Source organism: Mya arenaria, chromosome 16 (genome assembly GCF_026914265.1).
Source record: "Mya arenaria isolate MELC-2E11 chromosome 16, ASM2691426v1".
In the NCBI taxonomy this organism is placed as follows: Eukaryota; Metazoa; Mollusca; class Bivalvia; order Myida; family Myidae; genus Mya; species Mya arenaria.
In genome coordinates, this window is record NC_069137.1 from 33464236 (window position 1) to 33536324 (window position 72089).

At 35.0% G+C, this 72089-nt stretch overlaps 4 protein-coding genes and 1 long non-coding RNA gene across 6 annotated transcripts in view; 1 reads left to right on the forward strand and 4 right to left on the reverse strand.

The window, feature by feature from the left end:
• Positions 1-20718: 20718 nt before the first annotated feature.
• On the reverse strand, positions 20719-23461 carry LOC128222501 (uncharacterized). The gene is made up of 2 exons (XM_052931537.1): positions 23310-23461; positions 20719-22729 (listed from the first exon to the last, which is right to left on the reverse strand). The coding sequence occupies exons 1-2, from the start codon at positions 23441-23443 to the stop codon at positions 21811-21813; spliced, it is 1053 nt and encodes a 350-aa protein (XP_052787497.1). The 5' UTR covers positions 23444-23461; the 3' UTR covers positions 20719-21810.
• Positions 23462-32514: 9053 nt separating this feature from the next.
• Positions 32515-34451, reverse strand: LOC128221020 (uncharacterized). Its single transcript, XM_052929418.1, has 2 exons — positions 34141-34451; positions 32515-33818 (listed from the first exon to the last, which is right to left on the reverse strand). The coding sequence occupies exons 1-2, from the start codon at positions 34260-34262 to the stop codon at positions 33143-33145; spliced, it is 798 nt and encodes a 265-aa protein (XP_052785378.1). The 5' UTR covers positions 34263-34451; the 3' UTR covers positions 32515-33142.
• A 3813-nt stretch (positions 34452-38264) lies between these two features.
• Positions 38265-44965, reverse strand: LOC128221021 (uncharacterized). The gene is made up of 2 exons (XM_052929419.1): positions 44609-44965; positions 38265-39322 (listed from the first exon to the last, which is right to left on the reverse strand). Exons 1-2 carry the CDS (start codon positions 44716-44718, stop codon positions 38800-38802), a joined length of 633 nt encoding a protein of 210 aa, XP_052785379.1. The 5' UTR covers positions 44719-44965; the 3' UTR covers positions 38265-38799.
• Positions 44966-51548: 6583 nt separating this feature from the next.
• LOC128221570 (interferon-inducible GTPase 1-like) lies at positions 51549-52631 on the reverse strand. The gene has a single exon (XM_052930175.1). The coding sequence runs from the start codon at positions 52629-52631 to the stop codon at positions 51549-51551; it is 1083 nt and encodes a 360-aa protein (XP_052786135.1).
• A 9835-nt stretch (positions 52632-62466) lies between these two features.
• LOC128222632 (uncharacterized) overlaps positions 62467-72089 on the forward strand; it is a 27809-nt gene continuing 18186 nt past the window's right edge. Inside the window, exons 1-5 of one of the 2 annotated variants that reach the window (XR_008259186.1) lie at positions 62467-62529; positions 63702-63769; positions 70074-70135; positions 70412-70519; positions 70975-71059. This is a non-coding gene — a long non-coding RNA (uncharacterized LOC128222632). Of the gene's footprint in view, positions 62530-63701; positions 63770-69926; positions 70136-70411; positions 70520-70974; positions 71060-72089 lie in introns of those variants that run through there. The other variant, XR_008259185.1, reaches the window with a different exon arrangement.

The following is a 72089-nucleotide window of genomic DNA, read 5'->3' on the forward strand; positions in this document are numbered from 1 at the left end:
TGATGATAATGTGAGTTTAACCTTGACCTTTGAAGAAAGTATATCGGGATTGTTCATGGTTAGTGACCATTGTGGGCCAAACAGATTATTAAAAGATCCCTTGATTATACATTTATATATTTAGCATTTCATTTTAAAAAACAGTTTAAAATAGTAAGTAAAACCTGACCATTATGGGATTGCATGCAACATGTCAACATTAATTGCTGAACAAATATAACAAATTATTTGAACACCCTTTCAATTAATATAACAAAGTGACGGAGCAGACAAAACGACCTTAATGTAATGTATGTGCATGCATGTAAACAGCATTTCCTTACAAGCACAGTCTACATGGGACATTGGCCTCTAAGATTTGGATGTGGGAATTGCATAGGACACATATGCAATGATAGCCTTGACGGGCTCAATCAGCATTTAAGTGACATGGTTTTAAGCCATTTGAAAAGGCACAATTAAATAACTGATAAGAATAGCAAATTATCTGGTTTGATCTACACCAGTTCATTGAATCATCAGTATTGTGCAAAGCGATTGTGATCAATTAATATCACAACTTATTTCATGGCAAACCCCAAACCATTATTATATGTTTAAGTTCAAACAAATGGCAAACCTAAATTAAAATTACCTTCAAGATGCCACCATGTACACGTTGATGTTGATGAAGTGTAACATTTGCCCACATATCAACTTCTAACGTTTTGGCTACTTCCTCCCCTCAGACTTTGATGGTGCATATAGTCTGAAACCAACATTTCAAACCTCATTGCCTAAAACATCATCTTCCCCTAGGAAGCAACATAAAAGCTGGCCAAAAAGAGAATGATGTGCTTCTAGTATTTCAACATAAACTGAATTCATATCCGGACACTTTGATAACTTTTTTGTCAACAAAACATTAAAGGCTGATATTTAATAAAAAGTCAGTCATGTTATATTTCATTTGAATAATGATAAGATTGGAACTGCTAGTTTGGTTTTAAACAGTCATGAAATTTTGATCATTATTTAAACAAAATAGCACAATTTTATTCCCGATTCTTTCCCAATAGTTGGTCTAATAGCTGAGATGTAGCATGTACAAATCCCTAGCCATGCCAGACGAATTTCTAAACGTGATAAAACATAAGAATAAAAGATCACACATATGATCTATATATATCATAAATTTTCAATATATATATATTTTTTTAGATTAACCATACTGATATAAACCATAAATGAACTTATTTCACAAAAGATGATAATGTTATCTATATGAAACTGGCACGTTAAAGTCGGTAAAAAAGCCTATGTCTAACTTTGAGACCATACCTGAACATAATGGATGCACACGATACTTTACAAGGGAGGACAGTGCTACCTGAAGAGGCACCACTTCTGCAGAGAATGGGTTGACCAGGGACTGTCCCTGGGCCATATATTTTGGTTCCTTTAGTCACCACTATGTGACATCCATTGTAACCTCTCCTGGTCACATCCATTAACGCAACGCCATGTTAGTGACTGTACACTGTTGCCTGGCTCCGACAGCATGAGTCTACGACATCTGAGCCTCATCCATGGCCCCCATCGTTCAGGCTTATTGCAGTGTTGTATAACTGTGATATAACAAGACAGGTATGAATGACATCTGAAAAAGTCATTGTGCAGAGTGGAAAATTTAAATGTTGATAAAAAAAATAATGATGGCAGACATTATTAATGACAGAAACTACTAAGTTCATACGACATTTTTATAGCAGCAAAAGATAAGTTAAAGCTTAATATCAAGGAAGCAATTTTTAATTGTCTCGTATTCATGAAGTACAATTTAAGTTGCTAAAACTCGGTCTATGCCGCATCAAATGAAAATCTAATTGAATTTTGTGTAACCTATTAAAAGTTATCTTTACATCATTGTAATCAAAGTTATTGTAATCAAAATCAAAATTAAATATCAGTAAAAGTTGCATCAAAAATAATACCAGTAATGCAACAGTCAATTGTAGCTCCCCCACCCCCACAAAAAAAGAACAAAAAAAAACACACACTCACGGTCTGGGGGTATACCAGGGATAGCGGAGGAAATCGGCCTTGTTTTTACCTTCCCGAGTTCCAGGTGGAAGTGCAGTGCCGAGTTAGGCGGTGGATTTGTTATCAGCCCGAACATTGCCTCGGACTGTTGCATAAACAATATTAAAGATGCACTCTTACATCCAAATACAATCAATTAGTAACAGTGTTTAAATATTCCAAAAGGGATGGATAAATGTCGAACAAAATGTTTCTGATGAAGGGTACCGATGTTTACTGGAAAGAAATTAGCATAAAACACGTCTTTATTTCTACCTTATGAGACTTTAGTAGACCACAGTAAATATTTTAGCATTCACCAATCATTTAACATATTTGTGCTTTCTGCTTTGAAATACACGGTTACATTCTTGTTATCAGTAATTAACATTTTCCATAAATGCATTATTTAGTGAGTAGTTAAAGGTTTATCAGTCAAGATTCATGTTTGTTATACATGTGTATGTATTGATTTTAAACAAGAGCGACACTTTAAATATTAGCACCATCACAGATTGACCTTAAAGACAACTTTCTTTTATGCCTTGGAATTTCGTAGATCCGAAAACTGCGATCTAATTCTTTGTCCACAGTCTTATACCATGGTCTCTCAATCATTTACGCAAAAATTGGCTCATTCAAAGATCAAGAATAAAAAAAAGCTGTCAAAACAGTCCATTTGTGAGAGTGCAGCTGTAATGTTGCATTGGTGAGAAAGCAGCTGTAATGTTGCATTTGTGAGAGTGCAGCTGTAATGTTGCATTTGTGAGAGTGCAGCTGTAATGTTGCATTTGTGAGAGTGCAGCTGTAATGTTGCATTTGTGAGAGTGCAGCTGTAATGTTGCATTTGTGAGAGTGCAGCTGTAATGTTGCATTTGTGAGAGTGCAGCTGTAATGTAACACATGTAACATATAACATGTTTGCACAAGGAAGCATATATACGTTGTGAATAACCATTACAATTCAATTATAAATCATGCCACTAAAGAGTTAAACATTTCGTGAGTTACAATCAAATACTTACAATCACTCGAGCTGATGTTTAAGGAGTTGCCAATGCCGCACACGCTTTCAGTAAGGCGCTAAAAAGTGACGACGATCGGAAGTGAAATGCCCGAAGCAATAATCTATTCAATATGCCTAATCGATATACGTTTTTAAAAAAAAACATTTACATTGTACATTTGTTTCTCATTTAAATATTTTTAACATATCCATTTATTATTAAGGAATTATTAGAATTGTTTAACACTGATTTATCCATTATAGATGTAGGTACTTATTGACCGATTTACAACTGTAACAGTACTCATATAGTTTTTCGCCGTTTCTGAGCGATTGCGTACATGATTTTTAGCTGCACTTTCAAGAATGTGCAAAATTAGCGTGATCGTTTTTATAATTATTATTAATATTATTAATATTATCATTATTATAATTATCATTATTATTATTGTTGTTGCTTTTTCTATCATGATTATAACTATCAATATAACTATTGTGTGTATGTATTTCTTTAGAGCTTGCGGTCAAGGACAACTCGTGAAAGTGCAAGCACTTTTTTCCAACGGGGTCCTTTGTTTTTTGCTGAAAGACACGCGGAAGAGACAGTGGTGGAATACAAAGAAGTCCGGTTGCGATACCCTAGATCTTTTTTTGAAGATGTTCCTTGGTTCATTTACGTGCTCGGTGTAAAGCACCGATACACGGGGTACAACTTTCCTTGGTTTAACAAGTACTGATTACACCGTTTTTCCAAGCACTTCCATTCAAATGCCGAGTGCCAATTAAAGGACCTACTAGGGAACCCACGACCTCCCGATCCGTATGCGGACACTTTAACCACTAGGCCACATAGACGGTTATTATGAATTAATGTATTATTATTATATTTTTTTGTTATTATTATTATAATAATTGTTATTATCATCAACCACTAGGCCACGGAGACGGTTATTATGAATTAATTTATTATTATTATTAGTAGTATTATTATTATTATTATTATTATTTTATAATTATTTTTTTATTATTATTGTTAGTATTATCATTATTTTTGTTACTATTATTATTATTATTATTATTATTATTATTATTATTATTATTATTATTATGATCTATATGAACATTATCTTTATTATTATTTTTATTATCTTCATCGTCACCGTCAACATCGTCGCTGTCGTCGTCGTCGTGAAAGTTTTGGAAGTGGTAGTGGTAGTGGTAGAAGTCATAGAAGTCGTAGTAGAAGTAGTAGTAGAAGTAGTAGAAGTAGCAGTAGCAGTAGCAGTAGCAGTAGTAGTAGTAGTAGAAGTAGTAAAAGTATTAAGAAGTAGTACTTGTAACAGGTACAGCAGCAACATCAGCAGCAGTAGCAAAGGTAGTAGTAGGAGGAGGATGCGGAGCAGTAGTAGTTTAGTCGTACATAGTGGCAGCAGTAGAAGAAGCAGTAGCAGTAGTAGCATTAGTAGAAGCATGTTAGTTGTTAAACGTATAACATATTTTCAATTAAATTATTGCTTTGTTCATCGAACTTATCGACATTTATTATTTACTTGTATTGTCATTGTCGAAAAATCGAACGAATACCCAAATTAAATAACGTGTTTTATAGAAACCATGAATTTAAATGGTTAAAATACCTGTCTTCACAAATCGCATCCAAGGTTTCTCCAATGAGTGTGTCACTATGCCGACATCTTTTGTCAAAAACATTGTTAATGGAATCCTGGGAATAATATATTTGTGAAGGTTTTAACTCCATGTTGCAGCTATGCTTCTACTATATAAAGTATCATGGATACACTTGAGTGACTAGTAGCTGATAATATTAGTTTTTAAGTAGAGCAAATAAGTCCACAGAAGATTATATTCAACATGTTCAAATTCATGTTATAAACATCGTTTCCATCAAAATGACCTCATCCGTTTTTTGAAATTCTCTTACTGCAATAACACTGTGGGTATAAACAAAGTGATAAGTTACGTCATAAATGTACGTCAGAAGGGGCGATACTATTTCCCGGTCCTCACCGTATTATCCGGTCTCATCCGGTCGCCCAATTCACGGTCCTAGATATTGAAATAACTTATGGGCCTAGACAACGGATTGTGTTGCCGATGTTTGGTAAACAAGTTGACAATTTTACTTGCTTTTGATAGGAATAAAAAATGAATATGTATATAACATTTTCGAATTTAGTCGATATTAAGATGATATTTTTAAAAGACTGGCTAATTTTAAGACTATTTTTGGCGAAAATAAAAGTATTGTGAGAGAAAATAGGTAAAATCATGTTTATTTATTATTTGTTGTTTTTATTCAATATCTTAAATATAAATACAACATACGTAATGAGTCTGAAGCTATTATGGAATTAGTAAGATAAGTGGCGAAAATAAAATAGTTTGCATACAAAGGATAATATATAAAAATGGTAAAGCGCTTAATGGCTCGAAATTAACTTCCTTATTATGTAAATTTACCTGTGTTTACTTTTGTTTCTAAATCTTACTATTTTTTGATCTGCAGAATATTAAAGTCACGGATGTACGTTTCATGTGTTCCTATTTTAATGTTGTTTTAAGTTTATTTAGAAAAAAATAGCGAAATATTTTTTATAAATTCTGTCATCCGAGACTATGAGTTACGAATATCACTTCAAAAGTGTTTCGCCGCTGTCCATTGGTTACTGTTGTCAGGCGTGTCTGTCATCGCCTTTACAAGAGGCCGCTACTGTTTAAATGTAGACAGAGGTCGCAGGTTCGACTCCCCGTCGCACCACTAATCGTCTTCCGGGAGGGACGTTAAATGGGGGTCCCGTGTGACAGTGCTAAACACTGGTGCACGATAAATAACCAGGGTAGCTCTAACCAGGGTTACATTCTGTCTGTGTATCTATGCTCCAAAAACCTTAAATGACTAACAATCTTATCGGAGCACTCACCGAATAAATAAGTGTACACATACCTGTAAACATATGCTATTGAAGGCACACAATATTGGTTGATTTTATATATACTACCAAGGCTTGAGTATTTGTCTTTTGGTTTTTCACGTCGAATTCCTTACAAAAAAATATATAGTTTAATCAAGCGTAGTTACAAAACAAGCCTTCAGTTATTTGATTTAAAGAGATATTTGCATATTTGTGTTATCTTTATACCCGTTTTTTCAGCTGTCTGGTTAATCAAACTGTTTCAGCGTCTAACGCCACGTTTTTCCAAAACAATACTAAGGTATATAATTTGGAAGAATATTTTAGGAAATATATATTGTAGTGTTTTTTTTTATTAATGTTTCCTTTGCTTATTCCCCATGTTAGGTGAAGGGAGCTTGCATTATGAAACTCTATGGTCACATATCTTTAAACCTTTTACAATTTATTTATAACACTGCCTGATGTAAAATGCCTACAGAATGAAAAAAATGGTTGTGTTTTGGAAGGGAATTCCATATACATAGACATTGACAACACAAACGAGTATACTTTAATACCACCTTCACGGCTGAATGAGTTACATTTTATTTATTTCCAAATGCAGTTGTTCATATATTGAACGAAAAAAGTCAAAAACGTTTTAATTATCCCGTAAGCAACATCTTGTAATAGTTATTAATATTTTTAAGAAGTTCAGAATTACAAATGCACGGTTATATATACGTTTCATTACTGCACCAACTGTCTTAAAAACTTCAGGATGGACATGCATTATGGACCTTGAAACGCAACAGAACAGCAAATGAGCCAATGAGATTGTAAGATAAACATATATAACTAGTTTAACCATTTAAACATCACTACCATACAAACATACACTCAGAACAGGACATTTACTTGGACAAACATGTGAATATACAACAAAGGACAGTTGGGTGGAGTTAAACTTGTCAACATATATCTTCTTATAATATAAAACAATATGACAAATATAATAACACTTCAATATGTTTTGCTTACTTTTGCTCTAACATAGTCATATTTTCGCAACAGACTTTTAAAAAGCTGAATAACTATTATCTTATAATCAAATAAATATACATATTCTATATTTTATTGACAATATAATCTATTTTATAACAAACTTTTCTTAAGTTATTTTCGCGAAAATAAACCTTATTTTCGTAATTTAGTCCAAAATCTTATTTCTTATACTAAAGTGGTACTTGTCTTCTTATTTATTAAAATCACATATGTTACAATGCGGCAAGATGCTTTTCTATCATATATACTTGTATGCATACTTAAATTATAAGAAATTTTACGTTATTTTGTTCAAGAAATTTTAAGATTTCTTGACGCGATATTGCCTCAATAATACTCAACTTAAAATGTGGGTTTTAAAAGGGACTGTACACCAGATTGGCACAAAAAAATCTCAGGACAATTATTTATTAAAATGTTTTACTCTTTGATACCAAAATGTAAAGCAAAAAACGAGTCGGAGACCGCGTTCGAACAGGGGTCGCCAAAATTGCAGCCCAACGTTGTATCCACTGTGCTACGAAGGCTTAACCTACACGGTTGTTATATTTAAGCTCTATACCTAACTTGTTAATATCACGTGATAACATCGACTATCCAATCACGCATAAGGAATGAATTCTACTAGGTAAACATACCTAGTAATCTTTTTAAATGGAAAAATACGAAAAAAACTGCGAAAAATAAATTATTTGTAAACTATGTGGTACTTCAGTTAGTAAGTTTCAATGCATTGTACACATTAATACCAAGTTTATGTCAGTTTTCGACAATTTGCTTCTTTTTTTCGCTATTTCATCATACGGAGTACAGCCCCTTTAAGCTCTCTTTACACAGTTAAATTACCATTTTGATTGACTTTTCTTTAAGTCAATATGACCAATGATCGAACATTAAATATAGATACTACCATCAAAAACATACAAAATCAAACGAATATAACATTGTAATAAACTGTTTATAATATAAGATATGGACAGACATATAATAAACGGGTTAACATGCAATAATTAAAAATAATAATAATTTATAAAACAGAAGTGTTTAAGTATGCAATCTTATTAGTATTAATTTAACCCATTGTCACAACGAAGCCGGACTAACATGGACCACCCGAATTAACACGTACACCCCCGGATCAAGAGTTATCTTGATCAGGGTTTGTCCGTATGGGTCTTTGGTGAAATTAATTCGATGGACGCAAAACATCAGATAAGCCCGCACCAAACGCGGCAACACAACGGAACAACACGGATTACTCCAATACCACCACGTCAGCTACGAGGTACGTCCCGAGTTGACGCGAACAATTCCGGACCAACACCGTGAAAACCCGGATGACACCCCGGACCGTCATGGACCATCCAAGTCAAGTCAAGTCAAGTCAATATTTGTTTATTGTCGGATTCTATATATACTATTTGAAACATAAGCTATGTATAGCTTTTTACCGACATCCCGGATCAGCTACGGACTGTCACACATCCAACACGAATCGCCCGGAGTGATCTGTGTTAAACACGACAAGCCTGATTCCCCATGACCAAAATCGGACCGCCCAATATGACCACTTCAATCTTAAACAGTTTAAAATTACCAGGATAGTATCCCGGTCCATCTAGGACCAACCCGGATCACCAAAGATTTTCCCAAAATGTTCCGGATAAGCCCGGACCCAAAACAAGTCAAACAAGGATCTTATCCCGTATCGGCCATTTTTCAGTCCGGGAGGTCGATGGGACTTGGGTTTTGATTAAAAAAAAAATAATAACGAAATGAAAGGTGCAAAAAAAAACATATTTTATATCAGTTACCGTATGAGACGATAGTTGAATACTGCAAATCTTTCAGGACCCACATTTATTTAATACTTTTGCAGCTGTTAAACTACACGGTTACAATCTTGTTATCAGTAATTAATAATTTCCATAAATGCATTTTTTAGTAAATAGTTTAATGTTAATTGCTTAAACATCATGTTTGTTATACATGTGTATGAATTGATTTTGAAAACGAGTGTCAATTTAAAGATTTGAAATCCATTCTATGAATTAAAACTAAAATCGGATGGGTTTCAATTTATAGCTGCTGAAATGTAATTTAGTTTATTATGTTAATATCTATAATGATCAGGGTCTTTTTTATTAATATCATTGTGTATATTTTATGAAAGTTCTGTTTCAAACGAAATAAACTTTGTTTTTCTGTATTGATCAATTTTAATATCTAAAATTTATATGCGATACAATGATTGCTTTGATGCTTATTCAGGGGAAATACACAATTACAGTTATAGCAGTACAATAGGTTAACAAGTAATAACAGATAAATATGATAAGATAAATGATTATGATCTAAAACTGATATATCGTAATGAGTTCAAAATAAAGAGACTAAGTAGTTATTGCAAAACCTTATAAAACGGCAACAGACCAGACAATGTTTTCTTATGATATAGCATTACCTCGTCAAATTGAAGTGGGAATATCTTCTTTGAAAATACATAGCTAAAACAGTATTAGGGAACATATGATCAACAATATTTAAGGCTTAGTTCCAACGGGGGTCCTGGGTAAGCAACGCATCGCGACGTGTTTACATTCCAGGGTCATATGCAGGCTAATCCTACTAGGTGGTAACGGGCTTACCAGACATTTGTTTCCCATATGAAAACGTATTTAATACAGCGTACCGTCCAATTGACTTTAAAACAACATACTGTCCAATTGACGTTAACATAACGTACCGTTCAACTGACGTTAACATAACGTACCGTCGAAATGACGTGTAGGAGTTGTTCTTATGCATTTTAAAACAATGCGAGCTTATTTATAGTAGCAAGGAGTAAGATGCGTATTAACGACACTCCTTCACTTCTTCAACCAGAAACATTTGTTAAGAATGAACAACAAAATACAGATCAGTACCCGATCATTACGACCTCTACTCGAGTATTATCCCATCAGTACCCGATCATTACGATCTCTACTCGAGTATTATCCGATCAGTACCCGATCATAACGATCTCTACTCGAGTATTATTCGATCAGTTCTCGATCATAACGACCTCTTCTCGAATATTATCCGATCAGTTCTCGATAATAACGACCTCTACTCGAGTATTATCCAATCAGTTCTCGATCATAACGACCTCTACTCGAGTAATATCCGATCAGTTCTCGATAATAACGACCTCTACTCGAGTATTATCCAATCAGTTCTCGATCATAACGACCTCTACTCGAGTATTATCCAATCAGTTCTCGATCATAACGATCTCTACTCGAGTATTATCCGATCAGTTCTCGATCATAACGACCTCAACTCGAGTATTATCCGATCAGTTCTCGATCATAACGATCTCTACTCGAGTATTATCCAATCAGTTCTCGATCATAACGATCTCTACTCGAGTATTATCCGATCAGTTCTCGATCATAACGATCTCTACTCGAGTATTATCCGATCAGTACCCGATCATTACGACCTCTACTCGAGTATTATCCGATCAGTTCTCGATAATAACGACCTCTACTCGAGTATTATCCAATCAGTTCTCGATCATAACGACCTCTACTCGAGTATTATCCGATCAGTTCTCGATAAAAACTACCTCTACTCGAGTATTATCCAATCAGTTCTCGATCATAACGACCTCTACTCGAGTATTATCCAATCAGTTCTCGATCATAACGATCTCTACTCGAGTATTATCCGATCAGTTCTCGATCATAACGACCTCAACTCGAGTATTATCCGATCAGTTCTCGATCATTACGATCTCTACTCGAGTATTATCCGATCAGTTCTCGATCATAACGATCTCTACTCGAGTATTATCCGATCAGTTCTCGATCATAACGACCTCTACTCGAGTATTATCCGTTCGGTTCTCGATCATTACGACTTCTACTCGAGTATTATTCGATCAGTACCCGATCAGTACGACATCTACTCCTCGAGTATTATCCAATCAGTTCTCGATCAGTACGACCTCTACACCTCGAGTATTATCCAATCAGTTCTCGATCATAGCAACCTCAACTCGAGTATAATTCAATCAGTTCTCGATCATAACGACCTCTACTCGAGTATTATCCGATCAGTTCTTGATCATAACGACCTCTACTCGAGTATTATACGATCAGTTCTCGATCATTACGACCTCTACTCGAGTATTATCCGATCAGTTCTCGATCATAACGACCTCAATTCGAGTATTATCCAATCAATTCTCGATCATAACGACCTCTACTCGAGTATTATCCGATCAGTTCTCGATCAAAACGACCTCAACTCGAGTATTATTCGATCAGTTCTCAATCATAACGACCCCAACTCGAGTATTATCCAATCAGTTCTCGATCATAACGACCTCAACTCGAGTATTTTCCGATCAGTTCTCGATCATAACGACCTCTTCTCGAATATTATCCGATCAGTTCTCGATAATAACGACCTCTACTCGAGTATTATCCAATCAGTTCTCGATCATAACGACCTCTACTCGAGTAATATCCGATCAGTTCTCGATAATAACGACCTCTACTCGAGTATTATCCAATCAGTTCTCGATCATAACGACCTCTACTCGAGTATTATCCAATCAGTTCTCGATCATAACGATCTCTACTCGAGTATTATCCGATCAGTTCTCGATCATAACGACCTCAACTCGAGTATTATCCGATCAGTTCTCGATCATAACGATCTCTACTCGAGTATTATCCAATCAGTTCTCGATCATAACGATCTCTACTCGAGTATTATCCGATCAGTTCTCGATCATAACGATCTCTACTCGAGTATTATCCGATCAGTACCCGATCATTACGACCTCTACTCGAGTATTATCCGATCAGTTCTCGATAATAACGACCTCTACTCGAGTATTATCCAATCAGTTCTCGATCATAACGACCTCTACTCGAGTATTATCCGATCAGTTCTCGATAATAACGACCTCTACTCGAGTATTATCCAATCAGTTCTCGATCATAACGACCTCTACTCGAGTATTATCCAATCAGTTCTCGATCATAACGATCTCTACTCGAGTATTATCCGATCAGTTCTCGATCATAACGACCTCAACTCGAGTATTATCCGATCAGTTCTCGATCATTACGATCTCTACTCGAGTATTATCCGATCAGTTCTCGATCATAACGATCTCTACTCGAGTATTATCCGATCAGTTCTCGATCATAACGACCTCTACTCGAGTATTATCCGTTCGGTTCTCGATCATTACGACTTCTACTCGAGTATTATTCGATCAGTACCCGATCAGTACGACATCTACTCCTCGAGTATTATCCAATCAGTTCTCGATCAGTACGACCTCTACACCTCGAGTATTATCCAATCAGTTCTCGATCATAGCAACCTCAACTCGAGTATAATCCAATCAGTTCTCGATCATAACGACCTCTACTCGAGTATTATCCGATCAGTTCTCGATCATAACGACCTCTACTCGAGTATTATACGATCAGTTCTCGATCATTACGACCTCTACTCGAGTATTATCCGATCAGTTCTCGATCATAACGACCTCAACTCGAGTATTATCCAATCAATTCTCGATCATAACGACCTCTACTCGAGTATTATCCGATCAGTTCTCGATCATAACGACCTCAACTCGAGTATTATTCGATCAGTTCTCGATCATAACGACCCCAACTCGAGTATTATCCAATCAGTTCTCGATCATAACGACCTCAACTCGAGTATTTTCCGATCAGTTCTCGATCATAACGACCTCAACTCGAGTATTATCCGATCAGTTCTCGATCATAACGACCTCAACTCGAGTATTATCCGATCAGTACCCGATCATAACGATCTCTACTCGAGTATTATTCGATCAGTTCTCGATCATAACGACCTCTTCTCGAATATTATCCGATCAGTTCTCGATAATAACGACCTCTACTCGAGTATTATCTGATCAGTTCTCTATAATAACGACCTCAACTCGAGTATTATCCAATCAGTTCTCGATCATAACGACCTCTACTCGAGTATTATCCAATCAGTTCTCGATCATAACGATCTCTACTCGAGTATTATCCGATCAGTTCTCGATCATAACGACCTCAACTCGAGTATTATCCGATCAGTTCTCGATCATAACGATCTCTACTCGAGTATTATCCAATCAGTTCTCGATCATAACGATCTCTACTCGAGTATTATCCGATCAGTTCTCGATCGTAACGACCTCAACTCGAGTATTATCCAATCAATTCTCGATCATAACGATCTCTACTCGAGTATTATCCGATCAGTTCTCGATAATAACGATCTCTACTCGAGTATTATCCAATCAGTTCTCGATCATAACGATCTCTACTCGAGTATTATCCAATCAGTTCTCGATCATTACGATCTCTACTCGAGTATTATCCAATCAGTACCCGATCATTACGACCTCTACTCGAGTATTATCCGATCAGTTCTCGATAATAACGACCTCTACTCGAGTATTATCCAATCAGTTCTCGATCATAACGACCTCTACTCGAGTATTATCCGATCAGTTCTCGATAATAACGACCTCTACTCGAGTATTTTCCAATCAGTTCTCGATCATAACGACCTCTACTCGAGTATTATCCAATCAGTTCTCGATCATAACGATCTCTACTCGAGTATTATCCGATCAGTTCTCGATCATAACGACCTCATCTCGAGTATTATCCGATCAGTTCTCGATCATTACGATCTCTACTCGAGTATTATCCGATCAGTTCTCGATCATAACGATCTCTACTCGAGTATTATCCGATCAGTTCTCGATCATAACGACCTCTACTCGAGTATTATCCGTTCGGTTCTCGATCATTACGACCTCTACTCGAGTATTATTCGATCAGTACCCGATCAGTACGACATCTACTCCTCGAGTATTATCCAATCAGTCCTCGATCAGTACGACCTCTACACCTCGAGTATTATCCAATCAGTTCTCGATCATAGCAACCTCAACTCGAGTATAATCCAATCAGTTCTCGATCATAACGACCTCTACTCGAGTATTATCCGATCAGTTCTCGATAATAACGACCTCTACTCGAGTATTATCCGATCATTTCTCGATCATTACGACCTCTACTCGAGTATTATCCGATCAGTTCTCGATCATAACGACCTCAACTCGAGTATTATCCAATCAGTTCTCGATAATAACGACCTCTACTCGAGTATTATCCAATCAGTTCTCGATCATAACGACCTCTACTCGAGTATTATCCGATCAGTTCTCGATAATAACGACCTCTACTCGAGTATTATCCAATCAGTTCTCGATCATAACGACCTCAACTCGAGTATTATCCAATCAGTTCTCGATCATAACGACCTCAACTCGAGTATTATCCGATCAGTTCTCGATCATAACGACCTCAACTCGAGTTTTATCCGATCAGTTCTCGATCATTACGATCTCTACTCGAGTATTATCCGATCAGTTCTCGATCATAACGATCTCTACTCGAGTATTATCCGATCAGTTCTCGATCATAACGACCTCTACTCGAGTATTATCCGTTCGGTTCTCGATCATTACGACCTCTACTCGAGTATTATTCGATCAGTACCCGATCAGTACGACATCTACTCCTCGAGTATTATCCAATCAGTCCTCGATCAGTACGACCTCTACACCTCGAGTATTATCCAATCAGTTCTCGATCATAGCAACCTCAACTCGAGTATAATCCAATCATTTCTCGATCATAACGACCTCTACTCGAGTATTATCCGATCAGTTCTCGATCATAACGACCTCTACTCGAGTATTATCCGATCAGTTCTCGATCATAACGACCTCTACTCGAGTATTATCCGATCAGTTCTCGATCATAACGACCTCAACTCGAGTATTATCCAATCAATTCTCGATCATAACGACCTCTACTCGAGTATTATCCAATCAGTTCTCGATCATAACGACCTCAACTCGAGTATTATTCGATCAGTTCTCGATCATAACGACCCCAACTCGAGTATTATCCAATCAGTTCTCGATCATAACGACCCCAACTCGAGTATTTTCCAATCAGTTATCGATCATAACGACCTCAACTCGAGTATTATCCGATCAGTTCTCGATCATAACGACCTCAACTCGAGTATTATCCGATCAGTTCTCGATCATAACGACCTCAACTCGAGTATTATCCGATCAGTTCTCGATCATAACGACCTCTACTCGAGTATTATCCAATCAGTTCTCGATCATAACGACCTCAACTCGAGTATTATCCGATCAGTTCTAGATCAACATAAGGTTACAGTTACCTCACAGCTTACAATGGCTTCAACCTCAACTCAAAATATCTGCCCAGTCTCCATATCAACTTATTCTTCAAAGTCAATCTGAAAACGTTTGCAGACAACGTTGACGTTAACAGTAACTTGGACATAGGAATTGGAGTGGTAAGATGTAACCCGATCACTGAAAACTAGACATACGTCCATGAAACGTAGTAGCAGCAGTAGCAGCAGCAGCAGCAGCAGCAGCTGCAGCAGCAGCAGCAGCAGCAGCAGCAGTAGCAGCAGCAGCAGCAGCAGCAGCAGCAGCAGTAGCAGCAGCAGCAGCAGCAGTAGCAGTAGCAGCAGCAGCAGCAGCAGTAGCAGTAGCAGTAGCAGTAGCAGTAGTAGTAGTAGTAGTGGTAGTGGTAGTAGTAGTAGAAGTAGTAGTAGTAGTAGTAGTAGTAGTAGTAGTAGTAGTAGCAGCAGTAGCAGCAGTAGCAGTAGCAGCAGCAGCAGCAGCAGTAGCAGTAGCAGTAGCAGTAGCAGTAGCAGTAGTAGTAGTAGTAGTAGTAGTAGTAGTAGTAGTAGTAGTAGCAGTAGCAGTAGCAGTAGCAGCAGCAGCAGTAGCAGTAGCAGTAGCAGCAGCAGCAGTAGTAGTAGCAGCAGCAGCAGCAGCAGTAGCAGTAGCAGCAGTAGCAGCAGCAGCAGCAGCAATAGCAGTAGTAGCTGCAGCTGCAGCAGCAGCAGCAGCAGCAGCAGTAGCAGTAGCAGTAGCAGTAGCAGTAGTAGTAGTAGTAGTAGTAGTAGTAGTAGTAGTAGTAGTAGTAGTAGTAGCAACAGTAGCAGTAGCAGTAGTAGTAGAAGCAGTAGCAGTAGAAGCAGTAGCAGTAGTAGTAGCAGTAGCAGTAGTAGTAGTAGTAGTAGTAGTAGTAGTAGTAGTAGTAGTAGTAGTAGTAGTAGTAGTAGTAGTAGTAGTAGTAGCAGCAGCAGTAGCACTAGCAGTATTAGTAGTACATAAATCAATCACGTATTAAACAATAATGTTGTTTTCGTTAATTTCAATTGTTCAAAATACTGTCAACGTCCCCATTCTAGAATGAACTGGGTTACTAGTATCAGTTGATCAAATTTTATTTTCTAAAAATGGAAATCCTTTTTCTTTAAAAAATAACACAAGTTCAAAGTGTACTAGATACCTGTTTTATTCTTTTATCATTCATTGATTACAGAATATATTCGAAGAAAGCATACTGAGGAGGTGAATGACTTTTATTCGTATTTATTGACTTTGCATTCAAGGATAAAAGAAGCTTTAATAATGTTATTAATGATTACACTGAAAATGCTTCAATACGTCCTAAAACAGTTAATCTTAAAATTGTTTTGCAGCAAAAGGCATTTGAAGAATGGAGAACGCTTTAAAGTGACACTCTTTTACAAAATCAATACAAACACATGTATAACAAACATCAATTTTGAGTGATAAACCTTTAACTATTTACTAAATAATGTATTTTATAAAAAACATTTTTTCGACATTTTAATATTTATCCTTAAAGGAATATAAAAACAATAGTATTAATTGTGGCTAATCTTATTTGGGAGTAAGAGTGCATCTTTAATAACAATTTATACCATTACAGCTTAACAGATAATGATAGACGGTTTGAAATGCATGTATGTGCGGTACGTGATTCAATGCAATGGATGTGCAATTAAAACAGATGCTGTATATGGTATTTGCATGACAACTGACATACATTTATTACCATTGCTTGTGTCGTGCATCAGAACCCCGTGACACAATTTGTCCAAACTCGTAAACAAAGTGATAGCTAACGTGTTGGTGATAAAATACTAAACATTCGAAAAGTTCGAAAAAACATGATATGAAAAACAAAATATCACAGATATGTTCGAGTCTCTTACTCATACAGTGTTTTATAAAATCGTGCACATATTTTTCCATGTATTTTCCTGTTGAACAGGCCTATAATGTGTATTCATAGTATGTCGTTCTTCATAATCATGACTTATCTCCCTTCGTGAGTAGTCAGATTTGGGAGCAGGGTAGTTATACGCGACAGGAGGGGGTTCTGGTCGAACTGTATACGATGTCGAACTCGATGGACGCGAGTATGGTGTATACTGTTGGTTTATAAGTGGTTTAGGTTTCAGATGCCACCTTCCACCTGGACTTCCGCGCACGCGTACTGAGTCGCCGCCATTAAATGCCGTCATCTTCCCAGCGGGAATGTGGTAAGTGGTGTAAACGGGTACAGTTGTGCATTTTCCAAGGCGTTCGAGTTGTCGAAAGACCCACAATCGGCGGTTGTCGGCAGTGATCCACCTTCCGTTTATTTGCATGACAGAAATCGTCGGGACAGAATGAATACTGCATCTACAAAAACATATATTATTATTATTATTGTCTTCGATGTCTACGAATGAGTTCCACTTCCACAAACATCATGAAACTAGTGTTTACAGTATTAACCAAATCACTCTTACTTTTATTATGATTATTATTATAATTATTTTTATTATTATTATTATTATTTACTTATTATATCTATAAACTAATTACTGATAGTTTCACGAACATTATCAATATTCATTCTTTCTTGTATATTACCCAAATGATATAACGTGTTTTATATAAAGCATGAATTAAAATGTTTATAATACCTGTCTTCACAAATCGCATCCAAGGTTTCTCCAATGGGTTGGTAACTATGCCGACATCTTTGGTCAAAAACATTGTTAATGGAATCCTGCGAGTAATATATTTGTGAAGGTTTTAACTCCATGCTGTACATTTGCTTTTATAATATATATATACTAGCTGATAGTATTAGATTTTTAGTAGTTTAGATAGTCCAAAGAAGATTATATTTAACTTTGAAATCTAATTTTTGTTTTAAAAAATGCTTCAATCAAAACGACCTTACTGAAAATTGAATAAAAACAGTATTAATGCATAATATATTTTATCTGATGATGAGTGAATAGAACACATTCAATTTCGGAAATTCCCTATCATTACCGTATTCGTATTTTCAGAAAACAGATATCTGCTTCTTTGTTTGTTGTAATACATTAACGCTGTAAATAGGTGGAAGGAATATTAGCTACAATTTACTTTATTAAAAGGTCATGTCAGTAATATGAGAAATCAATATCGATTATGAATCAAACGAATCAAATATTATCTATATTATTTATTTGAACACTTAAATGTACGACAATGTCACTGAACGAACTAGAAGGCAATTGAGACCGTCGTCCCATCTTGTGTAGCTTTAATAGGTTGCATTGAAAAAACACGCATGTAAAGAGACTGCACATAACAAATTGAATCTAAAAGCAGAATATGTAATTAATATTGCATTTTAGGGCTTGCAAAAAGATCAGTGATTTATCAAGGTATTGTGTTCAAATTATTAGTCAATTTAAGGCAATATGACATCAATTTTGACTGATAAACCTTTAACTACTTACTAAATAATGCATTTATTGAAAACACTAATTACTGGTAACAAGGTTATAACCGTGTATTTAATAGCAGAATGTACAAAAACATTAAATGATTGGTGAATGCTAAAAGATTTACTGTGGTCTACTATAGCCTCATAAGGTAGAAATAACGACGTGTTTTATGCTCATTTCTTTCAAATTTAACTTGGTATTCCTTCATAAGAACCATTTTTTTCGACATATATTCATCCTTTTTGGAATATTAAAACAATATTATTAATTGTGGTAAATCTTATCTGGGAGTAAGAGTGCATCTTTAAATATACCATGCAAAACTTGCAAACTCCAACGAATAAAACGTTGCTAGTTTCCGTAGTCAAATTTAAGTAAAAGAACTAGCATATTTTACAAACTATTTTGTATATTGCACGACATTAATGAATTTAAAGTATTTAAGATAGTATTAAGTTATTTAATCATATGACCAGTGAGATACATAACTTAGGAAAATGACTGAAGTTAGGAAACAGCTTAAAATGTTTTATGAATGATGTTGTAATTAGTTAAAGCTGCTGTCAGACCGAAGCCGTACCCAACACGGACCACCCCGGATAAACACGGAAAACCCCGGATCAAGAAATATCCTGATCAGGGTTTGCCCGGGGTGGTCTTCGGTGAAATTTAATCAGCGGTCCCTCGTCTGTTGCAAACCATTGGACCAGCCCTGACCAAACACGGCACCATAACGGATAGCCAGGGATCATTACGGAGTCATCACGGATTACTCACATACAACCACGACAGCGCCACGGACCTTCCCGGATAAACACGGTGTCAACACGGATGAAATCCCGTATCAGTTACTGACTGTTCCAGACCCAACACGGACCGCCCCGGGGTGATCCGTGTCCACCGCTTCATTCCGGATCGCCCAGAATCAACACGTTGCCACCGTGGACCTTCCCGGAGCTAACAAGGTCACTTCAAGGACCGTCGCAGACTACCCCGGATTGAAACCCCTCCCCCGGATGTACCCGAAGGGTCCCGGATGACCACGGCATTTTTAAACAGTTTAAACGCGGAACACGCCGGATCGAGAGCTATCTTAATCCGGGATGGTCCTGGTCAAAATTGAGTCGACGGTCTCAAAACATCAGACCAGCCCAGGCCAAAAAGGCACCACAAGGGATTAACACGGATCGACACGGAGCAACCATGGAACCAACACGGATTAATCCAATACAGCCATGGCAGCGCTACGGTCCGTCCCGGAATGACCAGGACCAACACGGTGTCAACACGGATGACATCCCGGACCGTCCCGGGCCATCTCAGATCCGCTACAGACTGTCCCGGACCCAACACGGAAATCGAATCTCCCGTTCTAACGATTCACTAAACGCTTAAACTATTACCATTGTCTTTTTACTTATATCTTGGGCGTGTCAATATCAAAGCGTTGAGCATAAAATTTGGTACTCTAGAGTCTATCTAAGTAGTAGTAGTAGTAGAAGCTGCAGCTGCAGCAGCAGCAGCAGCAGCAGCAGCAGCAGCAGTAGTAGTAGTAGTAGTAGTAGTAGTAGTAGTAGTAGTAGTAGTAGTAGTAGTAGTAGTAGTAGTAGCAGCAGCAGCAGTAGCAGCAGCAGTAGTTGTAGTAGAAGTAGTAGTAGTAGTAGTTGTAGTAGTAGTAGTTGTAGTTGTAGTAGTAGTAGTAGCAGCAGCAGCAGCAGTATTATAAGTAGTAGTAGCAGTTTAGGATCAGTTTAGGGTCATATATTATTTTCTCTTAATCGAATTCCCTCTTTTGATATGTCTTTTTTTCAAAATATCCAAAGTGTACTAGATACATGTACAATAAACATGTTGTAAATATAAGAAAATGGCACACTGAAAAGGTTTCGACTTTTTCTTGTATTTATTTAAAACGCACTCAAATATAAAGGTTACATTTATAATGTCATTGATGATTGCAATGAGTATGCTTGAATGAGTGTTAAAGTGTTAAATGACATTCAAAATGTGTTTAGTAAAACACTGCAGACAAGATCGCCCACATTGCACTTTAGAATCCAGTTTATTTTAATCAGATCTCTATTAATTGCTTTAAGTCGTATTGAATTGAGGCGAACGTCACGTAATGAGTTTAAATGATTTCGTGAAGAATCCATAGTTCCTTTTTGAAAACAGTATTGATAATGCAGTAAATATAATTTTTATGAAAGAAATGTGTTTTACAACAATGCATGTGATATAGAAAGGAATCTGCAAAAAGGCAGTAGGAAATTAATAAAAAAAATCGTAATATACAACTCTTAACATTATTTATAAATATTATGCAAATATAAAACTCCAACGTATTGATTGATGCTTATAAACGGTTTAAAATTATAGCTTTACATTACGTTTAAGCTATGTACAATTCAGTGCCATTACATAAATAAGAAACTAGTGTAACAATATGTGTAAATTCGTTAATATGGATCTATTTTAATCAGGCGACAGCTTTCTTTTTTAACTCGAAAATTCCGAACCAGAAAATGGTATTTACAAACACATTGAACAAAATAAGAATGATACTAACATCGTATAACAATCATAAATAACGTGTCTAATCTAGATAAGTAACAGGTATGTTATTAATAAGCATGATGATAGTCATTTTTAAAGTATATATTGGCCCCAAAGTAACAAAGCAATGAAATAAAGATCTCAAACAAGTATAAAATCATTCAACTTTAAAAGTAAAGGATTATCACAGAAAGTGTGTGGTCACCAGTGGGTTTCCTCCGGGTACTCCGGTTTCCCCCACAACACATGGCAAGAACATGATCGTGCCAACGAGAGTGATTAATATAATGTTGCAATAACTTGTCTCACAATCGTTTTAAAATAAATAAGTTTTATCTAAACTTAAGTTTCAATCCTCTTACTCAATAAAGTTTTTGTCCGGCTACCATGATCTATGACCCACTGGTATATTGATTGTTGATCATTTCCATAACCACTTGGAATTGATGTTTGTTATTCGGCCGACAGTGCGGGTCCAGTATAAGTGATTGGTTCTGTATGTTCTGGCTTGATTTCAGGCACTGTCAAAATCCCCCCGGTGGCTGCCGTCGGTGGTTCGGGCGATAGAGCGCGTACATATTTGGTCGATAGCCCTGCTTCCCTTTCGTATGGGCTTTTATTGTGATTTCGTGACCGGGTGCGTATTTTTAATGATGCGTCTTTTACGAATTGGCTTTCATCCGGGGGCTGTTCAACAGCTATTCCGTCTTTACCATTGGTGGTTCGGTCAATATCGTCAGTTATGGACGAGGACATATCTTGGAATAATTCTTTCTCAGATAATACATTACCTTCCTCCTGATCGGAATCAGACAAAGCTACTTCCGGACGGCTATATTCGCTTTCAAGACCAGTTGGTGACGGTGTTGACTGATTTCCGACAATCGAATTGGCGTCACTTAAATTGGGTAAGATGACTTTACAACCCGATCCATCTCCGTTTGTGCTGTGTTCGGACGCGTCTGCTTGATTTGAATCGCTTCTCTCGCTGCATTGTATTGTTTGCCCTTCCTCTGCAAGGCTGTCCAAGCTAGGATTCGCAAGAGGTGCGGTGTCCTTTTCAAGTCGTTGATTTTGGTCATTTTCGCTGAAAGAATGCCCCTCCTGTGCCTCTGGTGTTGACGGAATTAACTTATCGGGTTTCAAATGCCACAGCCCACCTGGGGATCTATTTTCTTTGAACCTTATAGAAACACCACCGTTGTTTGTCGTCTTTTTTCTCGACGATATACCCCCTATATACACGTTCGTCGAACTTATTTTCCCCAGCCGCTCTAGCTGCTTCAATACCCACAGTCTACGGTTGTCCGCTGTAGACCATTTGCCGTCAATCGATTCCACGGTAATTTTAGGTAATTTCGAGACGCTGCATCTGCGAAAAAATACAATATATTTTGACGAAGCGATTTCTTAATCATTCATCATTTGAAACCATATTGGTATGATTGTTTAGTAAGTACATGCACATTCAACTACCAGTAAATTAAATTAAATACTTCCGTATTACGTTTTACAAGTGATATATATTCAGTGGTAAAACTATACATACGATTCAGCAGATCTATGCAAATAGATAAAACAAAACATTTTGTTCTGCCATTACACTCCCATGTTTAGATGAATATATATTGACCGGAAGTTGTCTCACGTTTTATATATATGCGAAAAGCTACAGAAACAAGCTCAGTAGCAAAAAGTTTAAATATAAACCCGGTTTAATGGCACTGATAAAACGCCGAAGACATAGAACAAAAAATCACAAACAAGAAACATGGAAGAACAGCACAAAACTCCACAAACAGCACAGTGCATACATACTATAAATAAAAAACTAGGTTTGTTTATCAAGGATATTATGTTAAATATTAACTCATTGGTAATGTATTGCATCTTTCAACAAATGATGATGATGGCTGAATAAATTGAACTACTCAAAAAAGTAAACAACAAACCTATCATCACAAATAGCATCCAGAGTTTCACCAATCTGTATGTTCCTGTGTTGTGACTTTCTATCAAATACATTGTTTATTGAATCCTGTGAGTAAAATATTTCAGATGGCTTTAAACAAAAAGTGTTACTCATTGTTGCAGGTAGTGTTCAAATGATTAAAGCCTGACCATAGTTTGCCTATATCTAATCGATACACGAAATACATACATGCGTGATCATTTCCAAAAATCCTTAACGGAATCCCACGTAATTTCAAATTTAAAAAATATTGTAATTCGATCGATGATCGATCAAGTGGCATGTATAGGTAAAACATGGAGGTTGAAACAAACAATATGTTAATCTCTCGATCAAAATAAAATATGTAATATTCGAGGCAGTAGTGGTGGTGTTGGTGGTATGTGTGTGTGTCATTCGTAGCAGTCATGATAGTAGTAGTAAGAGTTATATCAGAATTAAGGTAGCACACCCCTAATTGGCACCATTTCAAACTATGATCAGCTTGATAATTTCTTAATGTGTATCATTTCCTTGATTCAAAAACAACATTTTCAAAGAAATTTACTGTGAAATAACAATTTTATTTAAATTTGAATTACCCTACCCCCATTTCAGAATTGTCGATTAAAACGACATCACCCGAAAGACAAGAACAATCCTTTATTTCCTTTTTTCAACATTTTGGTAATAATTTGGTATCAGAGTAACAAAAAATATATTTGCTTTCAGAAATAATACATTATTGATCACATCACCAACAAATATAGTCATACTGTACTGAAATAGATTTAAACATACTGTTTTGGCCGCGTTAAATTGGAACATTGACGTTTAAAAGCAAAAATAACAAGTTCTAGAAGTACTCATGACATGTTCTTTATTAACAATTATCTTTAATCTTTTGGGAACATTATGCTAAAAAATGAAAATGTTTTACCGTCTCATTTTTAAAAAAATAAAGTTTGTAATTCCCAACCACCTATTTCAGCCGTGCCTGCAAGTTATAAAACCTTCACAGAAGCTAATATTTATGTGTAAAAATGTATTTTATTACTTTTTAATGAAAATACAATATTAACTTTTGTAAACAAAAAATGTTAGCTAATGAAAGCAAAGAAAAAAATACTTGTGCTTCTGGCTGGATACCTTGGAACCCTCAAAAGATTTGTAGTCCTGTGCTTAACAACACAAGCATTAAAATTGAAGAGTTTTAAGTGGTGGTTTTGATTAGGGGTGTGCTACCTTCAATTAAATATGAATAAACCTTGACTTTGATTCAAATATTTGAAGCCTAATGAGACGCTTTTTCTGAAAATGAAATTCCTTCTTTCGATATCATTTGAGCTGGATTTTCCGAAAATAGATTTAAAAAATACATTGATGTAGTATGTATAGATGTATTTAAGACTTAAAATTTTAAGTGCACTTCATTATCTAACGGCATTCGATGAAATTCCGATAGGTGGACTGACAATGTGGAGGACCTTAAATCCTATTTATTGAAAACGCCTTTAATGATCAAAGCAGTTTCCATAATTGTCTTGAATAATGGTATTGGTAATGACATTGATCATTTTGGAAATGAGTATACTTAAAGAATTGAAACATATTTGTACAAAACATTGACCACAAGATCTCCCACATTGTACTGTCATGATTCAGTTTTAAGACTCTTTCCGGGAATTTTAAATTAAAACATACGTCATTTGAAGAAATAGACACGATTAAATAAAAACTATGTGAAACAGCATAGTAAAATGCAAATGAATACGTGAACCGGATTCCCAAATATGCAGCAGCAGCCCTCCTGTAAGGGTGGCCTGTCAACCAGGGTCTGTCTAACTTCCCTGTTGGCCGGGCCGTCCTGTAAGGGTTGCCTGTCTGACAGGGTCTGTCTAACTTCCCTGTTGCAAGTGTTGCATGTCTACCAGGATCTGCAACCTGTAAGGGTTGTCGGTCAACCAGGGTCTGTCTCACTTCCCTTTTATATGGGCCGTTCTGTACGTGTTGCCTGGCGACCAGGGTCTGTCTATCCTGTCTGTTGTCGGGGCCGTCCTGTTCGGGTTGTCTGTCGACTGGGGTCTTTCGAATCGCCCTCTTGTCGGGACCGTCCTATAAGGGTTATCAGTCGAATAGGGTCTTTCGAATCTCCGTGTTGTCATGGCCGTCTTGTAAGAGTTGCCTGTCGACCAGGGTATATCTAGCCTCTCTGTAGGCTTGGCCATCCTGTAAGGTTTTCGTGACGCCCAGGGTTTTTCGAACCTCCATGTTCTCTGCGTCGTCGTGTGTTACCTGTACGTGTTACCTTTTGACCATAGGCTGTTTAAAATCCCTTTTGCCGGTAAGTTGTTTTCAGGGGTTTCTGGTGCTTCTTGTGTATATGTTATTAACATATTCAGGTTCCAAATACCATCAGCCACCTTGTAATCCTCCAACTGGTCCACTTCATTTTCCTTGGCAGTTATACCCGGCCCGATATGCACTTTTATCTTACATATTTTCCAAAGACCCTCTAATAGTTGAACATACCCATTCGACGGTTGTCCGCTGATACACGATTTCCGCATATTGATTTATTGAAGGTGATGACGAGCCGCTGCATCTGCAAAATGCTCGAATAATTTAGGAACATATGCTCATGAGGCAATATACATCTTTCATCAATATATTCAAAAATGTCGATGCGTAATACATACGGCACCCACAGCCCTAGTTATTGAGATAAATAGCTAGTGCTTTTGAACGAGTGTATAATTTTAAAGACAAGGGCTGGTAGTGAATTAACTGTTCATGTGTACCATGTTGATAAGGAAAAGGATCAACAAACAACGCGTGGTATAAGTGAAAAGCGCTATTATTCATTCGCACGGAAGTTATAGAAAGATTGCGCCCATTATACCTGTTTCCGATATAGGAGTTTATGTATATTGAAATTAAACACCCTCAATCATGAAACACTTAATTGAATTCGTTTACTCGCAAATACTCTCACGTAATTAAAAGTAAATTAAATTATTTGTTTCCATCCAACGTTCAAAATTATATTTTTCATTGGTTCAACTCATGTGTACCATTTCGCTGGCGGATACACCCAAACATAATGTTCTACCATACACTCCCATGTAAAGATATTGTTAAGACGATAGGGATGACTAAATAAATTGAATATTGCTTTATCAAACCAGCTCCTAAAAAAAGAAGACAACAAACATTCGATCACAAATATCAGCCAGTGTCTAACCAATCCGCATGTTACCTTCTTTCAAATACACTTGATTTATGTGATTAAAATTTAAAAAATGTAGTCATTATTACAGGTTCAGTCAAAATGCTTTAAACATGTAAACCTCGACCATAGCTTTACTATATGAACTCGATACACTAGATGTTTGCATGCGTTATCATTTTCTGAAATCATTATTTGGAATCCCACACTATTTAAGCGTTACAAAAATAAATATTAGCCTATGAAAATTTTACACACATGAGTTAAACAGTATTTGCTTAATCATTTAAATCTAAAACAAACATACAATCATGAATAATATATAATAAAATGCAGCAGTATTGCTGGTGGTAGTGGTAGTGGAAGTAGCAGTAGTAGTAGTAGTAGTAGTAGTAGGTAGTAGGTAGTAGTAGTAGTAGTAGTAGTAGTAGTAGTAGTAGTTAGTAGTAGTAGTAGTAGTAGTAGTAGTAGTAGTAGTAGTAGTAGTAGTAGTAGGTAGTAGCAGTAGCAGTAGCAGTAGCAGTAGTAGTAGTAGTAGTAGTAGTAGTAGTAGTAGCAGTAGTAGTAGTAGTAGTAGTAGTAGTAGTAGTAGTAGCTGATGAAGTAGTAGTAGTAGTAGCAGCAGCAGCAGCAGCAGCAGTAGCAGTAGCAGCAGCAGCAGCAGCAGTAGCAGCAGCAGTAGTAGTAGTAGTAGTAGCAGTAGTAGTAGTAGTGTTATCATTAAAAATAGTAGTAGATTTAAATTGTTCAAAATGGTACCATCGGCCATTTGGTAGTAAGCACAGTGTTATCAGTTTAGTATGATACATTATTTTCTGAAAATGAAATTCCTTTTTTACCGAAAAGTATGTTGAACGTATCTAAGCTTCCTGTATATGACACTAAGTCATCTTGGTCGGCAAACGCATGATTGCATATATTGACAAACGGATACTTACGTGTTTTTTTCAATAACTGCATGTGTTGTATGCAGGAAAAACTACTCCCACGAAAGTGATTCGATTATAGGCTAAAGCTCTTCTACATAAGAAACAAGTGTAGTCAATCGGCTTTATTCATGAACATGATTGTGTTAGGCGGAAATATAACATGCTACAATACATGCACTTATACCGCGAGAGATAGATCTTCACTACCGCCTGTAGCCGCCAAAGAAAATTAACTCGAAAATTATTATATTTCATATAAAGGAATAATTGCGTTATTCCATAACTGGTGATTCCGATTGTGTGCGCTTCAAAATCATCTACCAGTCCATTAGCATCTCTAAGATATGGTCATCAGCCGTTACCAAGACAGACATTCGATGTGTTTCCCCAGTGATCAGGCTCGTCAAAGATAACCGTGTGCCTAATGACGTCACATGCAACCAATGGGGTTATATTCATAAAGCTTATTGGTGTTTTTTATTCGATTTTTTGAATAACGAACAATTTAAACTAATGCACTCTATCTTCCAGCAAATGATTCATATGCCTTTATCATTTGGGGGTTTTTGTCTTGCATTTGTTATACATACGTGAAGAACCTATTTTGGTTTTCTGTAAATTCAACTTAACATTCAACGTCTTTTTCTGTTTAATTATTCACTAAGGTTATTAATAAAATCGGTCCTTGCCAGGCGCGTAGTGTCCTATACGCAGAGTACGCAGATGCGTACAGATCATCTAAAAAAAATCGAACAGTTCAATTCTGCAAAAAAAAATTAACCCCTACATGAGAAGGATGAGTAAAAAATAATAATAAGTTGTTTTGTTTAGTTCAGATTTAAATTGTAAAACTATAAACTAAATTGTTGAAATAACGATTGTTTACAAATCAACGCGTCGTCTTATTTTGAATGAGTATACGACGTGTAGAGCTACTCGATAATTCAATTATAAATATATTTGTCTGCCTTTAATACTTTCTATGTCGCAATGTTTTGAAAATGGCTGAAATAAAATCGAACGCTCCACTATATTATTTTTCAAGATGTAGTCAGTGACGAGTCAGGTATTTGTCCCCACAAAGCTGTGGAAAGATGCTGATTTCTTCAAGTTTCCTGCGAGGTAAATAGTTAGAAATAATCTGGCCTGAGTATACCATACGTTCCGAGAAAAATGAACCGAGGTCAAATTAAGCTATCATATTTTGATCGATATGTAAGCCTAATCATTACTTCACACCTTTACTTTTTTAAGATTATAAACATCTTTTATGATGATTTATTAATCTTAATTTGAATTTGATGTATCGGAAAGGTGTCGTTTCACGTAATTTTGTTATCTATACTGCACATCTTTAAATGCGCAGCGCGTTTTATCACAAAAACAAGTGCCATTTGCACACCAAGTGCACTATACTTCACTGACAATATAGCTAATGTTAAGAAAAATGTCTCATACATAGCATTTATAAACAATTGTTTCTTTATGAAGATTCAGTTTTATTACAGTTAGCCTACACTATCCAGCGTTTGAGCTGCAAATTAGGGAAACATTTTCAATCTCTGAATCACATAAGACTTATTTACACACATCGACCAATGTCAACTTGACATTATCTTTTGCTTTTCAGACTCATTGGATCAAGCTCATGGCGGTAACAGCCTCACTGGTTCGTGTCAAACAGTTACTTGAGATATTCCACAAGCAAGGATAGTGAGTAGTGTGGGCCTTGTCGAGGTTTTGGTCCACAAGGTGGGGATTCGAAGGAAAAGGCGTTCGGGGTATCGCCAATCAACGACTGGAGCAACCTAGGAAAGCTGGTTACAAGGCACCAGGCGTTGAAATAACACAATGTTCGCTTCTTGCAACAGATAACTTCATCAATAGTTCAGAAGGTAAAGAGAACGACATCGTAGCTTAGTTGTTTGACGGGCATGATATTGTTGTAACTAAAAACTGACAGATGCTGAAATGTATTAAACTCTCCATTATCCTTTGTGGAAACTTAGGAATAGCATTGAGAGGTCACGGAGAAGATGATGGAAACTTCAGTACAGAAAATAGGATAATAGGCTTTTACGTCACTACTTGGTGAAGAAAGAAACCGAAAAAAGTACACGTATCCTGAAATTCAGATTTAGCTAATACAGATATGTGGGGAAATCATTGTTGAAGATATTTTGAGAGAGTGCAACAAAAGCCCATGTTATGGATTCATTGCAGACGACGCTATAGACTGTAGCACAATAGAACAAATGGCTTTAATAGCTAATCACTCTAGTGGACACCGAACACGTCTTGTCAGGCTTGATTAACTTAACTGCCCTATTACAAAAGAATGACTGTGATCTTTTCGTCGCAGTAGAGGAGTCAAAGGTTGTAAACCCCATGATCAACGACGAAAGTAATGACCCAGTAATGTGAGACGCTCTCTTTGAAAGTGCCATAAACATTGCCCAACACAATGTCATTGAGCCATCTTTTCAAAGAGTTGCGCAAAGCCAATTGACACCACCGGAATATAGACCTAAATGACCTAAATGATCCGCTCCCGAAGCGACTTAACCAGCTGTCAGAAGCGCTGCACGACTCTATTTTTGATTCATACAGTCGAGATCTTCAGCTCACGAGATGATGTTTCACAGAGAAGTTTAAAGATGGAGAACAAGGTATAAATATTCTGTGTTACTTATATACACAATTATTGTACATGTGTAGCGGTGGTGCAATAAAGCTGCATTCTTAGTATTTCTTTTCCTAAATTTTACCTGCGTATAAAATAGAATAAAATAAAAAATAAACCTTTGTTACAATAGTACTTACAGCCAAAAGTGTTAAAAGAAAAATACTACCCATATAATACTTGGATATTTACATAACCATCGTATTTTATCATTAAATCTTTACATCTAAACGCCGACTTTTTAAACTTTTTTTTATAATTGATGATATAAATAAATTTATATTTGCCAAATTACGAGAAACACTCCAAGATCGGTCAATGTTGATGAGACAGAAAAGCCATCCGATTTGTCTGACACAATCAGGGCCGATCAACAAGACCTCTATCCAGCCATTCAAAGTGTTGTGCTGGGTGATCTTTCAGAGTCATGAGAAGAGTTAAAACCTACCAACGCAACACCATGATCACCAGTAAATTGTCTTGTTTGTATATTAAGAGAAGCAACTTGACAGTGTTGGATAATTTTGTAAGACGCAAAAAACAGGAAACTAGCGCTTGTGTTCGTGTGACTGTTTCATTATGTCCATACAGAAGAATGCTAATAGCATCCGTTGCGATGAGTACCGAGTCTGTAGTGACTAAATGTTGAATGATGATGTTATAAATACTTGTGGTTTTTAAGTTTTATTAAAGCTGCACTCTCACAGAACTTAAATATAAAAATCTGCGATCTGATTTTTTGTCAGCAGTCTTATATAACTGGTTTCCATGGATATTCGCAAAAATTGGCTCGTTCCAAGGCAAACAATAAAAAAGTCAAAACGTCCAATATGTGAGAGTGCAGCTTTAAGGGCGTCCACAAGCATTGGCGTGTACAGCTGTATACATGCTGATCACACATATCAATGCTTTTTTTTGCCTTAAAATGCATTGTGGTAGCTGTCAGCCATCATGATTATTATGCCATCACTTTTATCGGATGGTGTCAGGATGATCAATATCATTTTATGATCAACCTTATTCCCTCTATATATCAATTAAACCATTATCTTTTTGTTGACAAAACTTTGATACGTTAAGGGGTCTGGGGCAGTATTCAATAAGCAACTTAAATTGAACTTATATTCAAGATAAGAAACTTAGTGTTTTGATTGGCCTGTATATTAAGCTGACCAATAGACTGAATGAAATCACTGAGGCATGTCTAAGGATAAGGATTAGATCAATATTGAATACTGGCCCAAAATGCTACGAGAAATCACTACAGACAATCTTTTAAACAATAATTTTCAGGGGAAGTACTTGCGTACACATCACAAACATTCTTGCTACGCCACTGCTTGCGGTACAATTGCACATGACATTCAACTGCATCGAAAGTGTATACATTTTCACAAGTTCAACGTACACAACTACAATGTGTGCGGATATTCGAGATCACGGCCAGTACTGGTTATCAGAACGACATATCTGAAATGCTATCATGCACTCAGAACTCAGTAGTTTCTAAAACTGACGCAGACATCTTGACCAGAGGAATGTGCACACAATTATTGTGCTATTTAAATCTCACGAGATGTGCAGTAATATAATACTAGTGTGACTTTAAGATAACCCTAGGCTCTGGTTATCATTATTATCAATATTTGTATCGCATCATATCAAAAACCGTTTCACATCATATCTTAATATAATAGTTTTGTTTTGAAGTTTTAATAACATGCACTCTTTATGGTAGATATGTATATATGTGCTCATATTATATCTATACTTACATCGACTTATTCTGAACACTTTGTTAACGTGTGCGTTTAGCTCCTAATTCATACGTATTTTTTTTTCCTTTAAAGAATGGTGAATATATATGTACATCATTTGACCTTCTTTAATTACTTGCGTTTCTTTTTAGACAAGTTCTTTAAGACAAGTGCGATAACAAGATAAGTTTTTATAGATACATTCTAAATTAATTGTTAGTGCATGCTGGCGTTCTTAGGCCACTAGCCTGACATAGGTGGGACTGATTCGCAGTAGGTAGGGATCAACCCAATCCCTATATTTTATGCATTTAAACATGATTTCAATCACAAGAATAGCTTTAAGCTAAATTTTATCAAATACTTGTTTACCAATGACATGACATGATAAATGAATCATAGCTGTAATTTGTTTTCACTGCGTATCTCATATGCTTGTAGTTGTATATATATATATTGTAATCGACTGTTTTTATTTGTAAACATTTCAATCACTCTAGGGTGGAAATAATGAGTATATAAAATTATACACACAGAGGTAGCGCATTCATTGAATTCAGAAACTTGTTGGACAAAAATACTGAAAAAGTGTACGACTTTTACCCGTGTTTATTGAAACGTATTCAAGGATAACAGTAACACAAACAATGTTATTGATGATAACAAATATTATGCTTCAATGAATATTAAGACATTTAAAATAGCTGAACTATAGAAATCATCGTACATTTTAAAAACAGTTTCGATAAATGCAGTAAACATGACATTTGAAGGAAGAAAAACGACATTTTAATGCAAATACATACAAATATGAAGTAGTAAAATATTTGGAAAAAAATATAATATGGCACACTTAACATTAATAAAATATCATTTCAAATATATATATGAATAATAATGATAACCATAAACGGTATAAAAATATACCTGCGCTGTATGTGCGATTAAATGCAATGAATGTTCAATTTAATCGTAATGTATCGTACACTGTATTTCCACATCAAATGTCATATCCTTATTGCAAAGGACATGCTTCAGAACCTTGTGATACAATTTGTACAAACTTGTTAACAAAGATGTATTATATACATTTGGTGATAGGTGACTTTCTAGTTTCACCAATGGTAAACATTGGAATAAGAAATGACATGTGCATTAAAAATTAACAACACCATGCCGAATAAATAACTCATCACGGATAAGTTAGAGTCTATCAAACATACCGTACTAATTTCGTTATAAAATTGTACAGCAAATTATCCTTCTTTCTTCCGGTTGAACTGGCCTATTAGGTTCATTCATGGTAACCTGTACTTCATCATCACGAACTAACTGCCTTTGTGAAGAGTAGTTAGGTACGGGAGTAGGGTAGTGATATGCGGCGGGTGGAGGTTTGGGTCGAACTGAACGCGGTGTCGATATTCGTTCTTGTTCGCGAATATATGATCTATTTAACGAGGGTGCTTGAATGTCACTCGGTGGACGCGAAAAGGATTTATACTGATGGCTCACAACCGGATCAGATACTGGAGAAGTGTAGCCATATATGGAGGGAGTAGGCTTTGGTCGAACTGAATAAGGTGTCGAATACTTCTCATGTTCCCTGACAAAAGATCTATTCAACGAGGGCATTTGTGGGTCTGTCGATAGACGCTGTTGGTGTATAACCGGTTTTGGTTTAGGTTTCAGATGCCACCTTCCTCCTGGACTTCCGCGCACGCGTACTGAGTCGCCGCCATTAAATGCCGTCATCTTCCCAGCGGGAATGTGGTAAGTGGTGTAAACGGGTACAGTTTTGCATTTTCCAAGGCGTTCGAGTTGTCGAAAGACCCATAATCGGCGGTTGTCGGCAGTGATCCACCTTCCGTTTTTTTGCATGACAGAAATCGTCGGGACAGAATGAATACTGCATCTACAAAAACATATATTATTATTGTCTTCGATGTCTACGAATGAGTTCCACTTCCACAAACATCATGAAACTAGTGTTTACAGTATTAACCAAATCACTCTTACTTTTATCATGATTATTATTATAATTATTATTATTATTATTATTATTATTATTATTATTATTATTATTATATACTTATTATATCTATAAACTAATTACTGATAGTTTCACGAACATTATCAATATTCATTCTTTATTGCATATTACTCGAAAATTCTAACGAATACCCAAATGATATAACGTGTTTTATATAAAGCATGAATTAAAACGTTTATAATACCTATCTTCACAAATCGCATCCAAGGTTTCTCCAATGAGTTGGTAACTATGCTGACATCTTTTGTCAAAAACATTGTTAATGGAATCCTGCGAGAAATATATTTGTGAAGGTTTTAACTCCATGCTGCTACTATGCTTCTATTATTTATGTAAATGTGTCCATAAACTAGCTTATATCATTAGTTTTATAGCAGTTCAATAAGTCCAAAGAGGTTTATATTTAACATGTTCAAATTCATGTTTTAAACAATGATTCTTTTAAACAAAACGACCTTACTGAAAATGGATGAAAACTTAACAGGTATTACATAATCTAATTTATCTGATAATGAGTAAAATAGGACGCATCCATTTTCTAAAATTCTCTGTCAGCAGGTAAGTCATATTTTTAGAAAATAGTACTCTACTTTCGTTTTTCGTTGCGCTTCTATTTGAATGTTCAGTCATGAGTATTAATATTAATATTAGCTGTAAAGCTGCACTCTCACAGATGGAACGTTTTGACAACTTTTTTTGTCTTGGAACGAGCCAATGTTTGCGAAAATCCATGGAAACCAGTTATTTAACACTGCTAACAAAAAAATCGAAATGTTTATATTTAAGTTCAAAAAATGATGTTAATATGCATTTTTTTAACGGTTTAAGCCATAAAACATTAATTTTCGAACGGAAATATGAAAATCTACGATATAATTTTTTGTCAGCAGTCTTATATCACTGGTTTGCAGATATCTACGCAAAAAAATGCCCTTTCCAAAACAAAAAAAAAATAAAAAAAAGTTGTAAAAATGGTAAATCTGTGAGAGTGCAACTTTAATACACTTTCTATGTTATTTGCAGAAACAAATTCTGAAAATACGAAATCAATATCAAATCGATTATGAATCAAAAGAATAAAATATTATTTATTTGAACAGTTTAACCTACGACAATGTAAGTGGACTGGAAGGCAAGACCGTGCTATCTTATGTAGCTGAAGCCCCATTGAATAAATAAAAATGTAAAGAGATCGCATGTCAAAAATATAAGCCAGTTTAAAGCTGCACTCTCACATATATACTGACATGCATAAAACATCAGTTTCTTCACTTAAATATAAAAATCAGCGATCTTAATTTTTGTCAGCAGTGTTATATAACTGGTGTCCATGGATTTTCGAAAAAAATGGCTCATTCAAAGACAAAAATAAAAAAAAATGTTGTCAAAACGTTCAATCTGTGAGAGTGCAGCTTTAAGTCAATATGACACATGACCAAAACATTCCATTGAATATACTATGAAAAAGCTTACAATATCAAACCAATCGAACAGTACATTAAAAATGTCAAAGACACGCTTTTTGAATCAAAACGACGTATTGAACTTACTGTGAAAATGTCAACGCGAACGTTTGTTCCCGTTTTTTAGCAAGTTAAACACCGCATGTTCTAAGAATTAAAGTAGTTTGCCACTATGATTTTAGAAGTTTTTCGACAATTGTTATGACAGTGTGACATGGGTAAAGATAAGGCCCTAATACATCACATCGATTTCGAAAAACACACGTACACAACATTACGACTTAACATGTATAAGGACACGGCTACCATTTCAATATCGCCGTAGTTGAATGAGCAGAAATGTCGTGACAGTATGACATGCATTTACCGATAGTTGAAGACTTCTCATGGTGCTCAGCGACTGTGTGTGTCCCGGTAGTTTCCATTGTAGTCTTGATACGATTTAGTGCAAGTTATGTACTTTGCATAGCGATTGATGGAAATACTGGAGATTGTTAATAATAATTATGTTTAATATCCCAGTAGAGATTCTGCATAAATGAAGGATACATAGAGGATATTTGTTTATTTCAGTGTAAGATCGTATTTTATTTCACAAGTGTCATAGAAAAACATATTTTCACGAGTGGTGAAGCCACGAGTGAAATTGTAGTTTTTTTATGATCATGAGTGAAATTAAATACGATCTTACACTGAAATAAACAAATTTTCTGTTTCTTTTATGCTTATTTTCGGAGTTTTATTTGTTTTTATTTATTTCTGAATTACCCCCTTTTTTCAAAAGGGTGGGCTTTAGGCCGCTACCCGTGGGGCGCCCCTCATGCATAGTTATAGCTGTCAACTTTTCTACTTTCGGTTTGCTGAGAAATAGTTCTCTGCTATTCATTCTTATAGCTTAATATTCGCTCGTTTTTTTATTGCAAAGCTTTATGAACAGTAAACAATGAAGTAATATTAGTTCACATATGTTCCAAAAATAATGAAAACACTTTTTATTTTAAGATGGACATGAATCAAACCATACTACGCCGCTATTTAAAGAATGAAAATTTGGAAGGTCAAATGTGTTAGCAAAACAAATGTGGATACTCATTGGATTTTAACCATTTTTCTTAGTTTAAGACTGCATGTACGCGTGTCTTTATAGTAAGTTTATATTCAGTCATCTTACTGTCAGAGACCAGTCTGTTTCGCTTAAAAATGTTTGTTTTCCAGATATTAAAAGAGTAAATGCAACGCTAGTTTGTTGACACATGTTGAGGTGTGGATGGGGTAAAAAAATATCGGATATATCTGTAAATTGTGTGAATTCTCCAGGAAGCTCATTTTACCTACTACAACGGTTAACAGTTCAAAATACATTTGAACGAGGATATAAAATTTTATTTATGTTCGAACAGTTGTTTTTGTCTTTAATTTGTTTGGTATGAAAGCAAATGTTCGAACATTCAGCTTCAAAGATCAGTAAAATGTTTGATAAACGGGATAACCGGTAATAAACGGTAAGTTGTTAATTTCCAATTATATATTTATTTAAATTATAAAATATTTTTTTCTTTTTTTTTAACATTTTTTACATAATTTACTGAAGTCCAATGTTCTGTTTTGATCAAGGCATTTAAAAGTAGTTCTGAAAGTTGTTATTTTCACTCCTTATTTTGCAGTGAAAATATCAAATTGATAATTTCACTGTTGTTATTTCACTGTTAAACCCCCATATTTCATCGTAAAGCATGAAAGAAAACTTCTTATATACTAGAACGTAAAATGCATGAAAAAAACTCCTGCAATCATCTACAGTTGGCGTTAACACTCGACAACATTACGAAGACATAATGTAGACATAACGAAGACATAACGAAGACATAATGAAGACATTACGAAGACATTACGATGTCATTAAGAAGACATTACGTAGTCACCGAATGAGGACATTACGAAGACGTACGAAGACATTGCGAAGTCATTACGAAGACATAACGAAGTCACGACGAAGACATTACGAAGACGTACGAAGACATTGCGAAGTCATTACGAAGACATTAAGAAGTCACGAGGAGGACATTACGAAGACGTACGAAGACATTGCGAAGTCATTACGAAGACATTAAGAAGTCACGAGGAGGACATTACGAAGACGTACGAAGACATTGCAAAGTCATTACGAAGACATTACGAAGACATAACGAAGACTTAATGAAGACATAACGAAGACATCACAAAGTCATTACGAAGACATTGCCATTTGTTTGTGTAAAGTTGTGATCTGCAGTCAATAGAAATAAATAAAAAGGGCTTTTGTTGCCGGGATTCGAACAAGATTTCTTTGAACAAAATGTATTTGTTGGTCCTGCACGTTAACCACTCACCTACGAGTAAATTAACACGTATATATGCCTTTTAACTTATTATGAAATAATTGGATAAAGGTAACCTTCACCAAACCTGTCAATAAAGATACATTCTAATCGCTCATAGAAAAAATATACCCTCCCCGTCATCTTTCTATTATAAAGGTAATATTTAGGTTATTGCTGGACAGTAGCGATGGAAATGACGTATTAATTTACAGCGCAATCATAGAGGAATCAAGCAAATGATCCAGACGTTCTGAACTTTAATAAAGAATATAAAAAACTATTTACCCGACAAACTAAATAATACGCCATCCAAGTATGTGTAAGATGTATAGACATTTAAAAAACAAATCTTGCTAGAATGCTTTATAAAAACGTCCACCGAATTTTATGACGTGGGGATGTAAGGACATATTTATATTGCTATATATTCTATGGGACATCGCAATCACAGTTTATTATTCAAGGACATTTGATAACAAAGCAAGTGATAAAGCATACTTTAATGCACATAAAGGTTTAACAGAAATCTGCAAATAGGCATAAATGAAAAATTTTAAAAATCATAATATATCACACTATGACATTTGTGCAAGTAAATGCAATACTATGAGTGCACAGTCGAAATACATGTCGTATATTGTACTTGAATGACATTTAATATTCACATTTCAAATGACCAGTTCACAAAAGCTTATGATAAAATTTGTTAAAACTCATATACTTATTTTTAATATATGGTAATAGCTAGCATCTTAGTTAGTGATACAAACTTCATGTGTGAAACACTGGAAGATATTAATTAACGTCTTTTATAATTAATTGAATGTGAAATACAGGTGAAGAACATATTTTTATATGTTTGACGGTAATATATAAATAATATATGGATTCAAGTCAAAACCCCAAAAGACTAGAGAAACAAAGTTTTATAACAAAGGCAACTAAAATATCCAGCATCCAACTTTTAATTAAAAGATAAATAATTAATCACAGACATGTTCCAGTCTCACATACGGTACTTTATAAAATCGTGCACAGACTTCTCTCACTATTTTCCTCTTGGACTGGCCTATACTGTGTATGCATTGCTTCAGTACCATAATTTGTCTCCCGTCTTGGTGTGTAGACAGATTCGGGAGTAGGGTATACGACCGGTTTAGGCTTCGGTTGAACACTATAACGTGGGTATGATGTATACCGTTGGTTTACAACCGGTTTAGGTTTCAGATGCCAACTTCCTCCTGGAGTTCCGCGCACGCGTTGAACACTATAACGTGGGTATGATGTATACCGTTGGTTTACAACCGGTTTAGGTTTCAGATGCCAACTTCCTCCTGGATTTCCGCGCACGCGTACTGCGTCGCCGCCATTTAATGACGTCATCTTCTCAGGGGGGATTTGATCAGTGACGTCAACGGGTACAGTATCACATTTTCCAAGGCGTTCGAGCTGTCGAAAGACCCACAATCGGCGATTGTCTGAAGTTATCCATCTTCCATTCTTCCGCATGACAGATATCGTCGGGATAGAGTAAATACTGCATCTGTAAAACAATTATAATATTATTATTGTTGTCTACGATGTTAAATGTGTTCCACTATCAGAACCAATAACAAACTGAAAATCAGACATTCTTTTACAATAGTTGTGAATCAAGTGTTGACAGGTTTGGCCAAATCACGCCCATTTATTTGCATGTTGCATGTTGTCACGCGAAAATGAGCTTTTTTTAACCTCTTACGAGCTCATCATGTTTGCTTTAACGATATGTGGCGGGTATATATAGGATTTAAGACAGCATGTCATCTCCGAAGGTCGATGTTTTGACAGGCGCGGTTTGACCACTTTCCGGGAAATAGACGCTTGTCTCGAACACATGTGTCATTCCAACTTATATTTGCGTCTTTAGGCGCTTCGTTCTTTTGTGTCCGACCCGAAACACAATCGCCCTAACGACACGAACAAGGTTCAAGATCATTGTTCTCGGGTCAAAATTCCATACTACCTACAAGCCGTAAGGATAGAGAACTACACAAGAACAAAATGGCGGACAGTAAAGGTAAGAACAATGGGTGCATGATTTGCAGCGGAAATCACCCTTCGATAATGTAAACAACTTTACTTCCGGTTCCCGGCAATAGGGCGTTTTACGCGAGTTACGCGTTCTGACTCGACTTGATTATATCCAGGGAAGAAGCGCATATCGACATTCAATTAATAAAATCATATCGTGACGTCATTTATTTTATTTAATCACGCTGTGTCCGTATCTTACTATTGTGAAGCGAGAATTGGGGAACTGATTTTAATGTGATTGGTATCTTTCTTGACTATTTGGCATAAGACCAACATTTTCATATTATAGTGACTATTCGTGGGTGTCCCGATATGTTGCAAAACAACACTGACAGATAATTTGTGTTCAATACTGTTTTTGTGACTTGTAAAGCTGCAAGTTGAAATGAATTTACAAGCTGCTTTGAATAACGTCAGTACATGGTGTCTAAACAATGGTATGGTATTAAATGCTTCAAAAACAAAAGTAATATTGATAACGACACCCCAGAAGCGGACAAAATTAGTTAATCAACCTCTAAATTTGAAATATAAAGACTTAAATCTGGAAATCACAACAGGTGATAAAATTCTTGGCATATATATAAATGAAAACCTTAAATGGGATACGCATATAAAATTTCTTAGGAAGAAAATATCAAGTAATTTGTGGCTATTATCAAGAATTAAAGTATTTATTCCTGTTAATTATAGAATAATGTTTTACAAAGCCTATGTCCAACCACATCTTGACTATTGTAGTATCATTTGGGGTAGTACAAAACAATCAAATATCCAGGTTTTAGTGCGATTACAACGAAGAGCATGTCGTATCATTCTAGGTGAACAATATACCACTTTAAGCGAGGCTTTGAATATAATTAATTCTCTTAATATTGAACAGAGGGTTTCACTTCATAAAGCCAAATTTATGTACAGGGTATCGCAAAATGCAGTCCCGTCATATATTCAAAATATGTTCAATTACAATGTCAGGCGTCCAAATCATTTACGTTCTTCAAATAAATCGGATTTTTTAATACCCAAACCAAATATAGAACTTTTTAAAGGGAGTATGTCGTACTCTGGGGTAAAAGTATGGAATAACATTCCAAATGAAATAAGACAGAGCGAAAGTATTAAAAGTTTTACAGTAAATTATACTAAGTGGATTAATTCGAATCAACAGTCATAAAGCTAAAATTGTAAATATGGCCATATGTAAGTCTGTAAGTTAAACCTCTGCCGCCATATGTATGTATTATGTTGTTGTGTAACATTGTTATCATGTTGATCATGTTTATGAATAATGCTAACTTTGAATTTGTTATGCTGATTGTTATATTGCTATATAATTATGTATTTGTATGTATGTAAATATTGCTTTAGAGGGCCCCAAGGAAGATTAGTTTACACTAATTGGGTTACCCTCTGTAAATAAAGACTTTCATTCATTCATTCATTCATTCATTCATTCATTCATTTTCACTCTCACAGATTGAACGTTTTGACAACTTATTTATTTTTTGTCCCGGAACAAGCAAATTTTTGCGAAAGTCCATGGAAAACAGTAATATAACACTGCTGACAAAAAATAAGTTCGCAGATTTAGTTATTTAAGTTAAAAAAGACGTTTTATGTTATTTTCTTAAACGGTTTAAGCCATAAAACATTAATTTTCGAACGGAAATATGACAATCTGCGATTTGATTTTTTGTCGGCAATCTTATATCATTGGTTTGCAGATATTTACGCAAACATTTGCTCTTTCCAAGATAAAAAATAAAAAAGTTGTAAAACTGGTGCATCTGTGAGAGTGCAGCTTTAATACACAGTAACTTTATACACAAAACATTTGTACATGTTATATGCTTCATCAATATGGAGGCTATTCGTTGCCAAAAGTCCAGACGTGTATGTGTGTATTTTAGGTTTGTAATATTGATGATTTACCAATTTACATTTTACAACCGCCAACTCATTGGTTGTAAGTTTACACTTTACACTGCACATTTTCATTTTTCATTGTACCAATTGGAGTTATATTCTCGTTGCATCTATTCAACAGACGATTCAGTCGTGTTTATAAAGTAACACACGTCATTCTGTGAAAGTCACATGCCGAGTTTTATATTGCGGTGTGTAGAAGACAGATTTCAGTTCGTAGTTCTACAAAGTACATTGTATGCTGGTGACTTTTCATTCGCAGTTCAACATGTTTACGAGATGAATTTAATTTTATTTATAGATAGCTCCGCCTTAACCATGTCTTAACCCGCCTTAACCATGTCTTAACTCCTCCTTACGTCTTTCCGAAATTTCCGCTATCACTCGGCTCTATTTAAACCAATTATGGATACTTTGGACCATGGACATTGCGAACGTTATTATGGACATTACGAATCATCTATATTATGACATTATGGACTATGATTTGGAAACATGATGGATTATAAATTATTTCATGTCGAATAAAATAATATATGAAATAACAACATGTTTTTGTCTATATAATAGTAATTAATAAGCACATATGACATGAAATGAGATGTATGCAAAATGATACTTGACTCAAACACAACAAAATGTAAGTCATTAGCATTAAATTATACTTCAAGAATGAAAAGTCCCATTGTCTTATTTTTCTTTTAAAGCTGCACTCTCACAGATTGACCGTGTTGACAACTATTTTCATTTTTTTGTTTTGGAATAAGCCAATTTTTGCGTAAATGTCTGGATACCAGTGGTAAAAGACTGCTGACAAAAGATCAGATACAGTTTTTCAGTTTTACGTTCGCAAATTGATGTTTTATGGCTAAAAGTGATACTACAGTAACGTTTTAAGAAAAAATGAAAAATGTCGGCAGTTTTCCAAACAATTTAGATCTGATTTAGTGTGAGTAATCTTATTATTTGTATAGAAAGCATTGCTGCCAAAATCAACCGAGTCTGGGGACAAAAAACTGTCAAAACTGTCAATCTGTGAGAGTGCAGCTTTAAATTACTATAAACACTATTTTAAATTCTACCATTAGAGGACACTTTCTTGCCTTTTTGCAATGTTTAAAATTGCAAGTAATATAAGATAAATTAAAATTTACGTAGAAAAAAATCTAAATTTTCCTTAAGTTGAAATTATTCACTAAGATGCCCCAGAGGTTTTTTTACCTGGTAGCTGGAACTGTATGGAGTAAATACACTTAGATTACAACTTCATATAACTCGTACATTATACTGTAACGAATATTATTTTATAGGTAATTAATAAAGTATTTTAATGATGAAGTCAATTTATTGCTAATAAACAATTATTACTTGCTGCTACCTTTTATACCCCACCCACACTCAACAGTCAGGGCTTTTTTCACATTTAGGTGAAGCGGACCTAGCCCTTTTGGAGGGGAAAAATCGCGCGTTTGTTTTTCTAATCTAAGACTCACGATATCTATTTTTTCATTTTCTTGAAATCCCCCACTTGATTGTTATGGTTCACAGTGGCAGATCCCGTAATTCATAACTGGGGGACACAAGTGGGTTGGAGGGCTGTTCTTCCATCCACATGGATATTTTGTTTCAATGATGTATTGAAATTACACGTTTACACAATACATGCTTATTAAATATATAACATCAGACAAAACTAGGTGGTTATCATTATGATGTCCATTAAAAGTTTCGTGGGTTTGCTGGAGCAGGTTTTGAACAGGGACTTGCGTTAGAAGGGCGTTACTTAGGGGCACAACTTTTTGGACATGATCCCTCGAGTGGGCATGACAATAATATGTTTAAAATGTGGGAAGTGGGGTTTAGGGGTACTCCCGCTAGAATACTTTTAATATTTTTAGTCTGAATTGGTGCATTATGGCGTAATTAAGTTTTTTTTCTGAGAAATATTGACAAAAAAATTAACCTTTAAGTTTACTTGCGGGCCAACTGGGGGGGGGATACCGGCCCTTCCTCCTCCCTTCCCCCACTGAACGTCCGCCCATGGTCCACTTGTAAATAAAATAAATGAACAATTTTTGCATGCTTGGGTATATAAGTAAAAAAACAACTGACAGTGGCAGTATAAATCTGGGTCCGTGAGCCCAGCTCAGATACACCCAACTGCAATTGACTAAATAATATGGTGATTTATAATCCATTTAGTAACATTGATCGTCAAAATAAAATAAAAGATGAAGTTAATTTTAGTTTTTATTGTGAAATAAGAGGATTGTAGTTTTACATATGCATGATTCGGCTTTCTAAATTACATCGTCATATTGTTAAAAAGGCAACTTATACGATCTATGTTTTAGTGAGTTTATACAGGGTAGATCTGACAAATATACATTTTGACTACTATAATGACAAATGACAAATCAATACGGAAAAACTGACGAATAGAAACAACAAATAGCACGTCTACATTGACAAATGTAAGAGATATTTAGTACGATTAAGAAGCACATTGTGGGAATTACACGTCTGGACTTTTGGCAACAAATAGCCTCCATACATCAATCCCCCCTTGATGTCAACCATCATGAGTTCTGACAAATGCTTATAATTATGTTATAATGCGTCACTTACTATGACAGCTCTTTACACAGTTTGTGTTGTTTTTCTTTCGTTTTTGTTGGAAGTTGTCTAACCTATTACATATTTGTAAATACATTACTGCTATTTTCATCAAAGTTATCATCATTTATTGACTTTATATTGCTCGAAAATTCGAAAAACCAAACCTTAATAACATTTTTACAAGGATGCAATAAAATGTTAACAATACCTGTCTTCACAAATATCATCCAAAGTCTCTCCGATGAGTTCATAAGTATGCCGAAAAGCATTACTAACTGAATCCTGCGAGTAATAGATTTCAGAAGGCTTTAACTCCATTCTGTTATTTCTGTTAATATACGTCTATAATATAGGTGAACGTGTATTTGTCCAAACACTGAACTATATTATATATTTGTTAAATCCACAGAGTATAATATTTAACATGATCAAATTCATGTTTTAAACATCGTTATCATCAAAATGTTTCAAATGTTTCTATCCTTAAAAGAGAGACGAGAATAAAACGAAACCTTAACGAAAACCTGAAATGTATAGCTTATGACATAATATATTTCAACTGATGATGTGCCATAGTAGTCATCCGTTTTCTGAAAATCTCTATAAATAGATATTCAATTAACATATTCGTATTTTCAGGAAACAGCACTGTACTTTCGTTATCGTAGCAGTTGCAATCTAACTGCGATACGCGTTAGTTGTTATTTCAAGAAATATGAAAATAAAATAATAATAATAATAATAATAATAATAATAACTTTATTCAAAGAAGGTAACACATTAAGACATAGGCGTCATATTATAAACAAACATAGCACACGTCTTATTTACAATGTGGCCTTCTGAAAGAACATGTACACTCATACACACAAAAGGAATTAGAATGATACTTAAAGAGGTTACGCAAATATTAATCAAACACACATATCAGTACTGCAAAAAACATATTGTTAAAAAGCATTATTACATTTTTTTTCATCATGTCAGACCTATAACTGGAATAAATGATAATTTTGACATGAAGAAATGCTTAGAATGATAACGTAAGGCCAAAAAAAATTGTTTGTTTAGGGTAACCTTCCCAAAATTTTTAGGTAGGGTATGTAGGGATTTTTTTTTATTTCATTTTGATTTTTTTCCCAAAATCTGTCGTAGGTTCAGAGTGTTTCCTTACACATGGCAGTCTTTCCTACATTACTGTCATTGCCTGACTTTGTTTTATCATATAAACAATAATTCTGATCGTCCAATTCGCATTTATCCGCCCTTTTTGGCTCAGAAACGGAAAAAAAATAGTTAAGGTCGGCGGATTTTTATAGGTAGGGTCGGGTTACCCGAAACAGACATATTATTTTTTTTAGGCCTAGGCATAAATTTAGGTTATTTCAAAATGATGCATATTAAAATGTAATACGAAAACATAAAGACACATGAATATAATACATCAATTTAACACATCATCATTTTGTACCTAAATGTTAACAAGAAATATCATTAAAATTATCGATTATGAATCAAAATAATAAAAATATTATTATTTCTTTGAATCGTTCAAAGTACGGCAATTTTATAATAGAGACTACAAGGAATAATTTGATTCTAAAAACAGAATAGGTATTTAATACTCATATCTATATTGCTTTTCAGGGCTAACTTATACCCAAACGCATTAAGCTTAAAAGAACATATGCCATACTACAGCTATCCAAAAGTCCGAGATGGTAACAGGACAGGTTCTCAAATCATGATACATACATGTTCTACGAGAGTTTAAAACTGCACTCTCACAGATTGAACGTTTCGACAACTTCTTTATTTGTTGTCTTTGAAACCAGTTATATAGGCCTGCTGACAAAAATTAGATCGCAGATTTTTTAAGTTCAAAAATTGATGTTTTATGCATTTTTCTAAAACCGTTAGTAACAGTTTAAGCCATAAAACCTTAATTTGCGAGTTTTTACACTATATCTTATACAAGAACTCTATCATCATGCCAAAATGCATTGGTGTCAATTAACAACTAGTTAATGTTGCTTTGCGAAGAATGTAACAATTTTGAACAGCACGACATTCACTTTTGAATGTCTAATGTCCAATATCGTGCTAGCACGACTTTCATTTTTGAATGTCCAATGTCGTGCCAGCACGACTTTCATTTTTGAATGTCCAATGTCGTGCCAGCACGACTTTCATTTTTGAATGTCCAATGTCGTGCCAGCACGACTTTCATTTTTGAATGTCCAATGTCGTGCCAGCACGACTTTCATTTTTGAATGTCCCATGTCGTGCCAGCACGACTTTCATTTTTGAATGTCCCATGTCGTGCCAGCACGACTTTCATTTTTGAATGTCCAATGTCGTGCCAGCACGACTTTCATTTTTGAATGTCCAATGTCGTGCCAGCACGACTTTCATTTTTGAATGTCCAATGTCGTGCCAGCACGACTTTCATTTTTGAATGTCCAATGTCGTGCCAGCACGACTTTCATTTTTGAATGTCCAATGTCGTGCCAGCACGACTTTCATTTTGAATGTCCAATGTCGTGCCAGCACGACTTTCATTTTTGAATGTCCAATGTCGTGCCAGCACGACATTCATTTTCGAAAACTTTTTCAAAGATACTTTTAGTTAAGATATTGATTCGAAAATATTATGACTCTACACTTTCTGTTGGTACTGTTATATAATTTACGTTACCTGCTTTATTTCAATGTTCGTAAGTGTCCTTATAATTTGTTAACCAAAACAGTATTACAATTTATAGCTGCTAAAAAAATATTGAGTAGCGATCGATATTAATAATCCATGATGTTATTACATCCAAGGGGCGTACCAACACCTTTATAAACCCATGCCAATATCAAGTTCTTCATTCGGCAAAGGTCCATGTGTTTCTATGTCAAGGACCACATCGTTTAGATCATTATATCTGTCTATATATTCTAATAATTTATTTAAATCTTATAAAACAAATTATTGGAATAGTTTTAACGGCTGACTTAGTTTTGAAAGGGGCGTTTTCGTTACAGACCTTCAATATCCATTACCTTATTTGTATGTTATACGCTTTGTCTTCGTGTAATATGTTTACTGTGGCGGATTCAGGACTTGACGTTAGAGGGGGCGTAATTTAGGGCCGTTACCTTTTGACTTGCTCCTCTCCCTCATAACTGAAATTTATTTGTTTTAATGTGTCCTGTCCTATTACAAGGTTTGGAGCTTATCAGACTTTTTTCTTCTTTTAAAGGAACACATAAAGAATATAGTGTATAGTTTACTTGACGTTGGAGTAGGTTTTGTACGATTTAAAAGGATATAAGTTCCTTAAAGTGTCACGCAAAGAAGCATATCAACGACACGAGGTCACTTCTTCAAAGGCAACTTAAGTGTGATCTCCCTAAACCTCGAAAAGAACCCAGTACTAGTACTAAAATAAACATTGGAGTGTTATCGTTTCAAGCGTTAAACAGTCAGATGGCAACAGAGACTTCCATTGTCTAGCAATGTAACCTTTTATTTGGTAAAATGATGTTTTTATTTAGCAGGCTTGAGGCCCAGTGATTAGATATATGGTCGATTTTCTCGGGTATGCATATGCAACTCATATACGGTCTTGCCACTGAAAGTCTTTTTTATATATCACTATAGTTGATGCTTGATTTATTATGGGTCGAATTATATTAAATTCATCTATTGAAAACTGTCCAACAAATACCATCAAATACACACGTATATGACAGATATTTATTCTATGGTACGCGTCTTGCGTCTACCTAATATCAAACACTTTTTGTTGGACATCACGCATGCACTTATTTTTCAAGTGACTCGGGGTACTGTATATGTATGTGATATGTTACGATTTTTTGCAGACCAGAATCTATATCTTGAACAAATATTAATTTTTAATTTAATGAATGATGATTGAATGTTGATGAAATAAATATTTTAATAAACTTCATGTATATTCTGATCTCAAATATTGAATCGAACCTGTGTCGGACGAATAATAGATAAATGCTCTCGCTAAAATATGTCATGAAGTCATCAATTCCCAACATCTCGGTTATACAGTGACTAGTGCAATCGCTTTTCACCAAGGCGCCCCCGATTCGTTTCTTCGCCGCTTTCTTGAGCGTATGTTTATTAGCATTCGGAGCTCCTCGGCCATTTTATCGAAAACAACCTCGGATGTATTTGGACGGTTTACACACTCAAAAAGTGGTACGTTTAAGTCCGCTGCAAGTAGATCGCGTAGTAATTTTATTTAGCAGTTAAACTTTGTGACTTAACTCTTGGGATTCTTCATTATGTTTGCTATAATACAATTCAATGACAATAAATTTAAACTTAGATCAATAAATACAACTCTGAAACACTACATTTAACTAATGATATAATTCAAAATTTTACGAACTACTTCAACAGATGTACCGGCATACATCCGATGTTGTTTTCGATAAAATGGCCGAGGAGTTCCGAATGGTTAATTAGGTGTGTGGTCACAACACCGGACTACTGGCCTTCTTCCGGGTACTCGAGCTTCCCTAACTATACAAGACCATTATCTTGCCTAACATCGCGCCAACATGAGTGACTTCTCTATCATGCAATAACTTGTTTCACATCGTTTAGAATAAATGTAAATTACATCAAACTGGTTGAGCTTTTGAATTATGTCTTGAGTTACCTTTTAAAGTGTTTAATTGCAAAGGAATATTAGCGTGGTTTAAATTAGAAGGATAAGAAATAGGGAAACATTTGTATGTTCTGCTTAAAATACTACACCAATATACATACATGTAAATGATATGAGTAAATACAAATATATATATATATATATACTGATGAAGGCGTTACGCCAAAACGTTTAATATAATAAACTGTACGTGTTTGTGTGTTTTATTCTATTCATAAGAGTTAATAAACAAACACTTGATGAAAAACATTTTTGTCCACAGTTTGGAATTTATCATTTCTAATGTGCCTTAATTTAGTGTAAACATATTTAATAGAGTAACTGTACAAAGAAGTTCAATATTATTATATATTCCATATCCAGTACGTAAACATTAGATATGCACTTCTAACGGTCCTCTTTTTGTTTGTTATAACACATAACTTTTAAAACAGGGAGTATTTAGAACGATACGCATACATGCTCAATATTAAACCATAAAACAAGCTAAAATGATTCATTTGGAAACAGAAAATCCAATTAAAAAATGAAAATCAATTGTATGTTCAAGACACAATTACTATCATGGTAGAATAAGTTGTTTGTTGTAAAAAAATATATAGAAAGGGGAGAAAATAGGTTGAAAAGAGTGTATTCGATCATTGACTATCAGTCATAGGAAGAAAGCGATGAACCATATCACACTACATTACTATGTTGCTCTTCAATCAGGATGTCGTTATCATAAAATAAATAAAGGACGTAGGATTATTTCAGTCGATGATTCAAGCGAGTTGAGAATAAATTGTCTTTAATTAGTGAACCGATGGCATATGAGAAGACAGTTATATGTGGACTCCTTATTTCAATAGCTACCAAGAGGAGAGGGATCACTATGATATTAAGATGGTGATTCAGACTATAGTAGGTACGGATTCGATTATGCAAGACTGGTAGCCGGCGTGTGTTTAAATAGTTCAGTTTTGAGAGTTTCCCCTCACAGCAAATGTGTCTACGACCTTTGCTTTGCATGTAATAAAACTCCATAAATAAGATAGGCAATTATGTACGTGCTCGGAAACGGATGAAGTTCTTAGTGATCTGGTAGATGCTTATCCTACTGTCTATGCATTCATTTCATATGATACTTCTCTGTTAATTTAATTGTAATAAATGCGTTTACTGTTTTGGTATCTGCAACAAATTTTAATGGAAAAGTTTTATTGTGGAATAGAGATTTTTAGAAAGACAACATACATCCCATGAATGAAATGTAAGTTTCGTTTTAATAAGAATGTTTGCATTTGATAGTAATAAGCAATGCAGCACAAGCTGAACAAAACACTAACAAATAAGCGGAAAGGCTATAATTGTAACAACATGGTACACGCTACATACCGTCATAGAACGTTTAACATACATTAAACCAATAACAATAGAAAATACAAAACATTTTATAGATGCAAATTTGAGTTCCTTATAAAGAGCACATCCGCTACAATATTTTTCAAATCGTTTAATCCTTTTATGAATGCCCCTTCCCAAGTCGGGGGTATTGTACCGACTCTTACGACAAAAACACATACCAAACACGTAAACAGCAACATAAACACATCACATATGCAAACTTTAATCGTCAATATCAATAGAAATATTAACTTTACCAATAAAGGTTTAAGCGAAGCAGCTCGCAGCTATTATAACAGCCGAATAATATATAACATCAATAGGTTATGATAATTGATAAAATCTAAATGGTACGCTACGTCATGTCAATTAACTATGAAAACTACGAAAATGTAGCTCTAAGGGTATGTCAGCTTACACTTCTCACAGTTCATTAGAGAGCAAATATACAAAAAGAATATTACAAAATACATTCAACTAATCATCAGAATCCTAGAAAGCTCAGACACACCATTTGGTATTCTACACCGGGCAAAGATTAAAATTTGTCTAAATCATGCACACACACAAACATGAACTCTCATAGCAAAAGTATTTTAGCATCATTCTTATATAAGTTCGGTATTTGTCTTTTTTAGAATGTGTTTGCCACTGTATTGTATAAAGTATGTCTGTTTCTGTAAACTATGCCGTGGTGACATTCCTTTTGCATCTTGAGATATGGCACCGATCTAAGGTATTGCTGAGACTTGAATTTGTTTTCAGAAGGAAGCTTTATTTTCCAACATCTGTATTCACTCGTCGCTGTATGTTTTCCCTGTTAGTGGCGTAATTGAATATAGTTCTTCTAGACACACACATCTTGTAAAACAGTAAATATATCTTATTGTGTTTAACAGTGATGTAATTTACATTTTGGGAAGGGCGATGCAGTTTCCATTGCAGTATTAAGTTAAAACCAATTCTCAGATACATGACAAAATCATGAACATATCTGTCAATTAAAACATAGGTAATGCGATATTCAGTTAGTCAAAGTGCTTTGAATTCATTTATTCAATTTTACGACTTTGCCGCGGCCAAGGTATATAACTTTCTCGTGTTCTCCATTGCTTCGTAACGTACTCTATTTAATTCTTTTTCAAGTCGATCTTTTGCTTCTTCGTACTTTTCAGTTGATTTCAATGGAGCACACAGCTTGTATATAAAGGCAATACTCTGTACTTGAACTGTGCCGCTGATATGTCTGACAGTTCTTCTAACCAAGTTGACTTCCTTTCCCGCTGTAATCATATATTTCTGTCGGATGTCAAGCCCCAGCTGCCTTCTGTACATACATACTTCATCATCTATCACCTTCTTGCGGGATGACTTTAATAAAACCAGACCATACTTTGTCGCAATAAGTGGTATTCTGTCGTTTAGATATTGAACCCTTTTTTCAATCAGAGACTTAGATGTCAAGTGTGTACAAGAAAACGCCACCGCAGTTTTTTTCATCTCGTCAAGTCCAGATTGCATTGCATCAAACAAATCACCGAATTCATATGTTTCCACATTTTTATTGTTAACCAGGAAAAACTTTTGATCATTCATTCCAAGTGATTTGAGCCTCGAGTCGATGTCCTCTCTTAGTGACCGAAGAACTGATTGTTTAACATCTTCAGAACATTGTTCACCATATCCCTGTCTTAACATATCGAGATCAACTTGGGCCCTAACAAAGAAAAAATCCTTTTCCATCTTTTTAATCATTTTTGCCAGCTTAACATCATTTTCTGTAAAGCGTTGAGATGACATTATGATGAAAAAGTCGTATTTTTTCATTTCAATGTCTTCAAAGTATGTTTCCGCTGGGAAGTCTTGACTACCAATGCCAGGAACGTCCCAGATAATAAGTTTATCGTTATTTGGATGAGGGTAAGGATATTTTCTTTTCGTACATTCAACAACGTCGACTTTAGCAGCTCTCGTATCGTTTGGTTTAAGACCAAGGAAAGCGTTGACAAATGAGGATTTTCCCACTCCGGAGTTTCCTACGACCGCAATATTTACAGGCATGGTATTCCATCCTTTGAGTTTCTTGTCAAGCTCTGCAATGATTTGATCCGGCGTCAAGTTGTCGGCACTTTCAAATTCGTCCATTTCTAGAGAGCACTAGAAAAAAACATGCATTAATTTAAAGTGTAATTGCTATCATAACTAGTTCATAGGTATTTTTTATGTGTATTTTGTTATTTTGGGTATTAATAATAGTAGTAAAAAAACACTAAAATAAAAGTAACGTGACTTTTCAAACACAGAGTTAGCACATAATGAAATTACGTAAAATCGTAATTACTGTTTGTTTTAAAATGATCATTAATTTCATAGCGTTTTCCTTATTTTGGCCGCTACCTTCACCTCTATGCAAGAGATCATAATGTTTCGATGGTATAACCACTTTCCACGTTGGTCTCAACTCCATTAACATGGAAAACAAATTAGCTCTTAAATGAATTGGGTTTTCCTTGATCTTCCTTTCTAAAAACTTTGCGACATGTTAGGACTTATTCCTTTGTCTGTAGCTTGTTTTTCAACCCAAAGCTTAAAAGATACAGCATGTATGCAACCCATTTAACTACCTTAACCAATGTATTGATAAAGTCCTGAAAATGATAATAAATTATCAATTATACGACACTAGTTGATCGAGTGGGCCACTACAAAATGTCTTAACCAGTTCAGGTGGTTTGTCAACAAAGGAGGATAAACATGAAAAAAACATATACTGAAACTAGACATTGTTATCTTTTGGAGTACCTTCAAACTCCGTTACCCTCCAGTGTCAAACCCTGGATCCTTACATAAACGATACTATGAGCTTTCTTTGCTGTTTCATATATAATAATGTCTAGTTTCAATCTAAGTTATTCCCTCTCATGCTTCACCTCCTATATTGACAAAACACGGTTCATGTCAAAGTCTATCTAGTAAGACAGTAAATCTGACCATAGATTCATTTACTGTCGACAACCCTTGACTTATGTCATTACGAGGGTGTTCGATGGTGTTAACAGGTAATACACAAATAAACTACTTAAATGTTTGGTCAAAATATATCTATTTATAAGACATTTTATATACTCATTTATGTGTACTTTCTTAAACGTGACTTTGTCTTTTGTTGAAAACCTGAAGGAAATACTGAATGGTATGTCACGGTGAATGTTTCTGTGAACTCGTGTTGGTGGCTATACGTGGCAGAAGTACAGAACCTGCCATGCAAAAAACTGAATAGCAAAAAAGCTCTTAATCGACCTACAATCAATTTGGTGGCAAATGGTAAATCAGTTTGTTGCTGTTGATATTGTTGTTGTTGTTTATGGTGGTGGTGGTGGTTGTGATGGTCGATGGTGGTGGCGTTGGTTGATGTGGTACTTACAATCGACAAAGAAGCGAACACCAAAACTATACTTTGACGATACTCTCAATTTTTAATTTAATGTATGAAATTTTTTATAAACTTTTAACGTTTTAAATTTGTTGAATTAATTGGTATCTTTATAAAAATATTCTTAATTAATAATCCATGCCAATACATTCTTCTATTCGGTACTTAAACGTAGAAATATGGGTAGATCAAGAAGTAGTCGTATTTTTATGAAATAAATAATTATCGAATTGGCGCTCGTATTAAGTTGTAATTAAGTTGTTTTTGTATGTATGCTACGCTGCTATCCTTTTATACAGTGTAATTGATTATGTAAAAAATGTATTTGCTCACCAAGTTGCACGAATTTTTACATTCGAGCTTAAATTAATGCTTTGATAAAACAGGAAAAGCAAAAACAACAAAACAAGAAAGTGGTCGTGTGTTCGAGTCTCATGAGTGTAAAGTTTTCTTGGCTACTCAGAATATTTCAGCTGTCTTCACAGTCTGGCTTGAACAAATGAGTAAATATACAAGCAATGATAAAAGACGAAAATATACGTACATTTTGGTATCCACCGCTTGCCATATTGAGTAACTGGAAATAGAAAAATAGTACAGAAACTAAGCGTAATTTGAGCAATCATTGACGATAACGACTGATATCCTTATCGAGTGATTTAATGAAAATGTACAAGTGCGTACAATGTATGTTGCATGCTTTATTAAGTCAGCTATGCCTAAAGTACGTTTGTGTTATCAAATTAACAGTCGAACCCCGTTAGCTCGATAACCGGCGAAAATACCTCGAGCCTCGGAAAATTCGAGTCAAAGAGGAATTCGAGCAAAGCAATTTCGAGCCAACGGGACTCGACTGTACTTTGTATATCGAGTAACACAGAATAAATTTCATAACACAAAATCAGTTGCTTGAAGTGTTGAAGCAATTATCAAATTATAGATAACCAATGTATTAAGCCTTGTTCGTGGTGACAGTGTGACATTTTAAAGGGATAGTTTCAAGTTTATATATAAAGGGGAATTGGAGATAAATCGTCAAAAGAATGTAAGATACGCTCTTCAAAACTGACATATTTCAGGCTTTGATTAATCACATTTTGTTTGCATTAATTCATATCTGTCAATTTTTGTTTGGTTTTATTCATAAATTAAGAAACATAACACAATTTGAAAACAGTTTTTTAATCGTTGCCAAAACAACCTCTGTAAGTGTGTGTCTTTAATTTATAACATGTGCAAGATCAGAAATCTTTCCACTAGTATCTCAATCAGGAGGGAAATTGTTCTTAATTCCCATTCGTCGGAAAATGATCCTTGTTACATCCGGCAATGGTGTGCATGTCACCTGGAAAAGATAATTTGAAGTAGAATTCTTTGAAACTAACAACATCATTGAAATGCACTAAATGCATCAACAAGAGTAGTCATAGTTTGCCATGTCCGCGCTGAATGAATTATTTACGTCGCATTTCTCTAGAGGATAGGAATTCTACAAAGTGCAATAACTCGAAAAATACTGTAGCTAGAGTTATGGTGTTATACCTCAATATAATACATCTGAGTATGAAGTTTGAATTCATACACAGACGCTCCAGACAATAAATGCTTGAGGCGCACACTAACCTGCACACAAACACACGCACGCACAGACACACGCACACACGCCTACAAATTGTATATCCCCTTCGCCTTTGGGCAGAGTATAAAAATAAAAGCTTACAAATGATGCTAAAAATGTCAACTTTTCAAATATTTCAAATGATGTTAAGTATACATATTTCTCAAACATTTTAGTCTTTAGTAACACCGAACAAGAAAACGTTGATCTTGGCAGAATATGCCACATAAATAGTTAAGCTTCATAAATTACAACAAATAGATGAAATTAACTCTATAATAAAATTATAAAATTCTTTTAAAAGGTCTAAAACAGATTTTGTTCTTCACAACTGACAAGAGGCCTTAACGACCTGATAATGATAACGCAATTCAAAAGTGTTAAGCCAAAAGAAACATTTCTACTAGTAACAAGATAAGGTTGGATAACTGAATGTCGACTTCGATGTGACCAGACAAATACGCAATGTATACGTAGTTTAACACAGATCTTTATTCATTCTTATCAAAGCTTTAAGACACACACTTACTGAGCGTCTTTGTTGGCCTATTATACTAGTCTACGTTATCATCATGTCCTTGCCGATTATGCTAGATAAACTTCGCAACATGAAAAGTACGTTCTCTAATTCTTTATGAACAAAATGCTTAATGAATTGTGTACTAGACTTATATGTTAGGTATGCTCTAGATTTCGTTATGTGCCCATTTCAGTTTATCATGTGAACTTATTAACATGTTGGTTACGTCCTTTTTGTGCACATTTCAGATTTCAAAATATTCGAATATCTTGGACGTTTCAAGGGGTATTGCCATGGATAAAAAAATCACAACAACGACGTTAATTAAGTCTATGATAATACCTCCACTCTTTTGCTAGGAAAAAAGGGTCAGAGCTACTTTTTTTGATTGTTCTGAAACAGTAAACTTATAATGAAAACTAAGAATTTAATATTAAAGTGACTCAAAGGAATGTGAATATTTCACCTTAAATTAAATGGGCATGTAAATTTATACCGAAAATTTGCAGTTGTATTTAGTAATTCTGATTGGGTATTCCAGTCATGTGATCGTAGATCAGATTTATGCCACTGCCTGAGGTGTTTAACATATGACTAGTAGAGCTTACTGAATATCACGACCATGTTAATGTAAAAAAATGCAATTTGTACGGGAATGATAATGCATTTACTCCATAAACGTTCAAACAAAACAAATTGGTTAGTATATTTACTTTTCGCTTAATGAGAATAATGAAAGCACTGAACGGCGCGGCAAGACTGACTTTACTATCTGACTTTACTATTTTTACTATTATTTCACAGACAATAATAGAACGAATCCAAGTTAGCGGTTCAAAGAAGTGTCAAACAAAGACGTCATGTTATTATTGGCGTTACAGACCAAACACCCGGACCCAACCCATTATCTCTACTCAATATTTTGTAGACTACAACTTCCAAAATTCTGCAAGGCTGACATAAGAATATTAATATATTAATATATAACCTTAATTTAAAAGGCCGCGTTGGTGGGGACCGCTTAAACTGGTACTAAATGGTGCTGTTTCAAATATTATGCAAACCAAAATAGTACAAAAAGCTATACAAATATCGCGTTGCCTTATTTCAGAATAAATATTATTGGATAACCATCATGTAATCGGAAATATATGACACATTCCAGTCGTGTTTCAACACACAATATGTTAGCATACCGAAACATACGGTTAACAAAAAAGGCATGTTACAACAAAAACGACCTTGACTCAGTGAATGTAGATGGCAATGTCGATCGTCAATTCGTTGGCGTGGTTTTGTTTGCCTTTTCCAGCACTGCATGATGTTACCATAGAGCGGAACACTGGATGTTTTCGTATTCAGAAGTGCACTCTAGGCTGAACTATAAATAAAATAGAACTAAAAATATTCTAAATGAACCACAGCTGAATTTTGTCAACACAGTGTAAAATTCAGTTTATTCAACTAAGTCCATGTATACAATATTTATCAAGTTTTACGATCTCGATACGTTTGTAATTACGTTTTGATTTAATTGTATAAAATAAACTATGTTACTTAGCTAACAAACGTTCATATATACAGCATAATTCAGCAGCACTATTTCGCATGTCGTAGTTCCAATCCGTATGTAAAGTTACGCAAACGGCCGATTTGGCGATGAAGAAAACTATCGAACGCATTTACGTCACGCACTGATGAAATGTTTGCTTCCGGTCCGGCATACACACGCTCAATATGATTTGTGAAACGGAAATGACCAGAACCATTTACCTTTTTCAGACTGATAGTACGAGCACTTTTGAAAGAAAGTAGTCCGTAGTTTTTTATGGTTTTCGAGTCTGTATTAATGACCTTAATGACAATGTATAGTTATAAAAATAAGCTAGTACTAATTGAAGTCAGCTGAGGGGAACGTGCACATTGGCTGTCGACGATGCGGCGCCAATTTCCAAAAAAATAAAAAATGAGTATATAGCATATCGTCGGCACTCATTTGTAAGCAGTAATATAGAATATCGTCGGCGACCAATTGTACTCATACTTGCTTCCCTTCACAAGTACATGGTGAGATAATTGAATGGTTAAGTTTCGTTAATATCATTTTGATGGGAGAATACCACTTAAAGTGTCTCTTTCCGTCACAGTCAGATAACATAACATTTGTTTAATCACAGCAAGCAAGCAAAAATTGCTGCAAAAAAACGAGACATGGCGAGCAGTGTTCCGTGTTACATGATCGACGGTTATATATTGTACAACTACTGGAGGGATAATCACTATATAAACTATATAATGTACATGGTGTGCTTAACAAACCAGGGGCGGCCCCAGGACTTGACGTTAAAAGGGGTGTAATTTAGGGGCGTATTATGACTTGCACCCCTCCCTCAGAAGCGATTTTTATTTGGTTTAAGATATTGTTTCGTGGAAGGGGGGGGGGAATCCCCATTTTTTTAACAATATCTTGTCCGAAATTGTGCAACTTGGGCGTATTTTATTTATTTTTCCCCTGTATGGAAATAAAAAGTAAATGGGGGCGCCGATAATGAAAACAGAAGAACATTTTTTTCTGAATTTCTCTTTATTATTCAATATTTTTTTTACAAATGTAACATTCGGATTTATAGCAGAAAGTTTATTTGAAGGTACTATTGTTTCTGTAATACGCAAATAAACGCGGCTGCACTGGCTGCGCATGGTGTTACAGGATAATAGGTAAAAATCAAACGGATAAAATATTTTTTTCACCATATAAGGATATGTTTTGTAAGGTTTTTTGAATATTCGAAGGGAAATGCATATTTCAAAACCTTTGAATAAAACCAAAAGCTGTTTTTGACATAGATCAGAGATCATGACTGAACAAAGTACATTAAATTAATTATGAGAAAACCAACAACAGGCCAGTAAAAACCATAAAGTCGATATACAATGATCATTAAAACCATGCTATAAGAATAAGTTATCTTTCATATTTTAAAGTTGTGGAATATACCACAAGCGAGCGTATCGAGTGCCTAGATAAGATGACTGAAATTCAAAATAAGAACAATAACAAATAGTTTGACCTACTTTGTTACGTACGCAAATGAGTTTGGTCACGTAGACCGCAAACAAGAAACAATAACGTATAGCCTCCATATCAATGCGTCTGGGCATTTTATGGGAACTAACTTCCAAATTTCTAATGCAATACATCTATTTCATTTGAACAGATAAGGGCAGACTGTTTAATTGCAAAGTTTGCCTTAAAACTAATAAGTTAAAAGGTTCAATAGTCGTGTGCACAACACATGTGTGCTATTAGCCACTTGTATATGTTTTGATAGATTGCAAATATTACGAAATAAAATTTTATCTAATTTTAGTTAAATTATAATGCAAAAGTGTATCTGGTACGAATAGTTTCAGGTACCAAAATAAGTTTCACTATTCAATCGCTATTGTCTTATGGTTTTAGAGGTCATTGTCTCCAGTTTTTAACATTCAAATGATTCTAGTGTCCTTTTTGATTCTAATGATTCTAGTGTCCTTTTTCACAATTGTGTTACATATCGCTCTTTTTTGAAAATCTATCACCAAGGAGCCATATGACATTGTTAATAACCATTTTCATATAAAAATATGTTTAAAGACGTGAAAACGCAAACAGCATTTCAACAAATACAAGTATCTCATATTGTATTCCTTCCCAACTCTCTAATACACCAACACATGTTGCAAATCATGTCTGTTTAACCCTAAAAACCAAATGTTAATAAGAAAAAACAAGTCCTTCCCCACCCACTATGGTATAGTATAATGCCTTCCAAACAGTTTTGTGATTGTGTTAAATGATCATTATCAAATGAAAACTTTGAAATTTTTCACGATCCGAAATAATGTTAAGACAATGAGATAGTAATCACACCTACATGTAATCGTACGTACACTTCTGATGGTAGAAACACTCATTGTAATTATAATTATATTTTTTAACTTTTTTACAATTTAGATTGCTTCGGATTATTTTTTTCTTCAGAACTATGAGTTTGATATGGTCTTATATGCGAAAAGAATCTCGGAGCATTTTCTATTATTTTATAAGCCAAATCAAAAACACTTACAAATCCGTACTCCTCAAATGTTATACTTAAAGTGACTCGCTCATGGTTTGTAAGATGCACTTTTTTAATTACGACATAAAGTGTGGCAAATCATAGGTATCAACAATATCAAACGCTGGAACCCTTCAGCAAATGTTATTTTTTGCTCAAATATTGTCTTTGAAGACCACAATTTTCATAAGCGTTTATAAAGCTATTGAAAATTAATTGCGGCTGTGTTTTTTCGTGATTGGTTGATTCCTGTTGACCGTGTGGACTACTCGTCTGTTTTCTAATTTGTTCTTAACTGTACCGCGTGGGTTTGACCAACATTAAAACAACTAAAACCAACATACTTTTGTATGCTATAACTGTATTTTCTATGCAATTTTGATATCATAGAGTAAAATAATGATAAACTAAGTGCTTTGAAATCTATTACCGGGAAAACTAATGTTTGGTTTATTAGCAAGTCATTTTAACCAATTGCTACTGAAAATATAATGACCGGACAATAACGTTTAACTTACATGAGTATGCAAACGTCCTTTTCGTGTTTTTCTTGTGGCGTCGGTGTCTGTAAATGACGAAAATTATCTCTGACCTTTTATCTAGTGCCAACAATTGAGCACTAGCGGTTTAGACGGGGGCGCACCTAGCGCGCGCCCTCTATAAGATTGTTCCAAGTTTGCTTTTTAATGTCAATATCCGAAAAACAAAATGAAAAAAAACACTTGAATGGTTTCCACTAATATGGCTCATTTTTTACCCTTGCAGATGATCTAACGCCACAATTAACTCATAAAACCCTGTAGGTTTCGTATTCTTTGGAGAGGGGGCGTACTTTCTTCGTTGCGCTCCCAAACCGTGCCCCCTTTAACGCAAAATCCTAAACCCGCCCCTGCTGAGATACATTGTATGATGACCAAAAGCGTGTGTGAGGGGTTTGTTCTTAAAGACATGAGATAAATGCCGAGTTTGACCTATTTTAAGTTTACAGGCTGTGTGTCGCTATACAATGATTGTCAAACCACCGCAGGCTTACTTCTCCTAACTATACAGTATACTGTTCTGCTTGTCAAGGGAGATCATTTGCGTGTGAGAAAGACTGATTGTATTCGAATGAAATTGTTTTTCCTTTTTAAGAATGCTTATCAGTTTTGTTGTGTTCCGGCATAAGTACTATACATAACAGTTATGTTTGCATGCGTGAGAATGTTCTTACGGGGTGTGTAAGCACCGAAATGTACTTGCTATGCAATCAGATCTCAAAATATGCACAAGTCCGATTCGGGAGAAAAGCTCCTGACACCACAGTTTGCACAATATTGAACTGAAATAGTAACCAGCCTACAGTAGAAGTGTTCTTACACGGTACCACATTCTCCGATTTTCGAAATATGTCAGTAAAATGAAATTATCAAATAAAATATAAATCATACTCACGTTTGTTCATGTAAACATAGGGCACAGCTCCACCACGGAAGTGTCGACAGCTCTTTTTCTTTGCACCACCGAAAAGTGGTGGAGCTGGTGTTTACAGGCCGTGTGACAGTAAAGTGAACGTATATTGGAGTTCAATGGAGTGTGAGAACAGTGAGGTAAAAGGGGAGAACGGTGAGGTTCAACAGGAATACAGTGAGGTAGAGTGGCAGTACAGTAAGGTGTAGTGGGATTACAATAGTAACGGTGACAGTTAATGCATGTTTTGGGGGGTTAAATGATGCTTATAATTTTCCCTGCCTATACCTTTCAAAATGAAATTTAACTTAAACAATTATTAAGTTGTTCATTTTCGTCGACACACAGGCGTTATTACGGGCTTGAAGACAAACGCGAAGTCTGTACAAGCCCTCTTACGGTTTGTACGTGTATGCAAGGGACTACTTCTTTTTTGCCAAAGTGATAGGCATTAAAAAATTTGGGCACCACTGAACCGTGAAAATGAGAACCAGAAAAGCTCGTCATACAATGTTAATATAAAGCGCGTGCATGCCGGCAAGCAAATTGTACATGTTTAGGGCGGGGTTTGACCTCCGTTAACCAATGAAAATCAATACGGAAATACCCGAGGTACATATACAATCCACCTTCGGCACTTCCATAAAAGGAGTGGAGAACACATATAATGAATACACGTCTAAAGAGTACTTCTTTTGACCGGAAATTATATTTCATAACTCTACAATAATGATACAAAACGAACAGGGTTTGTCGTAACAATTGGTTTTTTACCCCACATCTTAAAAAAATACCGTCTAAACCGGATATCTAAATAATTAAGATAAATGTATTTATGCGCATTTTACGACAGTTGATGTAAACAATGATTTGCATATATCAATATCATGATGCAATAACACGGACTTAACGTTGTTTTCACGGTGAGTTGAACTAAGAATTATACTTGTCATTGAAATTGAATCGTTCATACGTTGCTGTTTGGACATCATAATGACATGTAACGTTCGTTTTTACGTAATGAACAAGCTAAAGTGATGAAAACGGTATCCACATCAATTCCAAAGTGGGTGGGGAAGGTCAAAACATAAAACGTTGAAAATGCTTGTTTTATTTAGATTTGAGAAACGATCTTTTTTGGAGTTGAAACATTTATTCTTGGCGACATGTTTGGGGTTATTTAGGAGTTGAACAAATTTTACAAAAAAAGATTTTAACAGATTATGGATCAAAAAGCATTCACATTATTACGAAAAAAAACTGTCGACATAAGTATTATTATGTCAAAATGCCACAGAATACTTATCCAAGAATGTCTTGAGAGATCCCGATAATTTTTTGTCAAATAAGAATGTTATTCAGAAAAATAATGAATTTTCGCGTTGAAATTCATTTCCGGGTTACAAAAATGCATAAATATTTTTAAAAATAGCTGCAATCAACACAAATCCACAAGACATTGTTGATTGGGAAGTCCCGATAAATTTGACTCTCAAACATATTATTTTTGCTTTACGACATTTCCGGGAAAGCATAAATTTATGCTTTTTGAATAGAAATCTAATAAAATATTCTTTTCATAAAAATTTCTAATAAAATATTCTTTTCATAAAAATTGTTCATGCTTGTTATAAGTCATACTTGTTAAATATTGAACCTCATTACTAAATAGAAGTTGATTTGTTCAATATTTTAGATTTTTGGTCCTTCAATCGACTTTTTCATCGCTAAGTAGTTAAAACTAAATCTAAAAAACATTTGTTTTTCATTAAAAATCATTGTGCATGATTATGGTAAACCTGAGAAGAAAAGTGTGCCTGATGTGGGGCTCAGACTCACGTCCGCAGGAACACTAGCACGGCGCTCTTGCCAACTGAGTTAAACGGGCAGCTGGTCACACAGGCTAGACTCGTCCGCCCATTAAAGGGGCGTCTCACAGATGATAAAATAAAAATTTATATTTTTGTCATGGCAGAGTGGGGCAGATGACTCGCGAATACTTTAAGCGATAAAGATGTATGAATTAAATTACAGAAAACCACTTCAGCACAAATAATGAAATCAAATGTTTAGTAATTCATAATTTGTTTTTCAGGGGAGGGTTCCCCTCCCGACAACCATCAGATTTGGTATGTTTGACCGGGTTTCAACAAGCATAATAATGTGAGTATTATAGATTATGAACCCGGGGGAGATTTCAGCATAAAAGGCAGCGTTTCTTTTTGGCAGAATTACATGATAACACTATATAGCTACAGCGTCTTACTGGTAAAAAAAAATTACCAAGCTTTTCAGAAGGATACCTTTAGGCGAGATGAAATGTATTGACATGTCTCGCTTAAACTGGCACATATTTCCGCACAGAATTTCTTTAAGTTAACCTCTATTCAAAATTATTCAGCTGAAGGCATGTATAAGCATGCTAGACAGTTTTAGACAAACTCTTACTACAAAGTAAAAAATGACATTTAAGTAATTAATTATTTAAATGGGGTGGGTTCGGGAGGGGTTTCCCCTCACGAAAAGCAGTGTTTATAATACCTTTTTTCTTCTGCATATATGATCAGAAAATGCGGGGTTATCAGTTCAGCAAAAAACAGTGGCGTTTTTCGCAATATTTTTCAGAAGTTTTTAACTTGCTTTTAGATTAGTGGTTTTTCTTCGTGCAGTGTGCAATTTACTCTTCCTAAGGCCAGAGTTTTTTATATTTCGTTTTACGGGAGCGCCGTACCTAAATATTGCAAAACCCAAAAAAGAAAAAGATTCAAATTCCTAAATTTATTTTTATTTTTTTCCGCCGCCCGTTTCTTCGATCTCCGATAGAAAATAAAATTTAGTGTTATTTAACCTAATGCTAATTTCACAACAACAAAAATTATCGCGCACAATTTCCAAGATGGAAGCCGGCGCTTCTTGCTTATTATTTGTACTTTTGTCGTAACTCTAATTGTATTAAGTTAGATCAATTAATGAACAGTAAAAACAAAAAAGAACTTATTAAACTGGCTATATTTTGTAAATCCCTTTTATCTAATGTCAAATAGTCATTCTCCTTTAAAAACAATACGACTTATTTGTCTTAGTATTTCCTATTATAGGAAACTGTATGTAATATATGTCCACTTTGTTTATATATATATGTTTAATTAATTGTTTGTTAAAGCGTTGTTCTGATCACATGGTTGTAATAACCCATGATCTAAATAAATCTTAGAACTTATTGTTTCAAATTCAACTGAAATATGTTTCATTGTTTTGTGATATCACATGCATATTATATGCCATGATGAAAATAAAACTTGTTTATAATCATCATCTAAGCGCTTGCTAGGAAAATGGCCGCCTTTTACGAAATTTTAAAGTGGATTTAGTTTGAAGACTGACACTGTTGTTCATAAAATCAGTGCGTTTGTCATTTTGTGATATTTCGGAACGGAATTGTATTTTCTTTATACCAATGGATAAATCACTTAATTATGTCTGTGTGTAGACCTGTTTACTCGGGGATACATTGAGAATTTGAATTTGCTGTGCAGTTTTCGACTACAGAAAAAGACGAGAATGTGACATTGGATTTGGCGTGTTTGTCTAAAGGCAATAAAGTTATACCAACATATCGCATACCATTTAAATGGGCGTTGACTCCTCTTTTCATGTCACCCATTTTAAAATGGATTGTTTGTATGTTGATTAAGAAACTAAAAGCAATTGACTACTGTGAAATCTGGTAAGTTTGAGTTACATACCTTGTTGATTTTCTTGTATATCAACGGTACCCTATATCAAAGACATTTAATTTCTTCACCAAAATGATATTAATCAACATTTTAGACACAAACAATGTGCCAGATCTTATGTTTTGCCAGTGCGAGTTTCAGTGACTATTAAAAGTACTACAAAAGTATAGATGCTCCTATTAAAATCATGCATATAATTTATGTGTAATTTTTATTTAACAGTGCAACTTGTTTAATACTGTGGAGTTACAGTTGAAGAATATATTTACATTGGTGTGAATCAGTTGACTTGTGGCGTTTAGGGAGTAAAATAAATATCCAAATTAAAAAAGTTCCTTAAACGAGCATTAATTATGCACCAGTTAATTTGAACCACGGCCCCCCAGGTCCAGGGGGTATACAGGGGAGATAGAGAGAAACGGGCCATGTTTTACCTACCAGGTGGCCCCGCAGTGCCTAGTGAATGCGGTGGTTTTGTTTTTGCACCGAAAAAAGTGGTGGATGGGCCTTACCTCAGGGTGCGGGGGAATTTGGACTGGGATTTGACCAGTAGCTTGTCTCTGCAGGGCGGGGTTTTACCAAGGATTGGCTGGACTAAAAGTCAAAATATCCTCTATTCTCTGGGCCTGGGGGGGGGGGGCATGGTTACAATTGACTGGTGCATTATTGTGGCTACTTGAAAATGACATCTTTGTTTAACTCTATTGTACAGATCTATTATACAACAGGCAGTATGGAGTACAAAACAAGTGTGAACAACTTCAAAACATTGATTTTATTAATGTTTCCGAAAAAAAGAAAAAAATACGAAAAATCCATCTTATTTTTATTTATTTTTCTCGACGCTCATTTTTCGACATCTTTTTCTTATTTTATTCCCTCCTCCTGGTGCTTATTTTTGAAAAAATTCCCGTAAAACGAAAAATAAAAAAACTCTGGCCTAACTGCTGTTTCAACTTAAGATAGAATATGGTTGAGAAATATTTTCTTCTCAATTATTTCTTCAAACACCATATGAATCTATATAAATTATTTAAAAAGCGATATTGATCTTGTAAAATTAACAAGACATTTACAATGCCAGCTCTAATATAGTAAAGCATAGGCATAGCAAAATTCAAAACATTTTTATTATATATGCTTTGTGGTGATTTATAGACATTTATAAACAATAGAAAAACAATCTTTCACTGTTTCAAACATGTTGATATTTTTTTACTGTTTGAAATTTCAGCCAGCTCTCAAATAAATATTGAATGCCAGTGCTAAGAGGGCTGGGCCACAATTTGAACAACTTCATTACCAAAATAATGTAACCTTTGTATACAAATTATAATTTGTTGCCCTACTTCAATAATTATAATTGGATGCCATTTAATACACTTTTAGGGTCTAAAATTAAATTATTATGTTTGTGATAGATCGCAAAATATTTCAGTTCGTTACTCTTAAAATATAACTTTTGATTCTCACTCAGTGAAATTCATGTACATCAGGATTTTACACTAAAACAAAACAAATTCACTATTTATTCTTTCTTTCAGTTATCGCACATAGGTTATGGAAAGTTACCATCCTCTTTATTTAGATTGTCAGAAAATGTAAATGCATCTCAGTAGCTCAGTTGGTGAAGAACTCGCCCTGTTAGCAAAGGGGTCCCGGGTTCCAGCCCTGCAATTGTCATACATTTTTCTGTCCAATTGTACTTCAATGGATAAATTCAAATTCTGACAATAAATAATGACAATTTAGCAGGTGGAGCTAAGATCCTATTCATGTCATGTATTTTCATTTCTCAGTGATTGAATTTAAAGCTGCACTCTCACAAATTTACCGTTTTTACATTTTATTTTATTTTGCCTTTGAAAGAGCAAATTTTTGTGTAAATATCTGCAAACCAATGATAAAAGTTTGCTGATAAAAGATCTGATTGCAGATTTTTATATTTCCTTTAAATTATGCACCAGTCAATTGTAACCACGCGCCACCCACCCCCATCTGGGGGTATACCGGGGAATGCCGAGGAAATGGGCCCAGTTTTTACTTTCCAGGTGGCCCCGCAGGGCCGGACGACCATGGTGGTTTTGTCTTAGCGCTAAATTTGGAGATTGGGCCTTATATTGAGTCTCTGGGGTGCGGGGGCATTTGGCGGGGGTTTTACCACCAGTTTATTCCTTGTTTCCATGCATTTACACAAAAATTGGCTCGTTAAAAGACAAAAATAAGAAAGTTGTTAAATCTGTGGGAGTGCAACTTTAAGGGACACTAAATTTTACATTTGGAAGAAAAAAGAAATAGTGAAAACCACTGCTAATGGCACAATAAATACCTGTTGATTTAAAAATATTGTCAGTATATGAGTCTGTTCTTATCACATCACTTTTACATGCTAGATATTCACAATATGAACTGGGAAATAATATATTTGCTGATTTTTGGACCATCTGGTGGCCCTTTCATAAACCATCTAGCTGCCAATGTGAGTTTTAGATACATATTGGACAGTTTTATTGGAATTTATTTAGTATAAAAAAAATATGTTTCATGGCTAAAAGCGTAGTACTTACTCAGGGCTTTTTCTATAGTACCCATGGGTTTGACTTTCGGACCCATTCCCAAAGCAAAATATAAGATGTTTTTCCCAATCTTCAGAAATTTTGTTTTAGAAAGTCTTTTAAATGTACTGGTTCATTTTCAACATCCTAATAAATTATGTGATGTAAAGTTTTTTTGATAATTGTACTCAGAAATCATTGATTTTCATCACATTCAGATATATCTGTATGAAATATTATCTGTCATGATTGATTAATTGCAATAGATATTTACACCTAAGGATTGATATTTCAGCCATTTTGGTTCTATTAAAGGGAATTAAACTAATATAAAATCATTTCCTAATTCGCTGGAGACTAAGCTGTCTAAGCTTTTTCTTTTAACAGTTAATTTTCCCAATTTCAGCATTTTCACGACGCAAAATTATCCAAAATGTCTAGGGTCTTATTCCCAAATTGGGCAGAAAAAGCCCTGTTACTTAATAATGTTTTAGGAAAAATTCAATTCAAGGGACATTTTCATACACTTGAGATCTGTTTTTGTAATGATACAAAAATAAGCTGATTCTTTCATCTAATACAAAAACTAAATAATGTCTAAAAGTTCTGTCAAATGTGAGGTTGCATCTGTAAACTTCATCTTTGTTTAGGAAATCTGTGAATATAACTTTCACCACCAAGAACAATAAGTATCAATATAAGAAGTAAAAAATATTCTAGTAACTATTTCCTCATGTCAGGGATAATTCAATTAAAAAATCAAAGGAAAAAACTGTTAAATACTATCATGTTGTTGTTTTTTCTAACTTTTAATAATATTTATTCCCTGTGGTCGGTCGGTTTCACAGTCGGAGCAAAACTTAAAAACTACTGGATGGAATTGGGTTAAACTTCATACAATGGTAGAGCATAATGAGAGGAAGTGCCGTGTACAATAACCATAACTCTATTCTTGCTTAATACTGAGTTATTGCCCTTTGTTACTTTTTTTGTCTGGAGTATAACTTGAAAAGTACTGGATGAAATTCATTGGAACTTCATACAATGGTAAAGCACAATGAGAGGAAGTGCAGTGTTCAAGAACCATAACTCTACTTTAGCTAAGTACTGAGTTATTGCCTTTATTTGTTTTTTGCTGTCAATTTTTTTTTCCAGACATAACTTGCAAACTACTATATGGAACTTATTGAAACTTCATACAATGGTAAAGCACAATGAGAGGAAGTGCAGTGCACAAGAACCATAACTCTATTTTAGCTAATTAAAGAGTTATGGCCTTTAATACTTTTTTCTTGTCCCGAGCATAACTTGAAAACTGTTGGATGGAATTTAATAAAGCTTCATACAGTGATAGATCATAATGAGAGGACTTTAGTGTAGTGTATAGGAACCTCAATTCTATTTCAGCTAATTACAGAGTTACTGCCCTTTGTTATTTTTTCTTGTCTGGAGCATAACTTGAAAACTATTGGATGGAATTTAATAAAACCTCATACAGTGATAGATCATAATGAGAGGAAGTGCAATGTTTAGGAACCTCATAATGAGAGGAAGTGCAATGTATAGGAACCGCAATTCTATTTCAGCCAATTACAGAGTTATTGCCCTTTGTTACTTTTTTTGTCCGGAGCATAACTTGAAATCTACCAGATGGAATGTAATAAAACTTTATACAATGGTACAGCACAATGAGAAGGAGTTCAGTGTACATGAATCATTACACTATTTTAGCAAATTACAATGACAATAGTCCATAAAATAAAGTTGTCATTTATAGGTTGGCTTTCCAAATAGTTGACTGCAATTTCATATCAGGGCGGCGTTCAGGGGTATTAATCACCTTCAGTGATAGCTCTAGTTACCTTTCAGGTGGCCCTGCAGTGCCAGATGAATGCGGTGGTTTTGTCTTTGCGCAAAATATAGCGGGGCGGAGATTTTAGCCGGGGTTGGCTTGACCGGAAGTCAAAGTCCCTGCTATTCCCCGGACCTGGGGGGGGGGGGGGGGTTACAATTGACTGGTGCATAAATGCCAGCTTCACCAACCCAACTCGAAGCCTTTAGTGAATGTCCTTATGAAAATACGATTTTTAGTAGATGTAATTACATCAACCAGGTGAGATTTTTTTGTAGTCCAATTCCTTAATAACTTAATTTATTTGTTATTGTTTGCAACAGGTTGGAGATGGGGATGATGACGGACCAGCCAGCCGAACTCAAATTGGATTAGGCATCATGCGGTAAATTATTAGTATTTCAAAATCACTTTATGAAAATGTATCCAAACAGTAGCGGGTTTGAATCTTTTATCTTTTAAGTTTGTTTCATTCCTAAATAACATTGTTTCATGCTGGTTGTAAATTATTTCCGGTCACGGCCATGAGATTATATCATTTTCTAATAAACTATTTTGTTTGCTTTTTTATTAATTTCAGGTTTTTGACTTATCCCTCAATACTCCTTAATATATTTCAACATTCTGTAAAAGCACAACTGTATTGGTTCTTTTTTTATAGCCACCTGGTTGCTGAAGCTTGAGAGGACCTTTATGGACAAAAAATCCTATTCAAGATAGTTCTGTCTGGAATTCCATACCACCTCCAGAGAATGGAAAATGTCTTCAAGTAAGAAGAGATTCTAAGCAAGTGCATTTCTGACTCCTCCAAAATGCTTCTTTGTAGTCAATTATCTTGGAGTTGTTTAATACTCATTGCAAAATATTCAAACATAATATATTTCATCTATTTTATCTTGATCTTTGAATCCGTCAAATTACACTATGACTATCATTATGTGACTACATCAAGGTTATCAACGTTGACGTCATTTGATGTTGACGTCATTTCCTGTTCATTATATACATACAACTGATGAAGGCCGAATGGCAGAAACGTTGTTTCATAAATAAATAATTTGTGTTGAAGTTGGACTTCTTTAATTTTCACCATATGTGACCATATCAAATTTATGACTACATAAAGAAGTGTGTATGCCTCAAATGATTGTTAACTGGTATACCTTCACAGTAGTAGTTAGTACTTTTATTCTGTTAAAAACATTGCATTTATGTTATTTGCAGATTCTGATGGGCCAGCAGCCTGAAGTGGTCAAACAATTTGAAACTGGATGCAGCACAGAATCCCATATTTCAAGAGAATGCAGATGTTAGTCACCCCTGTCAAACTTGTTTGTGTGAATAATACAAAATGTGACATTTACAGCAAATATGTAATAATTGAGCAACATATAGACAATTGCAAAACTCTGTTCTGTTAATTTTGTACCATATTTAGCATTTAAAACCAGATACTTTCAGTTTTTGCTGGTTTGTTCGGTTTCTTTTATTCATGATTTTTTTTCAAGAAGACACCAGTTCGGTGTATAGTAGTTATGGTGTTTTAACTGTCAATGAAGCCAATATCACTGTATGTTGTTGAACTGATATATATGTTAAACATTGAAGATCCAGCTGTCAGTACAGAAAACATTAATTGTGCTTTTGAGAACACTGAATTTTATCAACATAATTTGGTTTATTAGGTCTTTTGGTTTATACCTGATTTTAGAAAAGCTGTTTACAATATTCATTAATTGAAATTTAGATAATTTTGATCATTAGACATTATGTTTGTCAGATTTGTCATTGCAAACAAATTATTTTAAAGTTTATTGAAAGCATCGTTAAGATAATTCTGTAATTAAAGCAGAATTGTATTTGCCCTTAAAATGTAAACAACACATTTGTTCATAATTGACATTTTGCAACTTTTTTGGTGGGGGTGTGGTGTATGTTTTTGCAACAAACAAATAAGAATATATTCTCTATTCTCACTGAGATATTTTGCAGACAATTTTCCAGAGCTGCTTGGCTACATATTGTTCATATACAATCATAATTATTAGTAATTAAATGTTTTGCCATGTTTTACCATCATATTTAAATAGATTTTTGCCCATTCAATTCTAGTTAAAATTATAATAACCCCTGCTTGTTGCATACTTCAGTGCAACATTATTGATATGTGATCATTTTTAGCTTGACTATTCGAAGAATAAGTAGAGCTATCCTAGTCACCCGAGTGTCAGCATCAGCATTACCACTTATGTAAAAGTTTGCGTACCACCTCAAATTTTTTCAAAGTCCATTGACAAACTGTTTTGAAACTTCGCACGCTTGTTCACCATCATGCTCCC

What these genes read in the sequence shown, in the direction of transcription:
- LOC128222501 (XM_052931537.1), bottom strand. Translation starts at nt 23,443, where the DNA reads ATGAGTAACACTTTTTGTTTAAAGCCATCTGAAATATTTTACTCACAG. An exon ending in GATGCTATTTGTGATGATAG is followed by an intron (nt 22,730 to 23,309) that starts GTTTGTTGTTTA and finishes ATTTTTTCGCAG; the next exon opens with ATGCAGCGTCTCGAAATTAC.
- LOC128221020 (XM_052929418.1), bottom strand. Translation starts at nt 34,262, where the DNA reads ATGGAGTTAAAACCTTCACAAATATATTTCTCGCAGGATTCCATTAAC. An exon ending in GATGCGATTTGTGAAGATAG is followed by an intron (nt 33,819 to 34,140) that starts GTATTATAAACG and finishes ATGTTTTTGTAG; the next exon opens with ATGCAGTATTCATTCTGTCC.
- LOC128221021 (XM_052929419.1), bottom strand. Translation starts at nt 44,718, where the DNA reads ATGGAGTTAAAGCCTTCTGAAATCTATTACTCGCAGGATTCAGTTAGT. An exon ending in GATGATATTTGTGAAGACAG is followed by an intron (nt 39,323 to 44,608) that starts GTATTGTTAACA and finishes ATTGTTTTACAG; the next exon opens with ATGCAGTATTTACTCTATCC.
- LOC128221570 (XM_052930175.1), bottom strand. Translation starts at nt 52,631, where the DNA reads ATGGACGAATTTGAAAGTGCCGACAACTTGACGCCGGATCAAATCATT.